Source organism: Arachis stenosperma, chromosome 9 (genome assembly GCF_014773155.1).
Source record: "Arachis stenosperma cultivar V10309 chromosome 9, arast.V10309.gnm1.PFL2, whole genome shotgun sequence".
Classification (NCBI taxonomy): Eukaryota; Viridiplantae; Streptophyta; class Magnoliopsida; order Fabales; family Fabaceae; genus Arachis; species Arachis stenosperma.
The window spans coordinates 71,622,569-71,694,657 of NC_080385.1; the positions used below are offsets into that span (position 1 = coordinate 71,622,569).

Sequence of the window (72,089 nt, forward strand, 5' to 3'; positions counted from 1 at the left end):
TGGACGCCAGCTAGAGTATATTCTCTTGGTTCTATGATCCATGCATTTGATTAGCATCTCCTGACAATAGAGCATTCAAATCAGTGAGATCAGAACCTTCGTGGTATAGGCTAGAAACAATTGGCAGCATTCCTGAGATCCGGAAAGTCTAAACCTTGTCTGTGGTATTCCGAGTAGGATCTGGGAGGGGATGACTGTGATGAGCTTTAAACTCGCGACTGTTGGGCGCAGTGACAGTGTGCAATAGGATTAATGGATCTTATTCTGACACAAGTGAGAACCGACAGATGATTAGCCCTGCGGTGAGAACCGTAGCCAGACCATTTTCATTGAGAGGATGGATGGTAGCCATTGACAACGGTGATCCACCAACTTACAGCTTGCCATGGAAGGGAGGATGCATAATTGGAGGAAGACAACAGGAAAGTAGAGATTCAGAAGCAACAAAACATCTCTAAATGCTTATCTGAAATTTCCACCAATGAATTACATAAGTATCTTTATCTTATTTTATATTTTATTTATCTGTTAATTATCAAAACCTCATAACCATTTGAATCTGCCTGACTGAGATTTACAAGATGACCATAGCTTGCTTCAAGCCGACAATCTCCGTGGGATCGACCCTTACTCACGTAAGGTATTACTTGGACGACCAAGTGCACTTGCTGGTTAGTTGTGCGGAGTTGTGAAAAGTGTGATCACAATTTCGTGCACCAACCATGCAAATACAAATGCAAATGCAAATATTTACTAAAATAAAGCTATAAGCAAGCTAAGATATATACAAGCAAAATAAGCAAAGCATAATGTAATAAAATACTAACAAATATCCACAAAAACATAACTATTAAAAGCTATAAAACAGTGCAAAGTGTAGAGAAAGAGAAATTTACGCCCCAAATTTGTGGATCCTCTCCCACACTTAAACATTGCACGGTCTTCCATGCATGCACTCAATCCGGTGGTGAAGAGATGCTCTAATAGGCTCCACCTTTAGCTGGTGGGCACCGGGGCTCCGGGTTGCTGGATAAAACAAATAAACAAGAATTGAGGAAAAGTAAGATGTGTGTGGTATGATAAAAGACAATGTGTGTATTCTAAATGCGCACGATGTAGAACACAACACATTGTTCGGGTAAAACAATAACCACAAAAGCAAAAGAAATAGCATGTTCCTCAATTAAGTGGTCTAGGTTGCAAGTGAAGAATAAGCAACAACCAAGATACAAACAACCTAGGTAACCACAACTAAAGTAAATTGAGTAATTGAGATATTGGATATTGAAATTGTGCAAGTGAAACAACAAATTAAATAGAAAATGGCACAATTAACAATAACCAATTCAATGATGAAAAGAGACTACTTATTCACACTTAGGAATAATGAAATAATCACATGTATAAGGTGCTTGTTACAAAAAGTGACAAATCTTGATAAAAATCAAGTCAAGTCAATTAAAAAAAATACAAAGCATTAACAAGGAACAAATACCTTTTATGTGATTATATTCATTTAAAAACCATGATGAATAAGTAGTTCAACTCAATTCACTAAATTCAAAGTGCACAATTCATAATCAAGTTGCCAAATAAGGATATAGCCTAACACATATGGTCGCGACAACATATGCATCAAACTCACAATTCAATTAGGAAATCACACAAGGACTTCATGCTTAGTGCATAGCTTCATCACAAATTAAATCAAAATTTTAGCATGAAGCAACCCAATCAATATAAATCAACACTTGCAACTTACTTAATTAATAAACTACTAAACAAAAACTAATATAATTACTAAAAAGGGAAATGAAAAGCAAACAAAACAAAGTAGAGCAAGTAGAGAAGAGGGGGAAAGCAAGAGAGATGTGTGGAAGGAAGAAGAAGAGAAGAAGTAGAGAGAAGAGGAGTAGAGAAGTATAATGGTGAGAAAACAGGGACGTGCGTACGCACAAAGGACTGCGTGCGCACAGGGGGCCACGCATACGCGTCGGGGACGCGTGCGCGTGGTGTGACAAAAATGCAAGGCGACGCGTACGCGTGGGGTGATGCGTACGCGTTGATGAGAAAATTAAAAGGGTTGTGCGTTCGCACTATTCGTGCAAGCGCCGCAGACAGAGTCCTTGTTTTGCGCTGTGCCCACGCACAGAAAGGCAAATTTTTTTTATATAATGAAACGTCAAAATTGCCAGCTATCTCGCCCTCTATGCATACACACAGGCCCGTGCGTATGCACAAGATGCAAAAAAAGTGGGATGCAGACGCACAAGGTGTGCTAACGCTCCTAGTAGAAGGGGCACCAGCTGGTGTGCACACGCACATGCTCTGTTTTTCTCAGAAAAATTTTAGTGCTCTAAGGCACCAAACATGACATCCAAAATATCTTTTCAACCCCAAAACATATTCTAACCTAAAAATACAATATCAACACAAAAATTCTACCAAACTAATTTAACTAAGAGAAGAAAAAATTCAACAAACAAATGCCAAAGAGAGGGAGAGTTAGAAAGATGTTACCAAGCACTTTTATTTAATGTCTTTACCAAGCACCTTTACTATGGTGGCTTGTGCTTGACTTTCCCACCAATGCTTGAATGTCCAATGTCCTCCGGGATCCCAATTCTAACCATCAACAAAAACAAAAGAGAACCAATGAGCAAGCTATTTACATATTAACTTATATACAATAGCCAACAACAGCACCATTGCAACTCCCCGGCAACGACGCCAAATTTGACAATGACCAAAAGCATAGGCTTGGATTTTTCACACTAAAAATATGATTGACGTTGCAAGTATAGTCCAAACCCAACCATTGATCATCAATCAAATGTTAAATTCAAATTAGAATAACCGAGAGTAATTAAACCTCGGGTCATCTTCCCTAGGAGTTGCAATTAAGTGTCTATTATTGGCTATATGAGAGATGAGGTTTGGATGGTGGCAATTGGCAAGGAATGTAAATGACAATAAAATAAAAAAGACATTCAAGGAATTAAAGGAAAGCAAGTAAAGGCAATTAAAATAGAAATTAAATGATAAAAGCGCTCTTGGTGATAATTGGGGAATTAAGGATTCATATCCTAGTTATTGACCACAAACATGATAATTGTGTGTGAATTAATCCCAATTAGTCTATCCTAACATCAAGGATAAGTCAAAAGGGCATAATTGATTCCAATCCCTAAGTCCTAAGTCAACACTAGTGGGTCACTTAGAGTCAAGGAAAACCAAACCAATTAACAATCCTCACACAATGCGGAATAGACATCCACAACTTAATTTCACCTAAACACCCAATTTTTCAACCAAGAGTGTGAAAAACTTAACATGAAAGGAATAAAAAGTCAAAGCAATTAAAACAAGGAAAGGAAAAATTCAAATGCAAGAAAACCTCTTGGCAAGTAATTGAGAGCTAAGGTTACCTATCCTAGCCATTGACCACAAACATATGATGATTATGAAGAGTTAATCCTACTTAGTCAACCTTACATCGAAGATAAGTCAAATAGGCATAGTTAATTCCAATCCCTAAGTCCTAAGTCAACACTATTGGGTCACTTAGAGTTAAGGGAGACCAAATCAACTAACTACTCAAATGTATCAAACAAGAATGGATATCAATGACTCAAGGATCACCAAAATCATCAAATTCAAGCCAAGAGTGAGGAAAAACTATGTAAGAACTAAGCCAAGCATTTCATCAAACACTTGGTGTGCATAAAAATAAAATAATATTAAATTACATTAAAAAAAATCTAACTACCAAAAGTAAGAAAATGATAACAATAACTAAAAGAAAGAAATAAATGACATGAAAACATAAATTTGCATTAATTAAAATTAAAATTAACAAAGTGTATTCATAACATAAGAAATGACAAAATAAAGGAAATAACAAGAGAAATGAAGAAGAACAAGATGAAAACATAAAGGAAATTACACTAGAATAAGAATTAAAGATTGAAATTAAAGAATTAACTAAGAAAACCCTAATTCTAGAGAGAGGGGTGAGCTTCTCTCTCTAGAAACTAAGAGAAAACATCGTAAAAGCTAAACCTAATTGCCTCCCTTCATTCCTCTTCACTTTGGCCTTAAATAGCTTTAGAAAATGAGTTGGACTGGGTTTTGAAGGCCTAGAATTTGCCCCCAGTAATTTGCATTAATGAGCTAACGTGATTCGGGTCACGCGTACGCGTGGGTCACGTGTACGCGTTACCGTGCTCGCTCTTGTGCGCGCGCATGTGTCGTCTGTGCACACGCACGGATGCTGGAATGTCCAAACTCCATTTCTTCATGGTTTCTTCCCTTTTGCATGCTCTTTTTCTCACTTCTTCAACCCATACATGCCTTGGAAACCTGAAATCACTTAACAAATACATCAAGGCACCAAATGGGATTAAAGTGAATAAAAATTGACTAAATTAAGCACAAAAGAGCATGCTTTTACTTTCAAACACATTTTAGGAAGAAATCTCAAAAGCATGCTATTTAGATGAATAAATGTGAGTTTATATGATGAAATTCACTCAAATCAAGCCAAAATAAATTTCTAAAATATGGACTCATCAATCTGCAAGATAACCATAGCTTGCTTCAAACCACAATCCTCGTGGGATCGACCTGACTCACTCAGGTATTACTTGGACGACCCAGTGCACTTGCTGGTTTAGCTGTACGAAGCGTGGGGATTCGTGCACCAGCTAGCATCCCAAATAGAGCAGCCTATAGGAGTAATCTTGAGGATACAAGGGAATTTCAAAAAAAAAAGTGGAAAAACTATTAGCTAAAGATCACATCAAGAAGAACATGATTCCATGTGTTGTCCCAATTTTATTTGTTCCAAAAAAGAATGGTACTTGGGGATTTGTGTGTGAATTGTCACGCAATCAACAAGATTACGATAAAGTATCGTTATCCTATCCCTATGTTAGATGTCATCCTTGATGAATTACATAGTGGACTCATATTCACTAAAATTAATTTGAGAAGTGAGTGTCATCAAATTAGAATGAAATCAGAAAATGAATGGAAGACTGCATTTAAAACAAAACATGGGCTATATAACTAGTTAGTAACGCCTTTTGGGTTAACCAATGCACCCAGTATTTTCTTGCGTCTAATGAATCATGTTTTGTGAGACTTTCGGGAAAAATTTTGTTCTTGTTTACTTTGATGATATTCTTATTTGTAGCATTTGTTTAGATGACCACTTGTCACATGTTTCAATTATTTTAGAAGTGTTTCAAAAAATAAAATTTTATGCCAATCTTGAAAAGTGCAGATTTTATTTGGTTTTGTTTTGACTGAGAGTGGAATTGAGGTTGATGAGAAAAATGTGAAGGCTATTCATAAATGGCTAATGCCTAAGAATACTTTTGAGGTAAGAAGATCTCATAGTTTAGTTGGGTTTTACAGGAAATCTATAAAATGAAAATTCTACTATCGTTGCTCCTCTAACAGAAATCAACAAAAACAATGTTATGTTTAAATAGAAAAAAGAACAAGAAATTGTATTTCATACTCAAAAAATTTTTTGTGTTTTGCTCCTATTCTTGTCTACCTAACTTTAATAAAAAATTTTAGATTGAATGTGAAGCTTCTGAGATTGGTATATGTGCTGTTTTGAAGCATGAAAAGCGAGTAATTGCTTATTTAAGTGAAAAGTTGAATTTAGCTCGACACAAACATTTAACTTATAACAAAAAAAATTGTACGCCTTGGTTCGAACATTGGATATTTGGTAACATTACCTACTACTTAAAAGGTTCGTGATCACACGGATCTTGAATCCTTGAAGCACCTAAAGGACAAGGTAAGCATGATAAAAGACATGCTAAATGGATGGAAGTAATTGAAACCTTTCCATATGTGATTGTCTTTAAATAAGATAAGGAGAATGTAGTTGTTGATGCTTTATCTAGGCAGTATGTTTTGATTACCACACTTACTTCAAAGTTGTTAGGATTTGATTTTTAAAAGAGTTGTATGTAACTGATTTTGACTTTTCTGCTATTTATGCCTCTTATGAACTTGGTGTATTTAACAGATTTTATACGTACGAAAGTTTTATGTTTCATGGGAATAGAATTTGTGTGCCTGTTGTTCTATTAGGAACTTACTTGTTCTAGAATCACGTAGTGAGAGTTTGATGAGTCATTTTGGTATGCATAACACTTTGGATATGTTATTTAAATATTTTTACTGGTCTCACATGGGTAGAGACACTACAAGAGAGTATCAGAATAGCAACCGATTTTAGCGACCGAAAAAATTGGTTACTAACAGCGACCGATTTAGCGACCGATATAGAATTTCTAGGACCAAAAAATTATTGGTCGCTAAATCGGTCGCTAAATTATATTCGGCGACCGATAAGATTTTAATACAATTAGAATAAAATTGGTCACTAAAATCGGTCGCTATTTTTTCATTTAGCGACCGGATTAGCAACCAAAACAGAAAGTAATGTCTTTGGGACTGTTGGTCACAAAATCGGTCGCTATTTTTTAATTTAGCGACTGATTTTGCAACTGATAGTGAAATAGGGCGAATAACTTTTTGGTTGCTAATTCAGTTGATAAATTAATGGTCGCTAAATCAGTTGCTAATTGTTAAGTTAGCGACTGATTTTAGTGACTAACAGAATCGGTCACTAATAGCCACCAAATTAGCGATCGATTAGTTTTATACAACTATAATATAAATAGTCGCTGAAATCGGTCGCTAATTTTTAATTTAGCGACCGAATTAGCAATCAAAATAAAAAAAAAGAGAGACTTTTGGTCACAAAATTGATTACTATTTTTTAATTTAGTGACTGATTTTACAATCCATCAATAAATAAATAGAATGAAACATATAATTAGTTACTAATTTAGTTGCTAAAATTGTAGTCACTAAATGAGTTGTTAATTTTTAAGTTAGTGACTTAAAAAAATGTTATCTAAATTATCATCACTAACCCTAACTCACCCACGCCATTCTCATCTTCTCCAAGAGCGCCATTATCATCTTCTTTTGCCGCAGTCTTCTGCGTCTTGCCGCAGTCTCCTGAGGTCCCGTCGTCATCGTCTTCTACGGTATTGGCGCCGTCTCCCGAGGTCTTGTCACCATCTTCTTCTGTAGTCTCGTTGAGATCTCGGCGCCGTCTTCGTCATCTTCAAGCAGGTAACCTCCTAATCCCCGATTCCGATCCATTCCATTAGGTGTGGTTTTTTTCCCCCTTTGGTTAGGGTTTTAGCGATGTGCTTCGTTGAATTTGCCAGATCTCCAGATCTCCAGATCCACTTCATTCTTCTTCCTCCGCTTCTTCCCCCACTGCTTGCGATGCCAATGCCTCTTCCTCTTCCTCTTCATCTCCTGCTTCCAGGTTCATTCACCTTTTCTTCTCTCTTCTCATTCACTCATTGCATTTCCTTTCAATTCTCTTTGTTCCTATTTTTCAATGTCAGCGACTGTTTAGCTACTTTTTAGGTTTTCCTTTTAAATGCTAGTAATATCAAAGTTTTTGCACTGCTTTATTTTTGCAAGTAGGGTTTTTACTCTTTCAGTTATCGAAGCTTAGCCACATCTGCTTTGTGGATTTAGCTCCATTTGGGGATCCGCCTGTAAATTTTGATATTCGAGCATAAGACTTCACCAAATGCTTTAAGTTTAATTTAAATGCGCCAATTATTAACATTCTTCTCTAATAGAGGAAAGGTTCAAGTCAAGTAACACAAGAAAATTTCAATTTAGACTCCATGTGAAATATATTTAGTTCTTGTATGATTATCTATTAATTAGTTATTAATTTTTTTGACAAATAATTAGTTATTAATTATGAACTAAGAACAGAATTAAGTCCAAGTTCTTATTGTGCTTCTCGTACTCCTGAAAGTGTGAAATTGATTAGCTTCAAACCACTGATAAATTTTTGTTTCAATGGTTTCACTCATGTAAATATGCTTTGTGGAACTGGACCTCACTTTCTCTTTGTTTTGGCCTACAGCAAAGGAACCTAAAGATGCAAATATAATATGGACAAGTGAGCAGGTAGATGAAGAGATGAAGAAAGCTACAGGAATAACAGATCATCAATACATCAGCCAATTTCCATTTGAGGCATGTCTTGTAATGAAACATCATTTTGCAGAGACAATTCAGAAGGTGACAATAGTTAAATCCTTGTGGCGATTCTGATGAGATTTTTCTGGAATGTGTACTATACTTATGCTTCCTTGGATGCATAATTACTTTATCTTTGCTTGATTATAAATCCTTTCTCTTTTTGGGGTGGGGATACTTGCCTCAGGCACATGGATCTCCTCAATGGCTGCATCCTACTTATAACCTTGAAACACATCTGTCTCAACTTATTGGTGACTATCATGCACGCAAAAGAAAAGGACTAGACAACCTTTGGATCTTAAAACCTTTGCCAGAAGTATATTGAAGAACCTGCTTTGTTCCAGGGGAAAAAGTTTGATCTCTGTTACATCGTATTGGTCCGAAGCATGAATCCTTTGGAGATATTCCTGTCAGATTGTTTCTGGGTATGTCAGTGCTTTTTTTAGGTTCCAACAATTATATCGTCAAACAAGTCAGGAAAACAGCATTCTTAGGCCATGCAATCTTCTGAACAGCTGCCAGCAATGTCATTTATTGCAATTGATATTTATGCCAAGCTTGTCTTCTCAATATTGAAGGTCCACTGTGCCATTTTATTTTCTTTTGGTTTGGGTATTTCTTTAGCTTTTCTCTAATTTGTTATTTGTTTGAACAGGGATCAAACAAGTCCTTTCTTCTTTCTAAGGTCTATAGGCAAACTTCATTTCTCTCCTCTGTTGGCTTGATGAAATCTGTAATGATATTCTAATATGTGTTACTCTCTAACAGATTCTTGCAGTGACTATTTGGTTAATTCTAAAAGATGCAGAAGAGAAGAAGGCCTCTTTTAATCCAAGACCGTATTTCAGATTGTTCATTAATTTGCTTCTAGATCTTGGTTCACTTGAACCTGTTACTGATGGTGCAAATCTCCAGGTATTTGTCACTTTAAACGTTTCCTATTAGTTTCTATGTTGAAGTTATTTCTATTTGTGTTTGGTCTTCTACATTTGCCATAACCTGTTACTGAAGTTATTGAGAAAGCTATGGGCAGGCAAGCAAGCTCTCATCAAATGATTCATTACATTGAATTGATTTGTTACACATCACATTTAGATGATTTATCAAATAATAGTGGTTTGGATGGATTTGTTCATTCAAATCACAATACTACTATTTAAAACTGTTTTATGGGAGAGATTCAAATGAAATGATATCTAGATTGGTAAACTGAATAAAATTAAGCTCATTAATTTGTTTATTAGATTAAGGGACAATAAGTAATCATTTTGCTTGAACATAACGAATAAAAAGCGTCTTTTGTTAATATAAAAAATTATTAACAGTAAAAGGAGTTATGTACGGGTGGTAGGTTTGTATATATTAAACTGTTTATGATGGTTGATATTCACGTAGTTAAAAATTTTCAGCAAAGGTTTGTAAATACTAAACTGTTTATGATCGTTGTTTATTTAGACATTGTGGGTTTTTTAACTCTGTTATATTCTTCACTACCAATGATACTGTCCAAGAAATGAAGACACTTGTGTTCTTGACTAATAATAGTTCATATTTTGCAGATTTTGATTGCTTTTGCCAATACTTTTCATGCTTTGCAGCCCCTCAAGGTTCCTGCTTTCAGGTGAGCCTAAGAATGCTGTTTTCTTGACTTGTTTGATGATATGTCAGTGTTTTACACCTCTGTACCCTTTTTTCCTTTCAGTTAAATGGTCAAATATACATACTCGAGTAAGAAACATGATTCTATCTGTATTCGAGTCAGCTGCTGTTGTACATCCAGAGATGCATAGTTCAAAATCAAGGGCCATTTATGGCGTAGATGTCATATTGGACAGATATTTCCAAGCAAATATACTTGAGGTTTGTAACTGAAAACTATGGTAAAATAAAATTCCAAGGAGGCAAGGAGTTTCATATTTCATAGTTCATACGCTTCTTTTCATTTTTTTTTTTTTGCATTTGATTATTCTACTTCTTCTCATTGATCTAAATACTGCCACTTTTTTATTTCATTTCTTAATATATGTTATTTTCTATGTTTCATTTAAAATATATAATAGCACACTAGTTATATAAGGCAATAAGGCATACTCTTCTTATATGTGGTCCTTGTACAAAGCAGAAATTAAGCTAGAGAGAGCTTGAGATAGAAGTAGCAGCGTGGGACTGAAAATTTGCTTAGCTTGTTGACCAAACCACATTAGCCTCCATCAGGTTCTTCATTATTTTCTTGGCTTGGAGTCATAATTAGGAGTATAATATATGTGCATTTATTTACTTTTTCTTTGTCATGTGAATATATAGAGGTGAAAATTTGAGTATAATTAATTTTATATAAAGTTAATAGCTAAAAATCATTAAATAATTTAATAAATTTAATAAAATTATTATTTAACAGTTTTTAACTATTGATTTCATATAAAGTTAATTATATCTAAGTTATATAAGTTTATATAGGATAATATGAAGTTAATTATGACTATGTATTATGTATTATTATATTAGATTTTGCGTGTTGTGGTTTAAGCAGTCCAGTTGGAGCCGCTGGCCTTCTAAGTTGTGACAGTCAGCTATGTGGTTTGCACTTCTATTTGTTAGAAAAAGTCTTCCTTACTTCTATTTCCTTCCCTCTCATCTCTAACTATATGCATATATGCTTATTTTCAAACACCAACCACTATTCTTATTTCAACAAGCATTGAAAAAAATCTTTTATATTACTAGAAGAGGTAACTCCGCCTATATTATACTTGCACTATATAGCCGGTCCCAAACCCGGATAAAGGAGGGTTGTGTTAGGTTTTCGGCAACCAACATAAAAATATAACTGAACTCCCATGACATGAATCAAAGATATTATTGCGCTAAAACTAGGTCATTGCCCGGAAGTATCGCGCCGTATGGCTCGAGTACGGTGTCAAAGTAAGAGCCGCCGCATCGGTGTTCGGATGTAGTGTTAAATGAGCAAGGGTTCTCGCATTTTCGTGAATGGACGAGGGTAAATAAGCTAGTTCACAAAGTAAAAGGTAAAGGTCGAAGCAATAGAAGGTTGAGATTTGGGACATGGAACATAGGCACTCTAACAGGAAAATCTATGGAGGTGGTGGACACCATGACAAGGAGGAAGATTAACATTATGTGCCTACAAGAAACGAAATGGGTTGGTGCAAAGGCTAGGGAGTTGGATACTTCTGTTTTTAAACTTTGGTATACAGGAAAGGTGAAGAATAAGAATGTAGTTGGAATAATTGTGGATAAGCAGTGGAAGAAAGACGTAGTGGATGTCAAGAGGGTGGGAGATCGGATCATCTCTATCAAATTTGTGGTGGAGGGAGGTGCTTTCCATGTGATTAGCGCCTATGCATCGCAAGTGGGTTCGGACGAACAACACAAGATAAGGTTTTGGGAGGATCTAGAGAGTTTGGTTCAAGGCATACCTTTAGGAGATAAGATTTTTATAGGAGGAGATTTAAATGGCCATGTTGGGAGAGAAGTGACTGGATATGGGAGTATTCACGGAGGCCATGGTTTCGGGGTGATCAATGCCGAGGGTAAAACTATTTTGGACTTTTCCTCAACCTTTGATCTTCTCAACTCAAATACATGTTTTAAAAAGAGAGACGAACATCTTATAACCTATAAGAGTGGCATGACAAGCTCTCAAATCGACTTCTTCTTGTTAAGGAGAGTCGACCGGAAATTTTGCATTAACTGTAAAATTATTCCAGAAGAGAGCTTGACAACACAACATAGGGTGCTCGTCATGGATTTTTGCGTTGAGCAAAATTTGAGGAAAAGACATCATACGAAGAATTCAAGGACGAGGTGGTGGCAGATGAAAGGTGAGGAATAAAGAAGCTTCCTAAGACGGGAAGGAGAAGAGGCAAAGTGGGATGGGAATGGAAATACGGAAGAGATGTAGAGGGAGATGGCAGAAGTTATTAGAAGAACAGCAAAAGAAAATTTTGGTGAATCTAAAGGAATAGGATCAAGAGACAAGGAGTTCTGGTGGTGGAATGCGAGTATACAAGAAAAGATAAAGATAAAAAGGAAATGCTTTAAAGAGTGGTCTTTATGCCGCAACGCAGATAACTGGGAAAAATATGAGGCGGCTAAGAAAGAGACAAAAGTGGTTGTAAGTGAAGCAAGAACAAGAGTATATAAGGGTCTCTACCAGTCTTTGGGCATGAAAGAAGGAGAAAAAGGTATATATAGAATCACAAAGAGTCGGAAAAGAAGAACGAGAGATTTGGATCAGGTTAAGTGCATAAAGGATAAGGATGGAGAGGTGTTGGCTCAAGAGGAGAAGATTAATGAAAGGTGAAAGAGCTACTTCTACGAGTTATTTAATGAGGGGCAGAAGACTCTTCCGAGCCATGGTCGATTATGCACAAGGGAAGAAGATCAAAACTTTGACTACTATCGAAGGATTCGAGACTTTGAGGTAAAAGAGGCTCTAAAGCAGATGAAAAATGGCAAGGCAGTAGGACCTGATAATATCCCGATTGAGGTTTGGAAGGGTCTTGGAGAAAAAGGCATCAACTGGTTAACCAAGCTTTTTAATGGGATTTTAAGGTCAAAGAAGATGCCTGATGAGTGGAGAAAGAGCACCTTGGTACCTATCTACAAGAATAAGGGGGATATACAAAGTTGCGAAAATTATAGAGGGATTAAGCTTATAAGTCATACTATGAAGTCATGGGAAAGGGTGATAGAACGGAGGTTGAGAAAAGAGACACAAGTAACAGAGAACCAATTTGGATTTATGTCAGACAGATCTACCACTGAAGCGATATACCTATTAAGAAAGATGATGGAGAAGTATCGTAGTAATAAAAGAGATCTATATATGGTGTTTATTCATTTGGAAAAAGCGTATGATAGGGTACCAAGGGAGGTCTTATGGAAAGTTTTAGAAAAGAGGAGAGTAAGGATCGCATATATTCGGGCAATTAAAGACATGTATGTTGGGGCCACAACTAGTGTAATAACTTAAGGTGATGTGACAAAGGAATTTTCTATTGGTATAGGATTACACCAGGGATCATCCTTAAGTCCATACCTTTTCACATTAGTCTTGAAAGTACTCACAGAGCACATCCAAGAGCCTGTGCCATGGTGCATGCTTTTTGTCGATGATATCATTCTTATGGAAGAGTCAAGGGAAGACCTAAATAAGAAGTTGGAGTTATGGAAAGAAGCTTTAGAAGTGTATGGTCTGCGCATAAGCCGTAGCAAGACAGAATACATGGAATGTAAGTTCAATCTGAGAAGGGAAAATCCCAATATAGAGGTGAAGATTGGAGAAAACATCTTACAAAAAGTTAAAAGTTTTAAGTATCTTGGGTGCATCATACAGTATAATGGAGAGATTGAACAGGATGTAAATCATAGGATCCAAGCAAGTTGGTCAAAATAGCGGAGTGCATCTGGTTTTATATGCGACAAAAAAGTGCCTCTAAAACATAAAGGTAAATTCTATCGCACCGCTTTAAGACCGGCTATGCTATATGGTACGGAGTGTTGGGCGGCTAAAGGGGAGCACGAACATAAGCTGAGTGTGGCAGAGATGAAGATGTTGAGATGGATGAGTGGTCATACGCAATTAGATAAAATAAGGAATGAAGATATAAAGGAGAGAGTTGGAGTAGCACCCATTGTGGAAAAGAGAGTTGAATTGCGTCTCAGGTGGTTTGGACATGTGAGAAGAAGACCGATAGAATATCCAGTTAGGAGGGTGGATGAGATAGAAGATAGACAAAGGGCGAAAGGCAGAGGAAGACCTAAAAAGACCATCCATGAGGTGGTGAAGCGAGATCTACATGTAAACGGTCTCTCTGTAGATATGATACATGACAAAGCACAATGGTGTCGTTTGATTCATGTAGTCGACCCCACTTAGTAGGACAAGGCTTTGTTGTTGTTGTTGTATTACTAGAAGAGGTCAATTGTTTTTATCATTATTTTAGAAGACAAATTTATCTTCTATTTTTTAATTTAAAAGAAAACAAAAATATATTACATGAATATTTTTAATTCCCCCCCCCCCCTTGCAGTGTGCCTTCATATGGTGTCCAACGTAACAGTATATTATACTGAAAACTGAAATATATGCTACTTGTGAGTGTTGTAGAAACTAGGTTGGCTAGAATAAGGCAATGGGATTTGATTCAATGGTATATAGACCAACAAAATGAGGAAAAAACTTACAGTTCTATGGAGAAGGTTAAAGCAGAACTTTCCAGACTCAAAGCTATTATAGAGGTTTGCATTTTGTCTACACCCTTCCATGAATTAGATTTACTTTGCTTTCAAACAAAAACACAATTATTTTGGCAATGAATTGGTTTAAGTGAGTTTCATTTATTTTTCATTTTCTTTCTTGTGACAGTGTTTTGGCAACTTTGGTGAAGAACAAAGTTGTGCCTGATCCAAGATTCAAGATTAAGATTGCTTAAAGATTCTGTTGTAGTTTGTATTGGTTGCAGCTCCAAGAGCAGTAAAAAAATCAAAGAGACAAAACTAGTGCAGAAATTGTTAAACCATACTAATTGTTCATGAATAGAGTAAAATTATGTTATTTATGAATTATTTTTACCTTTAGTCTAGATTGTAAATCATAAATTGGATAAATTTGATGTATTTAGGAATTTTCAATATTTTAATTTTATATTTCTATGTAAACATTGTGAATGTTTTTGGTATTTATTTGAAAAAATTGATCTATGTTTAATTCTTTTATATTTTGTGGAAATATAATTATTTATGAAAATTAAGTTTTAATAGTGGTAAATGTGAAATTAGTAAAAATCTATAATTATAAAATTAGGAACAACAACTAATTTAGTGACCGATTTAGATTTTTAGTTCAGGAATTAGCGACCGATTTTAGATTTTTAAATCAGGTATTGGAGACCGATTTAGCGACCGAAAAGTTGGTTGCTATTTAGCGACCGATTTACTCAGCGACCGATTTAGTGACGGGAAATTTGGTCAGCATTTAGCGACCGATTATGTTAGCAACCGATTTAGCGACCAATACATTGTGGTGAAGGCCTGACGGCCTTGTTCAAAAATCGATCGCTGAAATCGGTTGCTAATGGTTAGCGACTGAAGTTGGTCGCTATTTTCTAATCAGCGACCAAGGTTTTAGCGACCACCAGAATCGGTCGTTAAATCGGTCGCTATTCTTATAATTTCTTGTAGTGGGATGTTGAAAAACTTTTTGCTAAATGTATTCCATGTAAACAGGTTGAATCTAAGTCATTTTCACATGGTTTGTATACTTCCTTACTTATTCCTGTGCATTTAGGATTGATATTTCTATGGATTTTGTTTTTGGTTTTTCTAAAAGTAGGAAATGTGGAGATAGCATTTTTATTGTGATAGACAAGATTAGTTAAATGACTCATTTTATTACATGCCATAAAATTGATGATGCAACAAGCATTGCTGATCTATTCTTCAGAGAGGTTGCGCTTGCAAGGAGTTCTCTGAACTATTGTATTTGATCGCGATGTAAAATTTGAGTTATTTTTGGAAACTGTTATGGAGTAAGTTGGAAACAAAATTATTATACTCTACTATTTGTCACATCCTCAAACTAATGGTCTAACTGAAGTGGTAAATAAAACATTAGGAACCTTGTTGCATTTTCTTGTTGGTAAGAATTTGAAAACTTGAAAACTTGAAAAGATGGTTTATTTTTTATTGAGTTTGTTTAAAATAGAACAATCCATTCTTCTACAGGGTTTTTTTTCTTTTGAATTTGTGCATAGTTTTAATTCTTTAACTGTTTTGGACTTATTAACTTTGTCTTTCAGTGACCTTATTAGCTTAGATGCAGAAGATAAAGTTGAAAAAATTAAGAAAATGCACTTGAAAGTACATGAGTTCGTTAAAAAAGTAAAATAGGTTGACAACTCAAAGGGTGAATAAAGGTCAAAGACAACTTGTCTTTGAATTTGATGATTGGGTATGTGTCATTTAAAAAAGGAGAGATTTTTGACTCAAAGAAAATCCAAGTTAGACCTCATGGGTGATAGTCCATTTCGGGTGCTAGAAAGAATCAATGACAATGTTTACAAGATTGATCTTTCAGGTGAGTATAATGTATCAGCTAGTTTTAGTGTCTCTAAACTATTCCCTTTTGATTTGGATGTAGATTCGAGCACGAATCTTTTTTAGGAGGAAGGGAATGATATGAGTTCTGTGGGACAAATTATAAGAGCAATTGGTCCAATTATAAGAGCAACAATCAAGAGAATAAAAAAAAGTTTTGCAAATATAACTAAATCATTTGTTCAATATATGCATCAAGAATTAGCAAAGACACTGGTTAGTGATTATGCAAACTAAACCTCTTTCTATTTTCAAGTTGCATTGAAGGCTCTAATTAGTCAAGTTGAATCAAATATGCATCACATTATTAGTATTTATATATGATTTATTTTATGTTTATTTTTATTGTTTTAGACCCAATTATGATTTGACCCATTTTGTTTTAATGAACTTATAAGTTAGAGTTTTGAAATTATGAGGTATAAAAACCTTTAAACTTTATAACCATTTTTTTTTCAATTCTTGATGAATAAAAAATTCTTTGAATTGTTTTGAGAAATTTGAGTATAAACAGGGGAGGTTGAGTGATTCGCTTAATTGTTGCATCAGAAAATTAAATTAAGGTATAGAAGTCTCTTTCTTAATTTTCTCCTTATCCTAAATTTTGTTCCGTATCATTTCCTTAATGCATTGAAATGTTCAAATATTTCAAGCTCCTCATTGTTTTGTGTTGGTGGAATTGGAGTTGATAGAATCTTGGTCGTTTTTTTAAGAAATTTGCTATATTATTTGACTCCATAGCAAGATATTCTAGCCATATTAGACAAAGTTGGAGCCATCCACATTGTAATGGTTGAAGAGGGTAACGGATAGCATCTTCCCGAAGCAAATCGTGCTTATTGTATTTGTTATATGGCGTCCAACTTCATGAGTGAGTTCAAGTATAAAAAAGAAAAGCGAGCCTTAATCAAAGCAGCATATTCTCCAATTACCAAGCAACACACGTGCTACATGAATGTCTTAAGAAATCTCTCTGAAATTTTTTACAAAGATGTCTAGCTGCCGTAACTCCGGCAGAAAGTTTGATCACATGAATAACAATTTATCTGAATGCATCAATGCTGAACTAAAAGGGACACGTAACTTCTTAGTTTCAACTATTGTGCAGTCCACGTATATGCATTTGTAGAATTTATTTGCTTGGAAACACAATGAAGCATATGCCCAACTGAACGTTGGCAACATGTTTTCACGTTTGATCAAGGCTATCCAGAAAAAGATGGAGACTATTGTGAAGATGATCATGAACAAGTGTAATTATTTTTTGTCTGTATTTGCTATTGTGAAGGTGGAGTCTTGCTATGGTTCTACTCATGCACATATAGCATTTATTTGGACAATCAAAGTTACGACTGTGGGCTCCTTTAAGCTTATCATTATTCATGTTGTCATGCACTAGCAACATGTGATTTTGCAAGGCCTGACTAGAGCACATTTGTTCATCCAGTTTATCACATGGAAAACGTGTTTAAAGTGTACAAAATGGAATTTCTACCTATTCTTGATTGGCACCTTTGGAGGAGTGGCATGGACAACATGTAAAGCCTAATCCATGCCATATGGAACGTATGAGGTTTAGGATGCTATCTTATTATAAAGACTAACTGAAACGAGTTATCGAAGTGAAAATCTCTAACTTATGCAACTTTGGTGAAAATGGCCAATTCAGTCGTTTCCAAACAATTTTTTATTAGCAGTTTTTTTCATAAAATCGAACAAATAATGTCACCAATTTTTGGTTTGACTGATCCGACTAACTGATTCTGTCGAATTTTCAGAATCATGCATAAAAAATATTCCATTTATTTAAAATGGTAAATATGATTTTTTTTATTTATTAAAAATAAAAAACCACACTTGTAGACGTACTAGATGACTAGCTACTTAACTATTATATATTATAAATATTAGTATAAGGTAAAGATTACAAAGTAATTTTTTCCAACTAATAAGTACTTAACATTTATCTTTTCATTTACATTTTTCTTTCATCTCTTAACATTTGTCCATTCTTTAATTAATGGTTAAAAAAAGGTAAAGTACTAAATTGGTCTCTTACGTTTGGACGTAATTCTGTTTTGGTCTTTAAAATTTAAAGTGTTCTATTTGAATCCAAAAATAAAGTTTTATTTAGTTTCAATGTAGTCTCACTGTAAGGTCAAAATTAAATAATTAACGGAATGTCCTACATACCAGCAAAAACAAGGTCGATAATCTGGAGAATAAGCATAAGTTCTAGAGGTACAAAATCAAAATCAACCGTGAATGCATAAATACATTTATTTATTATTCTTCTTACAATTTAAATAAAATATTTTCTATAAAACTAAAGAGAATAATAAATAAATGTATTAATGCGTCTACTGTTGATTTTGTGTCTTTGGAACTTGTACTTGTTCTCCTGATTATCGACCTTATTCTTGTACTGCTGTTATGTAGGATATTTCGTTAATTATTTAATTTTGACCTCACGGTAGGACTACATTAAAACTAAATGAAACTTTTTTGGATTCAAATAAGAGACTTTACACTTTAAAAATCAAAACAAGATTTCGTCCAAACATAAAACATAAAGACCAATTTAATACTTTACTCAAAAAAAATTAATTTACTAATAAAACCGTTATTATAAATAGATTAATGGAAATGATGAATAGTAGTGCTGGGTCTTAGCCTTAGGTATAGAGCCATGTGGGGCACCTAACTTATTAAATGTGTAAAATAATAATAAATGTAAGGTTAACAATATATAAATTAAAATAATAAAAGAGTGTTGGATTCAAGCATAACAAGTAATAAAATATGAAAATATTTTTTATAAATTATATATGATTAAAAGTATTTTAAGACAGAAGTTTGTACACTAATTTTTTTAAAATAATAATAATAATAATAATAATAATAATAATAATAAATGCATGTATGTATATAAGACTTTGCTACAATAAAAAATTTAGTATAAATATTATTCAATGATGTAACAATTAATTAAATTATAACAATACCTTTTATTTTCTCGTGTATATCTTCATCTCAGCTCACATGTATAATTGTATATATAAGAATTTGCTACCAGCCTCTCGTTCAGAAGGACCAAGTTAACAACTTCCTCTTGTATTATTGGGCGTTTATTTGAAGTTAAGAAAAATATTCTAAAGAACTATAACTTTTAGAATATTATTCCCGAATATAATATAGTCAAATATTACAAAAAAACAATTATTTGTTCGTGTTATAAATAGTTGAAATTTTTTTTAATATTTTCAAGAATAATTTTTATAATATTTTTTTTCTAATTATTCATTTTTTTGGGAATAAATTCTCAATTTCTAAAATAATTTCAATATCGATAAAAGAATGTCTTTGGCAGAAAACATAACAACTGAAAGATATATTAATAATTTTAATATCCTATTTTCTTTTCATTTAACATAAAATATATTAAATACTCACTTTTTTAGATAAAAATAAAATGTTATATTTTTGAAATTATTCCTAAATTTAATCTTCAAACAAATATTTGAATAATAAAATTTCATAAATAAATTTAAATTCCTTAAATAAATACCTGCTAAAAGACCATAATCTAGAGTTAAAGTTCATATTTTTTTTTTCACTAGTTAAGTTCATATTCTTTTCTTCCTTTTTTTTTTATTATCTAGGAGTCTATATTCTAAACAATAAAATAAAGAAACGATGAATAGCGGTGGTGGGCCTAAGCATTTGGCATAAAGCCATGTGGGGCACCTAAGCTTTCATACTTTCATTGATTCCGAAATTGGAATAAATTAATAATACCATTAACTTACCCGACCAAAAAAAAAAAAATAATAATAATACCATTAACTTGTAGCCATTAAGTACCTTCCTTTCTCTTTTTCTTTTCTTTTTTGTTGAAAATCACTTCCATTATTGAGGAGTCAAAAGTACTATTCATCCACCCCGTATAAGAGCCATACCTTTTTCACATGGCTTCCAACCCCGTCCTCTCCCCTATAATTGTTTATGGGTCCAATTATTTAACCTTTGATTGGGAAAACCCAAGAGTTTATAAATAATACATTATCCCTTTCATGTTATGCCATTCATGAAAATGTAATTTAATATTGCATAGAGCCGGATGTGCCCATGTGGTGGCCACACAGTGGGACACAACACAATTTGCTTTATGATTGGGGAATGGGGTTTGGTAGGTATACATTACAATTTACCAGACAATGATTGTCACAAACAAACACATTCCCTTTGATAAATAAATATATATAATTAATTGTTATGATGTGTAAAAGTATTTGTTTAATTTATTAAAAAATTAAATAATTATTAAATATTTAAAATTTGTATATATATATTACCACCTTCTTACTGTTTTTGTTACACTCTGAGCAAGAAAAAGTTTCAAACTATTTTTGTCCATGGTGGAATTTTAACATACCATAGTAAGGTTTAATTAATTCAGAAACTTTTATATATTTATCACATATTCAATTTAGTTTTTATATTTTAAAATTTAAAAGTATATTTTTAATACTTTAGAAAAATGATAAAATGTTAAAGAATTTAAATAATTAAAAAATCAATAAATAATATATACTTAGAATGAACTTCTAAAAATTTCATAAATAATGATTCAATGTGAAATTTAACAAGATCTTTTGGAACAAATAATTTTTTCTAATTGGACTAAGTATTACCTAGTTTGTATTAACCAATTATTCATAAGTGATGAAGAATTAGTAACATTAGAGTATTTTTTACGCGGCAAGATTTAAATACAATATTAGTTTAATGTTTAGAATTAAACTGAAACGACAGGATCTGTGACCCGATTGGCTTTGACTGAAATTGGTGGCTAGTCGGATTGCTGGACGAATAGGGTGGGAGAGGACCTGCAAAGACGCTCTGATGTCCAAATTAGAGGATTGGTCTTAGAGGCTGAAATTTAAGGTCGTTGGTTGCTTACCTTGGAAGAGTTGGAGGCTCCTTCATATATACGGATTGCGATGGTCAGATCCTCCTCAAATCGAAAAGATATGATACTTATCTGCGGCATTTAACGCTGGAGTTGCATGCAAACGGAGTTTTAGGATTGATCCGGTTTCTGGGGCCGAGCCGGATGGAATGGGCCCAAAGTCTACTGGGCCGCCAAATCTAAAACTCGGGTCTGTAACAATGCCCCCTAAACGTGGTGTGCCTGGACCTAGCAGTGTCGTCACGTTTCTGTGGTCCCGGGGTGATGCTGAGCCTAGTAGGTTGGACAGAAATGAACAGTTTCCAAAACTTTCTGATCGTGGGGATCATGCCTGCGGTTTTCGAAGCATCGCGTAAATTGATAGGAGGGGTATTTATTGTCGTCCTGACTGAATTTACTTTTTTGCCCTTTTGGCCACTTTAATTCGTCCTCTTTGGGGTGTCCTTAATTAAAAGCCAGTTTCAGCTTTTGATTTTTCCTATTTTCCCGCTTCGATCCTTCTTCCTTGCCAACCTTCATGTTTTTCTCAGCCATCTTCTCCATTACAGGCACTACTTTGGCCGCTGCAAAGATTAGTTTGCCTCAGTGATTCTTTGCCTTTCTCTTGCTGTTATTCATTGCTACTACTATTCAAGTAAGCTTTGAACACTATATTTTGCTATTTTCTTATAGTTTTACTGTAATGGGGTTGATAGCATAATTTCACTGTGGTGGTGGTTCTACTTACCGGCCTAGGGCTTAGGTTAATTTTGTAACACTCTAACTTTTAGCACCTCATGATCGTACCAAAAGTTCAGGCATTAATTACCTCTAAATCTTTTTATTATATACTATCTTTATTTAATAATGAGTCTTCGCGAATACGAACTGAAACATTAATTAAGAAAATAAAAGGAGACTTTATTTTAAATCACTTAATCACAAAAATATATATATTCATATAGCTTTATATATATAGACTTATTCAAAGAACCTCAATTATAAGTCCTACCCCTCTAAAAACCAAAAGAATAAACGACGAGGGAAAAATAAATTCTAATAACTCAACTCATAAACATAATCTTCTATACTCTTGTAGCACCACACTAAACCTTCACACCTGTAGTTGGAAAAGGGTGGAAATAAGGAGTAAAAACTGAGGAGTTCTTAGTAGGTCGGAGTGTATAGTTATGTTCATTTTATTATTTGTTTCACAAAAATTCTATAACTGAATACTTACAATCTTCAACAGATAGCTAATAGCAACAAACCTCATAATACAAACAACTATAACAAATCTGAGATACAGAGAAAATCACAAGTCAAGAAGCGCACACACACACAATCACAAAAACACATATCACAGAGAAGTATGTGCAAATAAGTATGATGCATGCCTATCCTATGCAGGCCATGAGCTCATGTGTCGGTTGCCTACCCGCTCCCGACATTATCCGAGTACAAGTCTCAGATATGATTTTCTAGATGCATACAGTGTGCATATAAGTCTTAGGGCAGGCCGCATACAGTGTGACTTTTAAATGTATTTCAATATGCTTACATCTGGAAAATAGTTTTCAGTATGTGGGTGTCCCTACTATTCTTTTGACACTAAGTCCCAAGCAAGGTTGCATCTGCTCTCTTATGACAGACAGTCTTTTAATTAATACGTTCATTTCTCTTATGTTCTCTACTCTCATGTGGTAGAGGTTCTTTAGTTTCTTTTATTCTTTTAATTCATTTATTCTTTGTTATTTATTGAATTATATTCTGACTTAACTCAGCAACCTTTGTTTGAGTTTGGCTTCCAGTGCCACAACCTTTGTAAGCAACCTCTGTCTTACAAGTACGACTCTCTTGAGTCGATGTATGCAAACATAACCTTTATAAGCAACCTCGGTCTTATGATGAGGCTTTCTCTAGCCAATGTATGTATTAATAACCTCTATAAGCAACCTCTGTCTTACAGTTGTGACCATCTCCTGGATTGGCCAATGTATCTCTGGAAGCGACTCTCAGTGGACTCACCACGATATCTCTTCTCATTCTCAGTGCCAAACAATGTCTCTTCTTATCTCCTTTTTCTTCGTTCTTTCTTCCCTCGCCTTTTCTTAAGTGTCTTATAGAAAGAGAATCAAAGATTCTTAATTTAGATTTATCTTTCTAAAAATTTTAGGACAGTTTTCTGCTTATCCTTTTATTATATCATCAATAAAATAATATCTTTTAAATAAAATACTAATATATTATATTGATACAAATAAACTAATATTAATAATAAAAAAGTAATAGTATTATTATTTTATTATACAAAACTTATTAATTTAAATTTCAAATGATCTTATTACTTAAACTTATTAATTTAAGCTTTTATGAATTATTCTTTAACTCGGAGCTTTTGAAATATTTATATTTTTATCCCAACACATTTTTATAAATTATTAAAATATCTTTACATATATTATAATTACTAAAGTATCCTTGTATCTTTTATAAAATAACAATTTTGCCCCTTAAACTTACTTTTTACTTAAAATATCCTAAAATTTATATAGTTATAAATCTAACTTCGATTTTCATTAAACTACTGTTCCAACCTCAAAAATAAATTTTATATTTCTATGATTATACTTTTACTAAGGAACCGAATTCCATTCCTAAAATTCTTCATGTTTCTGCTTCATTTTTAAGTTCATTTTCGAACTTTACGGTTATCAACTTTTTATAATTTTTAATTTAATTTCTCAGTCATCAGACCTCATCAATATTTTTTAGTATTTTCACATAAATCAGCCCCAAAATTCACTCAAAACAATTCGGTTCCGGGCTAAATCCACCAAGGCCAAACCATAATCTCAAAAATAACAATAATTCAACTAAATTCAACATAAAACTCAATCAAACTCAACAATCATCAATTAAGTCAACATTCACTTATCAAATTCACATTTAATTGTTATAAAATTACCAAACTTTACTTCTGTATGCAATCAAAACTACAAAAATTCTGAAAAAATTTTTTGATCGAGTTGCTGTAGAAAAAAACATCAAAAATCGTCAGTGCCTCCTAAAATTTTAATTGATCGAACTCAAGTAAAAAAAAAGTTATATTACCATCAACTTTTACTAAAAAAAGGTGTCGTCAACATGTAGAAAAGAAGGATATGAATATTTTATTAAATTAAATTTTTTATTGGAGTTATAGAAATTAAGAAATCCAAGTCAATAGCTTAGAGGGTTTCACGGTTTTCTCTCTCTTACTCTCGGTCACTTTCTTCTCACCGCTTATGAAAATTAAAACCAAATGAAGTAGATGATGATGATTAATATGATAGGAAGTGAATTGGTGTCCTCGTTATATATATGTATATGTATATATACATATATGAATTCAAGCCACGTTTTTCTTTCTTTTTCTCCCTTAATGCCTTTGGCTAATCGAATGGAATAATAATAATAATAATAATAATTCTTTTATCTTTTTAAAAATATTTTATTATAATAAAAAATTATTTAAAAATTTTAGTCGATTTTAAATTTAAAGTATCATAAAAATTTAATTTAATTATTTTTAAAAAAATATTTTTTAAAATAAAATAATAAATCATGAATAATTTTATTATTTAATTTTCAAAAATTCGAGTTATTATATCTCATCCACCTTATAAAAATTTTTGTCCTAAAAAATAGTTATATTAAAACAAGTTCAAACTCAAATCAAAGAAAAATAGAGTCTACGAAGAGAAGTGCAGACAATGTTAAAGATAATGTTCAAAAGAAGTTCAGATAGGCAGTTAGATTATAGGCAAATAGAGGTACATAGGCACAATAAGAATTTCAATAAAGATAATGAAGGAAGGAATGGCACGAGTTTGTGTAACACAAATAAATAGTATACTTCGAAATTGAGTAATCTTTGTAACCTCTAACGTTTTCAAATCCCGTAATTTGTATTACCTATTACTTCTATTTCGACCATGACAACCCATTAGTGTTTCCATATACATAAGTCATTAGTATTAAGTTGGCCAGATTTAATACCATGAGGTATGTAATGGTAAGCTAACAGCGTTAATCCATAGACAATCATACATCTGAAACTCAAACTCTTGTCATTAAGACAAGTCCTACTACATGACAGATACTCAGAGCATGCTGACGTTAGGATTTTTGCTAGTAAAGAATTTTATAAAGTCGCGTTGTAAGTATAGATTCTAAACCAACAGAAATCTCTTCGTACAAACGTTTTGGTTGTCACAAGTAACAAACCCCTAAATAAATTGATAACCAAAGTATTTAAACCTCGGGTCGTCTTCTCAAGGAATTGTAGGGAGGTATGTTCTTATTATTGGTTATGAGTTTGTAAATTGGGGGTTTTAAGAATGAGGAATGAATATGGCAAATAATTTAAATGGCAATTAAAATAAATAAATAATGTAAAGCAAACCCTTTGGCAAGGTATGAGAAATTGGAAGTCCAGACTTAGTTATTCTTATCAATAATAATGAAAGTTGAATCTCAATTCCACTTAGTTAAGAAAAGGTTGGGATTATTGAAGTTCAATTCAATTAGCAAAGATAACAGTTATCAATTATGTTGAGCTAAGATAACTCCTGAGTTACTGATTTCTTAACCAAGACCAAAAGAAAAGAGATTAAATCTACCGGAATAAAAATGTCTTCAGATTGGGAATAATCAATAACATAAATAAAAGAAAGCAATATTAACTGAAATACCTCAAATAGCATTAATTCGAAAGAGTAATCTGTAACATAGAAGAATTCATAAACTAAATTGAGAAAGCAAGTAATGAAAAAGGAATATTGAACCTGATAAAGAGATAATCCTCAAAGCAAATAAAATCTTAAATCTAAATCCTAATCCTAAAGAGAGAGAGGAGAGAACCTCTCTCCAACTAAACCTAAATCATGAAAAATGACTAAAATTTGAGAGTCCTTGAATGGATGCATTCCCCCACTTCATAACCTCTGGTCTATGCCTTCTGGACTTGGATTTGGACCAATAAAGGCTTCAGAATCCGCTATGAGCGTTTTCTGTAATTTTTGGTGTGTGGACTCTGTCACGCGGTCGCGTGAATTGGAGTTTTCCTTATCGCGCGATCGCGTCAGTCATGCAGCCGCGTCACTGCTTCTTCGCGCTTGGCATGCGGCCGCGTCGTCCATGCGGTCGCGTGGATGCCAGTTTCTCCAAAACTCCATTTTACGCTTTCCTTCCATTTTTGTATGTTTTCTTTTCCATCCTTTAAGTCATTCCTACCTTAGAAGATCTGAAACTACTCAACACACTAATCATGGCATCGAATGGAAATAAAGGTAAAAATAATTAATTCTAAAACATAGGAAACATGTTTTTCACATACATCACATAATAAGGAAGGGAGAGTAAAACCATGCAATTAATATGAATAAGTGGGTGAAGGATTGAATAAATCACTCAAACTAAGCACAAAATATATCATAAAATATGGGTTTATCAACCTCCCCACACTTAAACAATAGCATGTCCTCATGCTATATCCAAGGTAAAAAGTAAGGTTAAAGTGGTGGAATGCCATGCAATGCAACCTATGAATGTGAATGCAACTAGATGCAGAGATGATTCTACCTACTTGGCGAAGGAGTAAATAAATCTTTCAAGAACAAATATGAATTGGATTTCACTAATTCAAATCACAGAATACAATATGAATAACTTGCAAGAAGAAGATAGCTTATGAAAGCAGGAAACATAGAATTGAGCGCTGAACCCTTATTGGTAGTGTATATCACTCTAACTCTCAAGTGTCTAGGGTCAATTCTCTCAATTCTCTACTAATCTTGCTTTCTATGGCTTGCTCTTCATCTAACAATCAACAAAAATTTGATGCACCAATACATAAATCAAGAGGTCTTTTAAGGGTTGTAATGGGGTTAGGGTCACGGTAGGATTGTATTTGGCCAAGTGGACTAAAATCTGAATTCTTAATTAACATAAACTTTTCACCTAACTTAAGACAACCCATTTAATTAAAATGCAAACTCTAACTTCCCATTAACTGTGCTTTCCACATGTTCATGCATCCTAAAATTGAGTTTAGTACATATGCATTGATAACAACACTTACTTTGGGGCATTTTGTCCCCTTTTTATTATTTGCTCTTTTCTTTTTTTCTTTTTCACTTTTTTTTTTATTTTTCTCAATGCATATGATTAAAGTATTGAATGCAATAATATGTGCTCAACTATTATTTGCACATTTTCACTAAAATATACAACACCCAATTATTCAAACCAAATATTTTCAAATCTATCTTCTCCACACTTAAATCATGAGCACTTTTACTAGTCTAGGCTAACTAAGGATTCAAATTTAGGGACATTATTATTTTTCGCTTAGAGTTAAATGATGTGCTAAAGTAAAGAACAAAGGGGTATATTAGGCTCAAATTGGTTTGCAAAGGATAATAAAAGGGTAAGGCCATATGGGTATGTAAGCTCAGTGAAATAAGGCCTCAATCATATAAGTGCATGCATACATCAAATGATGAAAATATAGAATTAAGCAAGACAAAGATCACAATTTTAGAGAGAAAAACACACACCAAAAATAAAATATTGGTTGGTAAAATGCAACCAATTCAAATAGGCTAAAAAATCTCATAGGTTTTGTGTGTTCGAGCTTTAAACTATGTTCCAAAATAATATTTCTTCAAACAAGTTTTTCAAAAAGTTTTATTCAAATTAGTGAAATACTATAAAAATTTCTTGAAAAAGAAAATATTACTTTAACCAAGTGGTAAAATATGCAAAAATCAAACAAACATGCAATCAATCATGCAAATGCAACAATGAACAAAATAAACCATTGGTGTTGAGATAGAAGAGTAACTAACCCATGGAGATCAGTATCGACCTCCCCACACTTAAAGATTGCACCGTCCTTGGTGCATGCTGAGATGTGCAAGTGGACGGGTTTCTCCAACTGATGTATTTCTCCAAAGATTGTGCAGATGGATTTGTTTGTTTCCCCTTTTAGAAGTTTCTCTTTTTCCCTTCCTCGGTGGCCATCCTGAAAGAAGAGGAAAAGGAAGAAAAAGTAACCCAAAAATAAAGATAAGAAAATAAATAAAGTATGGGTGTTAATGCCAGATAATAAGTGTCTCAATTACATGGTAGCTACAACATGCAAGTGAGAAAATAATAGAAGCCATGGCATGATAGTTGGTGTAAGATTTGAAACATATGAGAGGAGAGTGTGGGTAATGAAAGACAGTATAAGATCATGTCAATGCAAAAAGGAATACAAATATCATAAAAGAATAACATTGATTTAAATAATATTACCCAACAGTGTAAACAAGTCACTAAACACCAGATAATACCAGAAAAGTTGTAACAGTTGAATAAGAAAGTTTAACACCAATGAAAATAATGCCATGAATGAAAGTATGCAATTAAGTAAAAGAAAATGAAAGATAAGAAGAATGAGAAGGGAAAGAAGGGAAGAAGAAGTAAGTAAGAAAGGAGGGGGAAAAATTAGGATGGGGAAGAAAAGATAAAATATTTTCGCATATAGGTGTGCGACGCTGGCGACGCGGTCGCGTGGGTGACGCGGCTGCGTGGTGCGCAATAAGGTCAAGCGACGTGGACGCGTGGGTCACGCGATCGCATCATTTAATTTGTGCTAGCGGCGCGAGTGTAGCCTCACTTTCGCACAACTCTCTGTTCGAATTGCAATTTGCTAAAAATCTGGGTGACGCGATCGCGTGGGTGACGCGGTCGCGTGGGTGACGCGATCGCGTGGATGGCCATTTTTGAAAGACAACGCGGCCACGTGGGGCGCGCGTTCACGTGGGAGGGCTTGGGCTTCTAGCATGAGTCCAGCCCAATTCCAGCACAACTGTCGGCCATGCACCTTTTTGACGTCGATTTCCATGGCACGCGGCCGCGTGGGTGAAGCGGACGCGTGGGGAGCTTATTTTCCATAGGACACGGACGCGTCAGTGACGCGGTCGCGTGGGAAAACTGTGCCACGGGCACGTCTCCAGCCACGCTTTCGCGTGACTCTCTTTTCAACTTTCTTTTCTTCATAGCGCACTGGTGACGCGGACGCGTCAGCGACACTGCCGCGTCGCGTGCGTGATTTTTTTTTATGTAATATGCCGAATGAAAAATGCAATGAATGTTATGCAAATATTCCAGGTTCAATCAAAATTCAAAAATAGACAAGAATTCAAACTGAAGAAGAAACGATCATACCATGGTGGGTTGTCTCCCACCTAGCACTTTTAGTTAAAGTTCTTAAGTTGGACAATTGAGGAGCTTCCTGTTTTGGCGGCTTGTGCTTGAACTCATCCAGAAATCTCCACCAATGTTTGGAGTTCCAGTAGCCTCCAGGGTCCCAAACAAGGCTCAGAAAGCCTTCAAGCAAGTTAAAGCAAGTGACAAGGCCCCAAGAGTGTTGATTTCTAGATTGAATTCTGGGGTCCTAAATCTTGCTTTTGCACCTGTCTTCTTGTTGATCATTGGTGTTCCAACCGGGTGGCAAACAGTCTGAATTCTCACTGAAGCGGCCAAACAACTTTCTAGACCCATTCAGTTGAGTTTTACACCAACCTTTACGTTTAAATTTTGAGCACACAACCATGTTGAACCTTGCAGGATAAATCTTATCACTGACCATCTTCTTCTTACTCTTAATGCCACAGAGAGCTCTAAGTTGACCATCCGTCTCCAGTAGCCCATATTCAAGTGGAATTAGAAAGCTAAGGGATATGAATTTTACCCACTTGAATGTTGTGAAGGATGATGGCAACTTAGGGGGAGGTGTTTCTAATGAACGTGCAAGCTCCACTCCCTTGTGCTCTTCTTTGACAGTTACCACCTCTTTGCAAGCTTCTTCAATATCAACCTCTTCCTCTTGGTAGCTTTCTTTTGATTCAATTTTCTCTTCATTGTTCACCAAGGGCTTGGGAGGTTGTGCTTTTTCTTCTTGAATCTCTATCTCCTGATCAACCTCTTCCAAGTCTTCAACCATAACATGCCTTGGGGGTTGTACACCCTCCTCAACAACAAATTCAAACTCCTTAGAAGAGGGTTCTGTGACTTGAGGTTTCCGTGGAGGTTCTACATCTCCTAAATCTTCAACCACTTCTTTCTCTGCAACTATTATGGCTTTCTCTACTTGTTCCAGTACAAAGTCATGCTCCTTATTGTCCACTGGAGTTTCTAGTGTCTCCTTCATGCTACGTTCTTCATTAGATTCTCCACATGAAGCCATGGGGGTCCTTTGAGTGTCCAAACGTCCGGAAGGTAATTGACTTATTGCTTGCTCTAATTGATGAAGGGTTGCATGAAATTGATCTACTGTTTCCTTGAAATTATCCCTTGACCCTTGCTCCTCCTTGATGATTACCTTTACATGACAACTCCCTTCAATTACTCCTTCACCTTCAAGGGTCTCTTCTACCTTCACCTTTAGTGCCTCCTCTAGCTCCTTATGAAGTATGGGTTCGTGAAGACGATCCACTCTCTCTTGTTCCATATCAATAGCATAATTGGGATCATCTTGCTCTTGGATTGGTGGATGTGGGTGTTCTTCCATGGATGGTGATGATGGGATGGATGGATCATTATGTGGTTGAGATGGAAGTGCATTGGAGCTTGAGGGTTGTATGTTGAAGGTATTTGGTGGTCCGATTTGGGCGGCGAGAGCTTGTATAGTAGAGTTCAGATCGGCAAATGCTTTCTTCATGGAGGTTTGTGGTGGATAGGAGGGTTCATTTGTTAGGAGAAAGGGTTCATGGTAGGAAGGTGGTTCATCTTGATAAGGATATGGAGATGGTGAATATTGAGGTGGTGGTTCTAAGTATGGCTCATAGGGTGGTTGGTGTGGTGGATAAGGATTAGGGTTATATGGAGGTGTTTGGTGTAAATAGGCTTGTGAGTATGGTGGCCCAACGTCATGTTGAGGATATCTATCATTTTGGTATGCATTGCAGAATGGTCTTCGTCCATGATATCTTTGAAGGTGTTGTTGCCTAAAGGGTTGATCAGATCCTCTTGGCTCCGTCCATCTTTGATTGCTTTGACCTTGATGCATATTCCTGTTCTCATTATAGTGTCCATTCCTAACAATAACATTGGAATCAAACTTGAAGCCAGAGGGGTGATAATTCATAGTAGTGAGAGATAATAAAAACAAAAACTAACAAAAAAGGAATTTTTTTTAAAAATATTTACAATAACCAATAATAAGGCACACGTTTGCAATTCCCCAGCAACGGTGCCATTTTGATGTTAGGATTTTTGCTAGTAAAGAATTTTATAAAGTCACGTTGTAAGTATAGATTCTAAACCAACAGAAATCCCTTCGTACAAACATTTTGGTTGTCACAAGTAACAAATCCCTAAATAAATTGATAACCGAAGTATTTAAACCTCGGGTCGTCTTCTCAAGAAATTGCAGGGAGGTATGTTCTTATTATTGGTTATGAGTTTGTAAATTGGGGGTTTTAAGAATGAGGAATGAATATGGGAAATAATTTAAATGGCAATTAAAATAAATAAATACTGTAAAGCAGACCCTTTGGCAAGGTATGAGAAATTGGAAGTCCAGACTTAGTTATTCTTATCAATAATAATGAAAGTTGAATCTCAATTCAACTTAGTTAACCTTTGCTAAAGCAAAGGAAAGTCAAGGGACTACTTAGTTTGACCTTCGAATCCTATTTATTTCCTAAGAAAAGGTTGGGATTATTGAAGTTCAATTCAATTAGCAAAGATAACAGTTATCAATTATGTTGAGCTAAGATAACTCCCGAGTTACTGATTTCTTAACCAAGACCAAAAGGAAAGAGATTAAATCTATCGGAATAAAAATGTCTTCAGATTAGGAATAATCAATAACATAAATAAAAGAAAGCAATATTAACTGAAATACCTCAAATAGCATTAATTCGAAAGAGTAATCTGTAACATAGAAGAATTCATAAACTAAATTGAGAAAGCAAGTAATGAAAAAGGAATATTGAACTTGATAAAGAGATAATCCTCAAAGCAAATAAAATCCTAAATCTAAATCCTAATCCTAAAGAGAGAGAGGAGAGAACCTCTCTCCAACTAAACCTAAATCATGGAAAATGACTAAAATTCGAGAGTCCTTGAATGGATGCATTCCTCCACTTCATAACCTATGGTCTATTCCTTATGGATTTGGATTTGGACCAAAAAAGGCTTCAGAATCCGCTATGAGCGTTTTCTGCAATTTCTGGTGCGTGGCCTCTGTCACGCGTCCGCGGGGTCACGTGGTCGCGTCAATTGGAGTTTTCCTTATCGCGCGGTCGCGTCAGTCATGCGGCCGCGTCACAGGTGTTCTTCTTTAGGTGCGCGGTCGCGTCAGTCATGCGGCCGCGTCACTGCTTCTTCGCGCTTGGCATGCAGCCGCGTCGTCCATGCGGTCGCGTGGATGCCAGTTTCTCCAAAACTCCGTTTTACGCTTTCCTTCCATTTTTGTATGTTTCCTTTTCTATCCTTTAAGTCATTCCTGCCTTAGAAGATCTGAAACTACTCTACACACTAATCATGGCATCAAATGGAAATAAAGGTAAAAATAATTAATTCTAAAGCATAGGAAACATGTTTTTCACATACATCACATAATAAGGAAGGAAAAGTAAAACCATGCAATTAATATGAATAAGTGGGTGAAGGATTGAATAAATTACTCAAACTAAGTACAAAATATATCATAAAATATGGGTTTATCACATGCAGTAAAGCATAGTCAGTCCATTCCCAAGGCTCTAACAGGAAAGACTGTTCTGATACCATAATGTAACTTCCGTACTCCGATTTTGGCATCGGGTTGCTAAATCAATGTAATGTTGCTCCATCGCAGCTCCACCCTAATAGTGGGGCAGCTATTAGGTGTTTCGGACTTATGTGCGAGTACTTGGAGATCCTGGCTGTGGTGGAGGTCTTCTTGTACTTCTTCTTCCTCACAGTGCCTTATTGGGAGAATAAGCATAAGAAGGGGTACATGTCTTTTTGGGCTGTACAGGGTCGGAAAATTATCAGCATCTTTGAGGACTTGTTTCACGGGTTCGAGGATGAGTATTTTAAGGTCCGGTCGACAAGAGGTCATCATCCCTTCTAGTTGACTCTGGCGGGGGAACGTAGGTTCCTTACTTACTGGAAGTATGAGGCTGTGGACAACTCCCTCGTAAAGGTGACTTACGAGGGTTTAAGTCGGGAGAGTAAGAACATCTTTGAGGTACTGACGAGTGACGATTGTGTTTGGGGTTAGACCATTGAACCCTCGTGATAGGATGGGTGACCGGGAAGCTGATCGCCAGTATGTTGGTAAGTTCTCCTCCAAACCTATTTCTATTCCTTCACTTTTGTTCCTTATTTGTTCCTTATTTTGATTCATTTGTTCTTACGAGTTTCCTTTGTCTTGTTTTGTTGCTAGTATGGCTGGTGGTCTTACAACCATGGAAAACCTTTGGACGTCTTTGATAGATCCCGAATTGGCCATCCTGATGACTGCGTCGCACTTTTTTGGATTGGATTTAACTCCCCGCTACGTCAACATAAAATCGAGGAATTTTCTGGCTTACATCGCGAAGGCGCATTTTGCCAAGTTGAAGCGCGTCCTATGTTCTCAGAGAGACTGGAACACCTGGCATAAATATTCCAATAGGGATTCCACTTTGGCGATCTTGATGAGGACGTCGTCAATGTATACTTCTATCATTTTTTTTATTTGTTCTTGAAAAATATTTGTCATGAGCTGTTGGTATGTGGCTGATGATTGGATTTTTGACGGTTTAGAATTTCACTAATGAAATCTCGTTGTAAAGTATAGTTTCTAAACCAAACAATAATCCTTTCATACAAAAAGTTGTTTGTCACTAGTACAAACCCCTAAAATTTATAAACCGAAGTATTCAAACCTCGGGTCGTTCTCCCTAGGAATTGTAATGAAGTGTCTTGTTATTGGTTATGAGTTATTTTGGGGTTTTGAGATTATAGACAAGAATTATAAATGGCAAAGGAAATAAACTAACAACTAACAAAGCTCTTGGCAAGATATGAGAACTAGAAGTCCTATCCTAGTTATCATTCTCAATTGTGATCACAAATTGTTCATTGCTCCCACTTAGTTAACCTCTAACCATGGAGGAAAATCAAGTGGATGAATCAATTTGATTCCTCAAGTCCTAATCAACTCCTAAAGGAAAGACTAGCTTTAGGGGCATTCAAATCAATTAGCAACTTCTAATTATCAATCAACAAAGGAATTAGATAACTCAAGAGTCACTAATTACTCAACCAAAGCCAAGAGGAACAAAACCTACACTAAAATCTAACCAAGCATTTCATCAAACACTTGGAAGGCACACAAGAAAAGCATAGTAAATTGACAACAAGAATGAAATCTAACAACAATTATTGCAAAGGATTAACAACAACAATTAAAAGAAACACATTTATTATGAATTACCTTTATTGAATTGAAAGAGAGTAGAAGGAACAATACTAGATCTATAACAAAATACAAGAACAACATAAGAGAGACTACAACAAAAGAATGGAAGAAGAATGAATGTAACTACAAGGAATTGAGGTGTAGAAGTAGAAGAAAGCAAAGATTAAAATCTAGATCTAAGAACTAAACCTAATTCTAATCCTAATTCTAGAGAGAAGAGAGAGCTTCTCTCTCTAGAAACTAACTCTAACTACTAAACTAAACTATTGGTTAAAAGTTTGTAAAGTATGTTCATTCCCCCTTCAATCCTTGGCTTAAATAGTATCAGAAATGAGTTGGATTGGGCCCACAAGGCTTCTAAAATCGCTGGCCACGTTTTGCTTTAAGTGAACCAGGTGGCAGCAACGGCGCGTGCGCATACTATGCGCGTGCGCGCCACCATACGTGTAGAAACTATGGCAAATCTTATATCGTTTTGAAGCCCCGAATGTTAGCTTTCTAACCCAACTGGAACCGCATCATTTGGACCTCTGTAGCTCAAGTTATGGTCATTTAAGTGCGAAGAGGTCGGCTTGACAGCTTTCCGGTTCTTTCATTTCTTCATGAGTTCTCCAACTTTTCATGCTTCTTTCTTCATTCCCTTGATCCAATCTTTGCCTCCTAAACCTTAAATCACTTAACAAACATATCAAGGCATCTAATGAAATCAAGGCGAATTAGATTTAGCTATTTTAAGTCCTAAAAAACATATTTTCACTCTTAAGCACAATTAAGGGAGAAGTTATAAAACCATGCTATTTCATTGAATAAATGTGGGTAAAAGGTCATAAAATCCCTTAAATCAAGCACAAGATAAACCCTACAAATGGGGTTTATCAGTGGCCCCGGTGTTCTTCAGGCTGAATGGCATGACTGTGTAATAGTGAATACCGTCTGGCATGATAATCCCATTTTGCATCCATGAAGCTCAGATACTTGTACCCAGTTGCAGAGTCAACTAGGTTATTGATGTAGGGTAATAGGAAAGAGACTTTGGTAGGCTTTGTTGAGGTCTGAATAATCCACGCGCATCTTCCATTTTTCGTTGGGTTTTCTAACCAGCACCACGTTTGACACCCAAGTCTAGTAGGTGAGTTCCCGAATGAACCCGGCTTGTAGGAGGCTGGCCGTCTGCTTCTTGACCTCGGCTGCTCTATCAATTGACATCTTTCGTCGCTTTTGCGACACAATCTTTGCTTCTGGCTTTACGGCGAGTCGATAAGATATGTAAACGGGGTCTAGGCTTGGCATGTTGGCGGGAGTCCAAGCGAACAGGTCCCCGTTCTTTCTCTAGAGGGATGCCAGGGGAGTCTTGAGCTCGTCTGGCATGCTTCTATTGAGGAAAGTGTATTTTTCTTCCATTTACCCAATCTACACCTTCTTAAGGTCCCCTTCCGGCTCTAGCCAAGGGCATTCTTCCAGCCTCGCGTCTAAGTTAGCGACAAAAATTCCTGCGGAGTTGTGGGATTTTTTTCTCAAAGATAAGCTGGCAATGTTACAAGCTACTGCCGATTCTAAGTTGCCATGGATGGTCGCAATGGTACCGTCGTCTGCCCAAAACTTCTTGGTTAGGAATTTCGTGAATACTACCGCCTAAAAATCATTAATAATATTTCCTAACTTGACAGCCCAGTCCGGCTTGATAAAGAAATCCACCAGGCCCACTACACCGTGTTGGTGTGTTTGGAGATCTGAGTCTCGAAGCCCCAGTGCATTGAAGGCATTCCGAAACAGAATATTAGAGTCGGCACCCATGTCCACCAGTATTCTTTTTATGAGGCTGGATCCCAGCCTGGCCATGATGACCATGGGCAGATCATCGATAGTATCTTTAACACGGTAGTCTTGCAGGCTAAATGTGAAATATGGAAAAGTGGGCAGCTTTTGGGGTTCCGATGTGGTCGTTGCAAGGATCTTAAGTTCCTTTCTTTGAAAGGAGTAGGATTTCTCTCCTAGACGTTAGACCACAACATTCACAACAATGGCGGGGTCGGCGTTGGTCTCGTCCCTTGGGAGCGCCCTGACTGTTCGGGGGTTGCGACCTTTTTCTATCTCCAAATATCTTTCTCTGGCTGGTCTCCATGGTTCATGAATGATCTTTGTGAACTCTAGGAGTTTCCCATCGCGAATTGCTTGTTTCTGAGCGTCCTTTAAATCGAAGCAATCCTGAGTCCTATGGCCGTATCCCCGATGATAATGACAGTACAGGAACTTGTTTCCTCCAGTTTGCTCCTTGAGCTGCCGAGCTTTTCGAATAACTCTGCGATCAGAAATTTGTTGGTAGACTTTGCAATTGGGGCGTTAAGGGGAGTGCAGTTGGTAAACTTCCAAATTCTTGGGGGTCGGGGAGGTTTGCTCGACTGATTCTTGGCCCTTCACTTATAGGGTGGGATGCACCAACTTGCTAAGAGGGAGAGGGGGCAGTTGAGATATTCTATTTATTGGCTACCACGACCTAGCTAACCTCTTTGTCATTTATATACTCTCTAGCCACGGTTTGGATCTCGTGCATAGTATACACGGGTTTAATGGTTAGGTATTTTTGGAAGTCCTCATTTGTTAACCCGTTAGTTAGGCAAAGGCTTGCAACTAAATCGGTAAGGCCATCGATTTCTATACATTCATCGTTGAACCGATCTAGGTATTTTCTTGTGGACTTGTTTTCTTGCTGGGTTATTCCCAAGAGATTTATGAGATGTTTAGCCTTGGTGATCCTGGTAGTAAACTAGGCTAAGAATCTTTGGGATATGTTTGAGAAGCACGCAATGGACCCTTGAGGCAGGAAATTTAACCATTTGATTGCGAGTTCTGCGAGGGTCACGGAAAAAGCTCGGCAATGCACTGTGTTGGGAACACCTTCCATATTCATCCGAGCTTCGAATGCTGTCAAGTGTTCTTGGGGAACATGGGTTCCGTTATATCACATGTCCATTGGCTTATCAAATTTCTTGGGGAAGCAAACCCAAACAATCTTACAGGCGAAGTGGTGGCACCCACAACCACGGGCTCGTCATTCCACTTTTGTTTTCTGGTTGGAGATCTTTCATGTCCCCTACCTCGGCGTTTGCACTGTTCGTTGCTCGGGAAGCGCAAACTGCTGTTGTGAGAATGAACTGGATTGGTCCTGCCGCGCCGTCTTCTGGATTGCCATTCTGGCGAGTCGGTGAGGTGCCTTTCTCAGGGTTGTGTCCCCGAATGCAACCTCTTTTCAAGTTCTGTAGCTTGTGGTATAGTTCCTAGATAATCCTAGAATTGTCGGACCCTGTTTCTTCGAAGGGACACGAACCGGCTTCGGGGATTGAATTTTGGCGGTTCAATGGCTGGGGGTTAGGTGTCACCGCCATGTGGACCACACTTTGAATTCTTCGGGGGGTTATATTTATCGAAAATTTTTTCTGAGTTCAAGTTGTCCATTGAACCGGAAAGCCATTGGAGCCTTTCGTTAATAGGTCCCCTCAGATGGCGCTAATGTTTAGAAATGACTTGAAATGACAAGATCTATGACTCGATTGGCTTTGACTGGAATTTGTGGCTAGTCAGATTGCTGGACGAACAAAATAGAAGATTTGTAAAGACACACTGACGTTCAAATTAGAATTGGTCATAGAGGCTGAAATTTAGGTTTGTTGGTTGCTTACTTTGCGGGAGTTAGAAGCTCCCTTAAATATACGAATTAAAATGGTAAGATCATCCTCAAATTGAAATGATACGATGCGTATATACAGTATTTTTTTTTTTTGGTTTAGATATATACAGTATTGAACACCAGAGTTACGTGCAAACAACATTTCAGGATTGATCCGGTTTTTTGAGTCGAACTGGATGAATTGAGCCCAAAGTCTGCTGGGCTGCCAAATCCAGAACCGGGGTATGTAACACCTAATAACTGTCGTACCACTAAATTACATTCTTCAATCCACCCTTTTGTAGGCAACTTTTGTTTAAGTGGAAGGTAATATATGAATATTATATTAGTTCAAGATTGTATCTTAAAACCTACGTAAGTTCATAGTATAACAAAAAGAACTATATTAAACACCAGAAAAGTATTGAAGAATTTTGACAATGGACCGTATAAATTTTAATCCAATTTAATTTCTGTGTTATCCATGTAAAAAATGGGGTATCACTCCAATAAAGATACTTATTTTATTTTTGGTTAAAGATATTTTTGTGTTGCATTTTAATTAATTTTTGTATAATTTATTCGGTATTTTTTGTCACATATTATTAAATTTATTAAAAAATTTTCTTTCTAAAAATAATACAAAAAAATTTAGATTGGACTAAAACCAAAAAAATAATAGATTAATTATTAAATTTTTTCTAAAATTATTTATATAAAAAAATATGTCACACTCATTAATCAATCATATATATATATATATATATATATATAATTCTTTTTTTAAAGTAAAATTTATCACACGAGTTATATCCATAACAAGTTCATGCTTCATAAAATTTTTATAAATAAAAAAATAATTAATTTATATTCATGCGGTATATAAAACAATTACTATATTATTATATTATAGATTAAAATTCACTAATTTAAATTTGTTTTTATTTTTTATATAAGTATTAGAAATAAATAAAATTTTTATAACTAGACGTAGTGTAACAAAATATATATAATATTAATTAATTTTTAAAAATTATAAAAAAAAAGTTTCTTTCTAATAAAGTGTTATTAGAAAATTAATATTATAAAAGTTAATTTCAACCAACATGATAAAATAGGTTATTAAATATATTTAATACAAAACATATTGAATATAAATTTTTATTGAGTTTAAATTTTAAATAATTTTTAATTGAATTTCGAATATTCTTATTTTAAAGAGTTAGAATATTTTAACATCATCTTTTTCGTATCTTTTTAATTGAGTATTTGATTTTTTAAATTATAAATCTTATTTATAATTAAGAGTAATGTTTTAACACCACCAGTTAGTCATACATACAAAAATACCAAAACAATTCTATAGTCATAATTATAATCTAAATTTATAAGCAATACAATGAAACTATATATAAGTAATATAACTAAATTTTATCTATATCTATAGTCACATTTTATAAATAATATAATCAAATTATATTTATGTTTATAATTAAAATATGAATTAAAATACAAAAAATTATCATGATGGTTAATTTTTTTCGTTCATAATTTTTTTTATTATTTTTGTTTTGAAAAGTTTAATTATTTTAATAGTTAATTATTTTCTAAAAAAGATAATTGAATAAACAAAATAGTTTTATTAAGAATAATTTATTTAGATGTGATTGAAAATTAATTGAATAATTATATACGGTAAAAAATTAATATTATTAAAAGATAAAATTAAAATTCGTTTCAAAATTAAAAATAAATTTTATTTAAAAATAAAATTAAAAATCATACTTTTTTTTCTAAAAGTTATCTACGAGAGTATTTTATGATGAATAAAAATATTAAACTCGTACTAAAATTTATTCTAGTAAAAATTCATTTTTATTCTATTAAACGTTAAGTAAACTATTGAAAGAAATTTTGTTCCCTCTATTAGACGAGACTGATAAACTTCCATAGTTTCATTATATTATGGTAATAATTTGACCATGTTATTCTTAAAGTCATGATTGCACTTCATAATTTTTTTACTTTTATATATGAATTTTTGAATGTGCAAAATAATAATAATAATAATAATAATAATAATAATAATAATAATAATAATAATAATAATAATAATAATAATAAGGAAGTATGTCACAGTAAAAAATAACACATCATCAAATAATTTATCATTCGAATTATATATGAATCAAATCGATAATAGGAGGCTAATACCAAAAAAATTCATAACATGACCAAGGACTTACGAAACTTTTCTTATTCACAAAAAAATATTTATATTTGTGTGACATATAAAATAATTACCATATTATTATTATTATTACATCACACTTTTCTTATTCACAAAAAAATATTTATATTTGTGTGACATATAAAATAATTACCATATTATTATTATTACATCACACACACACACACCGACAAAAAATTCCAATTCCAACCGATTTAAATTAAATTTTTTTTAATATTTGATTATTTTTTTTTGTATTTAGTATTCTTTTTTTAGAACTTTCTCTTATTTAAAAGTATAATCATTATAATTTTTTAATTATTATTGTTAGGGGTGTTCGTAGATTGGATATGACTAAAATTTCGATCCGATTTACACTAAACTCACCAAATCGAATTCTATATCCGCATTTTTTATGTTTGGATCGGATATTAAATATATTCGTAAAATAAAAAATATTAAAAAATTTTATTTTTATAAAGAAAGTCAATAATTTTTTGTTTATTTTTTTAAATATATTTACTTCTATCCGATTAGAGTGTGGATCAGATTCGATCCAATCCGATCATCTTACAGATTGGATCATATCCATAAATTACAGATTAGATACGGATATATATTGTGAATTTATGGATATGATCCGATCTATGAACATCCCTAGCTAGTACTATAGGCTCATTGCTGCAAAAGTATGCTTTTTTTTTTAATTATGACCCATTATTAAATCTTAATTATCATTAAAACAACTTAATTATCAATAAAGAGATAATACTTATTGGTCTTTGAAATTATGTTCGTGTTTCAATTTAATTTCAAAAGTTTTGATTTATTCAATTTAGTCTCCTAACTTAGTAGTTATGACTCACAATGGTTCCTGGTTTTATTTTTGTCACAGTCTCACAGAATTGTTAACGGCATGTTGAGATGGATTAATGACGACTACGTTCTAGCGACTATTTGATGTGACAATTGAAATTCTTTTACCTTAATTTTTTTCCAAAAAAATACTTAAAACTCTAATTTGAGTCACGGATACCTAAGTTAGAAAATCAAATTAAGTAAATTGAAACTTTAAAAATTAGATTGAAGCTCGAATATAATTTCAAAATAGAAATTTAACTTACCTAATGATTAATTTAAATGAGAATAAAATAAATCAAAATGTAACATGGTTTTTATCAATATTTTCAAATTCAAAATTTCTATACTAAAATTAATTAGAATTTCTCTTTAAATTAAAAATTTAACGAAATAATAACTTTAATGATCTCAACCAATACCCCAATCAATTATTTTTATGTCATTAAAAAAAAGAAACTGTATATGAGAAGAAATTAATTAATTTGTCTACTTTATTAAATAGTTATTTGACTAAAATGAAAGAAATTATTTTTTTAAAATTTTTTAAAAATTAATTAATATTATATATATTTTGTTACACTACATTTAGTTATAAAAATTTTATTTATTTCTAATGCTTATATTTAAAATGAAAACAAATTTAAATTAGTGAATTTTAATCAATAATCTAATAATAATATAGTAATTATTTTATATATCGCACAAATATAAATTAATTATTTTTTTATTTGTAAAAGTTTTAAGAGTCTTGAGCTTGTTTTATATATATATATATATATATATATATATATATATATATTTTGATGATTGTGATATATTTTTTATATAAATAATTTTAAAAAAAAATTTAATAGTTAATCTATTATTTTTTTGGTTTTAATCCAATTTAAATATTTTTTTTATTATTTTTGAAAAAAATATCATTTAAGAAATTTAATAATATGTGACGAATAACACTGAATAAATTAAACACAAATCAATTAAAATGCAACACAAAAACATCTTTAGCAAAAGATGAAATAGGTATCTTTATTTGAGTAATCTCCAAAAAAAATCTATACATACACAAAATCATGTATTATTATATTAATAAAAATATTTGGGTATGTCTAAAACGAGCACAACAATTATGTGCTTATTCGATGCGCTACATTTATATAGACCATTAGATTTGATTAGATGAAAATCAAAGGCTAATATGAAAGAAGAGCATTGATAGACTCTAATAAATACAGAAAATCTTAGTATATAAATAAATGCTTTAAATGAAAATACTTTAATACACAATAATTTAAAGGGTAACAGAATCTTTTATTCTTAAATAATTAAATATAAAACATATAAATATAAAAATATGAGTATTCTTTCTTTAATAAGATTATTTATTATGCAAAAATTTTTTATAATAGTAAAAAATTATATTAAAATAAAATTTTAAACTGTAATATAAAAATATAAAATAATTAAAATTTTATTTTATATTAATTGACAAATAATTACATTATTATATTAAAAATTTATTAACTAACTAATTTCGTTAAAGATATTATTATATAATATAATCTTTTATCAAAATATTTCAAAAATATAATTTATTTAAAATATTATATATAATATACGAAAACATTAACCTTTTCATTTTTTCAATTTTTTTAAAAAAATGAAATAAATAATATAATTCTAAATCCATGCCTATCACATTATATATTTACTTATATTAATAAGACCTAAATTAATCAAACTTACGTAATTAAGAATATAAAACATATAAATAAAGAAAATAAATATTTTTTATTTATTAAAATTAATTATTATGCAAAATATTTTTATAATATTAAAAAATTATATTAAAATAATATTTTAAACTACAATATCAAATTAAAATATAAAATAATTATATTTTATTTTATATTACTTAATAAAAAATTAGATTATTATATTCAATACTTATTAACTAACTATTTTTGTTAAAAATATTATTATATAATTGTTCATACCCTGGCCCAATGCTAAGGCCCAGGTCCAATCAAAAGGCCTAATCTAAAGGATTAGAGCCTAGCTAAGTACCGACCTTCACACAAGAAGTCGGTATCAACCACGACTTGGTCATAAGAGGTCGGATGCGGGATTAGCTGGCAGATAAACACTCATTCAAATGTGTAACCGCCCCTAAAATCTCTCTAACCGCCTCATAAAGCCATATCTCAACCTCCCCAAGATAATAGGGACGGTTACCATCCTAAAGATACGGCACTACACCAACGGTGGTTATTGGCTAACCATTATAAATACACTGACACCCCTCAGGTATCTCTAAGTCCAATACTCTCTAAGACCTGCTTACACCCTTGCTAACTTAGGCATCGGAGTGTCTTTGCAGGTACCACCCCCCATTCACACACGAGCACAAGTCGGGCGGAGCCTCCCGAGTTGCGGACCTACCTGGAGTCCTCCTCCATCACTCACTTGGGCCGCCAAACGCCATCCATTGGACTAATCTCCGGTTACCTACCGTAACATTGGCGCCGTTGCCGGGGACCCGAGAGATCATTCAACGATGGCGGATAGATCCCACGAAGAGGGCCATGTGGAAACAGATTCTGAACAAGAGAATCTGGACATGGGTAATGACAACGAAGACATGGCCCAACAACAAGATAACGACCAACACAGAGAGGGTACCTCCGGAATGAAGAATCCGAAGGTAAACTCCTCAGATGGACGTGAATCAGAAAAGGGCGGACCATCCCACGTAACTGAATTGATGGGACTAGTCCATAGCCGTCTGGAGCAATTGGAACAAGAGCGGGAGAGACAAAAGGAAACCGAAAGGTACCTTAAAGAGGAGATGGAACGGCGAAAAGAGTTAGAAAGAAAACTCTTGCAGCTGGAATCCTCCCTCAAGAACTCCCGCGATGAAGGAGAAGATCAACTCCCGGGCGGAGAAGATCCTTTCAGCGAGGACATAATGAGGGCAAAAGTTCCAAGGAACTTCAAAAGCCCTGATATGGACCTCTATGATGGAACTACGGATCCAAAGCATCATCTTAGCAACTTTAAAAGTCGGATGTATCTAGCTGATGCCTCCGACGCTACGAGATGCAAGGCTTTCCCGACCACTTTATCGAAAGCAGCGATGAAGTGGTTCGATAGCCTCCCCCCGAGATCCATCACCAGTTTTGAAGACCTCTCAAGGAAGTTCTTGATGAGGTTCTCCATCCAAAAAGACAAAGTAAAACATGCACCGAGCCTCCTGGGAATAAAGCAGGAGGTCGGAGAGTCTTTACGAGCCTATATGGAAAGGTTCAATAAGGCATGTTTAGAGATCCAAGACCTGCCCACAGAGGCAGTGATAATGGGGTTAGTCAATGGACTTAGAGAAGGCCCCTTCTCACAGTCCATATCTAAAAGACACCCCGTTTCTCTAAGTGATGTACAAGAAAGGGCTGAAAAGTACATCAACATGGAAGAGAATGCAAAGCTAAGAGACCCGAGTTCACGACCTGGACCTGCTTCCTCCTCCAGGGAGAGGGAAAGGGAAGTCAGGAAGAAGGAAGAACCCGGTCTCGAAAGACCCAGAAAGTATCACTCTTACTCCTCTAAAGACTTCTATAGTGGACGTATACAGAGAGATTTGCAACACTGAAAGGCTGCCACCCCAAGGCCTATTAAAAACAAAAAAGGGGGAAGCCGCAGCGAGTATTGCGAGTACCATAAAATATATGGTCACTCCACCAACGATTGTTACGACCTCAAAAATGTGATAGAAAAGCTGGCTAGAGAAGGTCGGCTTGACAGATATCTCATGGAGAGGTCGGACACCCACGGAAAAAGAAAGCGAGATGATATGGACAGGAGAGATCCTCCACCACAGACCCCTGAGAGACACATCCATATGATCTCAGGAGGATTTGCGGGAGGGGGAATCACTAAATCTTCTCGCAAAAGACATCTCAAGAGAGTTTACCAGGTCGGGGAAGAAACACCCGACCTCCCCACTATCTCATTCACAAAGGAGGATGGGCAAGGGATAATCCCCGGGCATGACGATCCCGTGGTGATAACTATGATCCTAGCCAACGCCCATCTCCACAGAATCCTAGTAGACCAGGGAAGCTCGGCGGACATCCTCTTCAAGCCCGCCTTCGACAAACTAGGGTTAGATGAAAAAGAATTGAGAGCTTACCCCGACACCCTATATGGGTTAGGGGACACGCCAATAAAACCACTGGGATTTTTGCCCCTTCACACAACTTTCGGAAAAGGGGAAAAATCGAGGACTCTGAGCATAGACTTTATAGTTATCGATGAAGGGTCAGCCTACAATGCCTTAATCGGCAGAACTACCCTTAATCGCCTTGGAGCAGTGGTATCAACTCCTCACCTCTGCATGAAATTCCCGACTCCAGGAGGAATAGCAACGGTGAGGGGAGATCAAAAATTGGCAAGAAAGTGCTACAACGAAAGCCTAAATCTGAGAGGAAAAGGCAAAGAAGTCCACACCATAGAGTTGGGCGGCACAAGGACCAGAGAAGAGCTACGACCCCAGCCGGGAGGAAAAACCGAGGAGATACAAGTCGGTGAGGAGGAAGGAAAAAACACGTACATAGGAGCCAACCTAGGGGAAACCCTGAAACAAAGGTTGGGGGAACTCTTAAGAGCTAATTCCGACCTCTTCGCCTGGAAGGCTGCCGACATGCCCGGGATTGATCCCGAGCTCATGTCTCACAGGCTCTCGGTTTACCCAGGGTCCCGACCTGTACAGCAAAGAAGACGCAAACTCGGCCCAGAGCGAGCCTCAATAGTAGAGGAGCAAGTACAGGCGCTCCTGGAAGCCGGCTTTATCAGAGAGGTCAAATACCCGACATGGCTAGCCAATGTAGTGCTAGTCAAAAAACAGAATGGTAAATGGAGGATGTGCGTCGACTATACCGACCTGAATAAGGCCTGTCCTAAGGACCCTTATCCCTTACCAAGTATTGATACCCTGGTAGACTCCAGCTCAGGGTACCAATACCTATCATTCATGGACGCCTACTCGGGATATAACCAAATCCCGATGCATGAACCCGACCAAGAGAAAACATCGTTCATCACACCAAAAGCCAACTACTGCTACGTGGTCATGCCATTCGGATTGAAGAATGCAGGAGCTACGTACCAAAGGCTGATGAACAAAGTGTTTTCCCCCCACCTAGGGAGCCTAATGGAGGTATACGTCGACGACATGTTAGTAAAAACCAAGCAAGAAGTCGATCTCTTAACCGACCTCTCACAAGTTTTCGACACTATAAGGTTGCATGGGATGAGATTAAATCCTGCAAAATGCGCCTTTGCGGTAGAAGCAGGGAAATTTCTAGGCTTCATGCTAACACAAAGAGGGATTGAGGCCAATCCCGACAAGTGCAGAGCCATCCTAGAAATGAAGAGCCCGACTTGTTTAAGAGAGGTTCAACAGCTCAATGGCCGACTTGCAGCCCTCTCCAGATTTTTGGCAGGATCGGCACTAAAATCCCTTCCATTATTTTCCTTGTTAAGGAAGGGATGCCAGTTTGAATGGACTCCGGAATGTGAGGAGGCGTTCCAAGAGTTCAAAAAATTCTTAAGCCAACCTCCTATCTTAACCCGACCAGTACCGGGAAAAGACCTCGTCCTATACCTATCCGTGGCAAACAGGGCTGTCTCATCAGCCCTGATCAGAGAAGACGAGGTCGGTCAACACCCGGTCTATTTTACCAGTAAGGTTCTACAAGGCCCTGAGCTAAGGTACCACAAACTAGAGAAGTTTGCCTACTCCTTAGTGATAGCCTCACGAAGGCTACGACCTTACTTTCAGGCTCACACGATAAGAGTCCGTACGAACCAACCCATGAAGCAAATCCTCCAAAAAACGGATGTTGCAGGGAGAATGGTTCAATGGGCAATAGAACTCTCCGAGTTCGATTTGAAATATGAAACTCGGACAGCAATCAAAGCCCAGTGCCTCGCCGACTTCATTGCAGAATATGCAGGAGAACAAGAGGAAAAACCGACTACATGGGAACTCTATGTAGACGGATCCTCCAACAAAACGGGGAGCGGCGCAGGCATAATATTGGTAGATGGAAAAGGAACCCAGATAGAGGTCTCCTTAAAATTTGAATTTCCGGCTTCAAACAATCAGGCAGAATATGAAGCCTTGATTGCCGGACTAAAGTTAGCAGAAGAAGTTGGCGCTACAAAAGTGATGATCTACAGCGACTCACAAGTGGTGACTTCCCAAATAAGTGGAGAATATCAGGCGAAGGACCCCAACATGAAGAAATACTTGGAAAAAACCTTGGAACACCTAGGGCACTTTGCGGAAACCGAGGTCAAGCACATAACTCGGGATCTAAATAGCAGAGCTGACGCCCTGTCCAAGTTAGCAAGTACCAAACCCGGAGGGAACAACAGAAGCCTGATTCAAGAAACCCTCCAAGAGCCCTCGGTATCAAAGACAGAAAATGAACAAGAGGTACTCGAGGTAGTCGGCCTAAACCTCGGATGGATGAACCCCTTAGTCGAATACCTGAAATTCGACATCCTTCCCAAAGAGGAGAAAGATGCTAAGAAGATCCGAAGGGAAGCACAACATTATACATTGGTGAGAAATGTCCTTTACAGAAGAGGGATATCAACACCATTGCTGAAGTGCGTACCGACCTCAAGGACCACCGAGGTGTTAGAGGAAGTACATAGTGGAATCTGCGGAAACCATCTCGGAGCAAGATCGCTGGCCAGGAAAGTAATCCGAGCAGGATTCTATTGGCCGACCTTGCAGAAAGATGCCACAGACTTTGTGAAAAAATGCCAGCCATGTCAAATGCATGCAAATTTCCACGTGGCTCCACCAGAAGAGCTCATTAGTATAACTTCCCCCTGGCCTTTCGCAAAATGGGGAATGGATTTGTTAGGTCCTTTTCCCCAAGCACCAGGGCAAGTCAAATACTTGATCGTGGGAATAGATTACTTCACAAAGTGGATCGAAGCAGAACCACTAGCCACTATCACCGCTCAAAGAAGTCGCAGGTTCCTCTACAAAAACATTATCACAAGGTATGGAATACCTTATTCCATCACCACAGATAATGGAACTCAGTTCACCGACGCCACCTTCAGAAGTTTGGTAGCCAGTATGAAATCAACATCAATTCACCTCGGTAGAATACCCACAAGCCAATGGGCAAGCCGAGGCAGCTAACAAGGTCATACTGGCAGGACTGAAGAAGAGATTACAGGAAGCAAGGGAGCTTGGGCTGACGAGCTCCCCCAAGTGCTATGGCTTATAGGACGACCCCCAATCCGCCACAGGAGAACACCCTTCCGACTAGTTTATGGCGTAGAAGCCATGATTCCTATAGAAATCAGTGAGCAAAGCCCAAGGGTAATTCTCCATGATGAGGTCGGAAATGTACAGGGGCACAAAGAGGAGCTTGACTTGCTCCCCGAAGTCCGAGAAAACGCCCAGATAAGAGAAGCAGCACTAAAGCAAAGGATGACTACCAGATACAACAAGAAAGTCATTCGAAGAACATTTGCCTTAGATGATTTGGTCCTAATCAGAAACGACATTGGAGTCAACAAATCGGGAGATGGAAAGCTCGCCGCAAATTGGAAAGGGCCATACAAAATCAAGGAAGTGTTAGGAAAAGGTTATTATAAAATAACCGACCTGGATGGCATTGAACTACCAAGGTCGTGGCATGCTTGTAATTTAAAAAGGTACTATAGTTAAAAGCGGACTCTACTCCCTGATGTACTCTTTTCCCAACTTCATGATTTTTTTCCCAAAAGGGTTTTTTCTGGAGAAGGGTTTTTAACGAGGCATCATAGTAGAGGCTAAGGGAAAATATGCTGTCAAAACCCTTAGTAGCAAAAAAAGTACCTTCTCAATTAATAAAGATCTTTTTCATTCCATAATATCTCTTATAATATCCTCCTTTATTTTTTCTAAGCCTTTCTACGAAACGCGCCGACTTAAGCTCGACAAAGCGTGAAAATCCCATGAATCGACCTAGATGGTCGTCAGGATAAAACGACGAGGTACAAGTCGGTGTAAAGAGGTTATACAAGTCGATCGTAAAAACTCGTGAACTAACCCGACTCATAAGTCGGAAAGTGATCCCGAGTAGAGAAAACTCGGAAAACTTTGATCCACAGATCAGAGTATAACACCGAGTAGAAGAAAAACGCATCGCAAAAATAACCTAAGTCATAAAAACTCACTAAAGCAAAGTCGAGTATAAAGGATAACAAAAGAGATATGACAACCTGAAAAGTTTAAAGCTTGCATACAAGCCTTTCCACGAAAAAGGCTCGAAAAAATAATGCAAGCTAGCAGAAGGTTTTTCGAAAAGATCAAACATATCCAAAACAGAAAAGCATGTGCACGCATAAGGTAACTTAAACCCTTATCTAAAAAAGGGCGTTTATTTTGTTAAAAACCCTTATCCAAAAAAGGGCACGGATCATTTTGTTTACGGCCTCAAAAGGCCAAGAAGCAAACTGTTCAACACCACCAGCAAATAAATAGAAGTTTAAAAAAGGGGGGACCCACAGGCCGGGCCCCCATATAGCCATAAAATTAAAGAAGTCATTTTTTGGAATCACCACCACCATGAGGAACATCACCAGGGCTGGAAGGAGGAGCCAAAGAGGAAGTCGGAGCAGGAGTGGAAGAACCCGGAGCATCTTTGGAATGAGGAGGAGACTCTATAATCCTCTGCCCCCGAGTCTTTAGGTCTGACTCTGAAGGGACCTCGGGAACAGGAGGATCAACAATGGCGCCATCAATCACCACTTTGTCAGGATGTAATGGAGAAAGATCCAAGTCGGGGGCTATAACCCTGACCTGCTCTAGGAAAATTCTCCAAGACTCCTCGGCGCCATCGGCGATAGAGTCTTCCAAGTCAGCATAAGCAGTCCGAGAGTTCAGCAAATCCTTCTTCACCTCCACCATATCTTTAAATAGGCTTTGGTAACTCTCCTGGGCTGCCTTCCTTAAATTTACCTCCATAGTACATTGGGCTCGCAGCTCGCTCTCCTTCTTCCGGAGGTCGTCTCTCTCCTTCCTCAACTTATCCCTCTCCTCCTTTAACTCCTTCTGATGTTTTTCAAACATAAGAAGCCTCTCCTCCAGCTCCTCGACCTTTGGGGAAGTCCCCAGAGAGCTAAGAGGGGTCTTCTCAAACATGTCCAAAAGCTTGCCACAAACTCCCGCCGCCCTAAAACTTTCTTCGGCCAGAGTGGCAAGGTGTTTCCGAACAGAAACATCATCCATATTGATAAGTGGATAGATGTTCTTTCGGACGAAGGCAAGAGCCTCCGCCCTAACACCACCTTCCCAAGAAGGGCCAGACTCTGAAGTCTTGCGCTTCTTACTCTCTGGCTCGGAGAACGGTTGGGCAGAAGGAAGTGGTCGAGCCAAATTTGAGGAGGAGGAAATAACAATAGGTTGAGATGGAGTACCCACGTTCCTAGGAGGAGGAGGAAGAGGAGGAGGAGAGACGACCGCCTTACCCCCGGACCTAGCCCGGGACTTCGCCTTGGCTTCCTGCACCCGCTGGTAGGACTCTTGAGCATTTTTCTTTGCCATATCTACAAAAGGAACAACCAAGTTACAAGCCGGTAAAACACAAGTCGGTAAAATACAAGTCGGTAAAATGCAACTCGGAAACAAGAAATGCATGCACTACCTATGCAAGATTGAACAAATACCGACGTCCCCTGGAGGACTTTCCTTGTATCCAAGTATGGGGCCCTCCCCCATGCTTCTCGGAAAAACCCCACAATGGCCGCCTCCACCTCGTCTAGGTCATCTAGACCGATCTTTTCACAAGGGGTGGCCGGCAGCCAATAAAGGGGAAAGCGAGGGGAGGAATGCTCGTCCAGAAAAAAGGGGTGGTGACCCTCTACGGCTTGGACCTTGAAGAAGAAATTTTTGAAGTCGTGGAAAGACTCGTCGAAAAGGGTGAAAATCCTCCGACCTTGAATGGCTCGGAAGGATACCCATTGTTGTTTGTTGTTTAACCCACTAAAGGGCTTAGTCATATGGAAAAGATAAAAGAAGATTCTCAAGGAAGTCGGAAAGTCCAGAGCGTGGCTTATAAACTGGTAAATCTTCAAAAAACCCCATGAATTGGGGTGGAGTTGAGTAGGGGCAACCTTACAGTGGTGTAAGACGGATATCTCGAAATCAGAGAAAGGAAGAAAAACACCCAAACGGGTGATCATACATTCATACATGAAGAAAAAATGAGGGACCGCCTCATTAGCTCTCCCAAAACAGACCCGGTCTTCAAGACCCGGGATTATCAGCTCATATTTGGGCTCGTCCTCGTCCGAAGTACAGAGCCTATGATGAGTACGAAGGTGGGTGATGAACTCAGCGTCAACCAATGGTTCCTCCCCAAGGACCGTATCGTCAACCCACTGAGAAAGAATGTCTACAGAGGCCATTTTTTATAAAGAAGAAAGTGGCAGAAAACCTACAAAAAGGAAAAAGAAAAAGAAAATCAAAAAATACGGCCACTAAAGAAGAGAGATTCGAAACCAGAATCTACGGGTCAACCTACCTACTCGCAAACATGCAAACATAAAGCATGGCATAAGCAAAACTAACCTTTATCCGAAAATGGAGGTTGGAGAAGAACAGAAGTCTTCGAACGCAAGGATGCAGTACGAACAAGATAAAGAAAAAGTTTGAAAGATTGCAGAAACGGAAAATGGAAAGAGAGGGAAAAGTATTTATAAAAAAGGCTAAGGGGCATAATGGTAAAAGACGAGGCAGTCATTAATGAGACTGCACCGTTACCAAAGCCCTCAATCCCTAAATGATCCCTCAACGGACACGACGCTTGAATTGACGTAACTGTCAGAAATCAAAGGTCGCGAAAATCACGTCGGTTTCCAAGATCCGTATTCTCTCAAACAAGTCGACTACGAACCCGAGTTGAATACTTGGACCCAAACTTTAAAGAAAATTTGGGCTCAAGTAGGGGCACTGTTCATACCCTGGCCCAATGCTAAGGCCCAGGTCCAATCAAAAGGCCTAATCTAAAGGATTAGAGCCTAGCTAAGTACCGACCTTCACACAAGAAGTCGGTATCAACCACGACTTGGTCATAAGAGGTCGGATGCGGGATTAGCTGGCAGATAAACACTCATTCAAATGAGTAACCGCCCCTAAAATCTCTCTAACCGCCTCATAAAGCCATATCTCAACCTCCCCAAGATAATAGGGACGGTTACCATCCTAAAGATACGGCACTACACCAACGGTGGTTATTGGCTAACCATTATAAATACACTGACACCCCTCAGGTATCTCTAAGTCCAATACTCTCTAAGACCTGCTTACACCCTTGCTAACTTAGGCATCGGAGTGTCTTTGCAGGTACCACCCCCCATTCACACACGAGCACAAGTCGGGCGGAGCCTCCCGAGTTGCGGACCTACCTGGAGTCCTCCTCCATCACTCACTTGGGCCGCCAAACGCCATCCATTGGACTAATCTCCGGTTACCTACCGTAACAATAATATAATTTTTTTATCAAATATTTTTCAAAATCTAATTCTTTAAAATATTATATATAATACATAAAAATATTATTTGTTATTTTTTTAAAAAATGAATATATATATATATATATATATATGTATATAATAATAACTGATATAGAATTGGTATATATTCTTTTATTCTTTAGCCTTTCTAATATATATGCCACCTCATACTTTTCTCTTCTAATCTTTTTTATTCATATTTATTTTGTGATAATATTATATAAATAATTATTTAAAATTATTTTTTAAATTTAATATTTATAATTTTATATATAGAATATTTAAAATTATATATTTATAATAAATTTATTTTTTATTTTTATTATTTTAGTTAAATTTTTTATTCCCTAATTCGACCAAGTTTATATATATATAGGCAAGATATAGAAAAAAAGGAAAGATATAGAAAAAAGAGAACATTGTTGTAGGCTTGTAGCCAATAATACTCCGAAAAGTTATATACGGAACATACTCTCGAATTTTAAGCGTTGATAATATATATATATATATTATTTTATCAACACTTAAAAAGTGTTGCTAAAATTGAAATAATATTTTTAATTTAAAATTAAAAATAAAAAATTATCAAAATATATATAAACAGAAAATAATTTTTTAATATTATAAAATAATTTGCATAATAATTAATTTTAATAAATAAAAAATATTTATTTTTTTTTGTATTTATATGTTTTATATTTTTAATTACGTAAGTTTGATTAGTTTAGGTCTTACTAATATGAGTAAATATATAATGTGATAGGCATGTATTTAAAATTATATTATTTATTTCATTTTTTTTAAATTGAAAAAAAATAAAAAGATTAATAGTTTCATGTATTATATATAATATTTTAAATAAATTATATTATATAATAATTTTTTTTACGAAAGATAAAGAGACTTGAACTCGCGACCTCTTAGGAGAGACTATGCTATTTAAGCTATAACTCATTGGTAAATTATATAATAATATCTTTAACAAAATTAGTTAATTAATAAATTTTAAATATAATAATTTAATTATTTGTCAAGTAATATAAAAAAATTTATTTATCTTATCTTTTTATGTTATCGTTTAAAATTTTATTTTAATATAATTTTTTAATATTATAAAAATTTGTTGAATAATAAATAATCATATCGAATAAAAAATACTCATATTTTTGTATTTATATGTTTTTTTATTTAATTATTTAAGAATAAAAGATTCTGTTGTTATTTAAAGTATTGTGTATTAAAGTATTGTCATTTAAAATATTTATTTATGTACCATGATATTCTATATTTATTAGAGTCTATCAATATTCTTCTTTTATATTTGCTTTGATTTTCATCTAATAAAATCTAATGGTTTATATAAATGTGGTTCATTCAATAAACACATAATTATTGAGCTCATTTTAGACATACTCAAAATATTTGGCTTAATTAAAGTCAAACAAACGTAATTATCTAATTGGATAATAATATAAATCTTTCTGTAACAATTAAACTAATTTTACTCTTTAACATCTTTTTGCAAAAGTAGACCATTCAGATTTTAACCGCAAAAGGATTAAGGATTATGTGCAGACGTGCAGTTAGAATTAATATTACTTGGTAGTGTTGACCTTATCATAAACAGTTTCGGAAACACATTCTGTGCATGTTATGATGTCTGTGATAATTGAGATGAGTCCAAAGATTGACAGTCATTAGATTGCTTATGATTAGCTGGTTCAGATCCCAAGTACCCACGTTTATTATAATATCCTTTAAATTAATTATCCTCTTTTTTTTTTTTTTAGTTATTATCTAATCACTAATCACCTTATTAACTATAAACTAATTTGTCTCTCACAGATTTCTATAACTTTCCCTCCTCTTCTCCCCCTTGTTTCTTTGTTCCCAGCACTTGAAACAAAAAATGCAACAAAATTAAGAGGAACTATAGCAGAAAAAGTAGAAAAGTTAATAGCCAACGCAACAAAAGCAAGAAAAAATGCACACTCACTTGATTCTAGTGCTCTTCTTGTACTGTTGCATTGGCTTCTCTGTTACTTTTTCTGAGCGAGCTCAAGCTCAAGCTGCATCAGATGATGAATTGTCCACTCTGCTAGTGATGAAGTCGAGTCTCGTTGATTCGAGGAATCATCTGAAGGATTGGCAGATACCAAGCAATGCAACACAGTCTGCAGCAAGTTCAATAATACATTGTAATTGGACTGGAGTTTTTTGCAACTCTAGAGGCTTGGTAGAAGGTCTTGATCTCTCCAACATGAATCTTAGCGGCCGTGTATCGGATGGAATCCAATTCCTTTCAAGCTTGTCTTATTTCAACATAAGCTGCAACAGTTTCGCTTCATCATTGCCAAAGTCACTGTCCAACCTCACCTCAATGAAGACCTTTGATGTGAGCCAGAACTTCTTCACTGGCAGCTTTCCCAGTGGTCTTGGAAGAGCTGCAGAATTGAGATCAATTAATGCGTCAAGCAATGACTTCTCAGGGCTTCTTCCTGAGGATATTGGAAACGCGACAATGCTCGAGAGCCTCGACTTTCGCGGGAGCTACTTTGTAAGTCCAATTCCCAAGAGTTTCACAAATTTGCAGAAGCTCAAATTTCTTGGCCTTTCAGGCAATAACTTCACAGGGGAGATTCCGGATTATCTCGGTGAACTTTCTTCTCTGGAGACATTAATTATGGGATACAATGAGTTCAAAGGTGAGATCCCAGCGGAGTTTGGGAATCTGACCAATCTTCACTACCTTGATTTGGCTGTAGGCACTCTCAGTGGACAAATACCACCTGAATTGGGTAAGCTGAAAAATCTTACGACAGTTTACTTATACAGAAACAACTTCACTGGAAAAATTCCGCCTCAACTTGGCAGCATAATGTCACTAGTATTTTTGGATCTATCTGACAATCAAATCTCAGGAGAGATTCCAGAAGAACTTGCTAATTTGGAAAACCTGCAGCTTCTGAATTTGATGAGCAATAAAGTTACTGGTCTAGTACCGAATAAGCTTGGCGAATTGAAGAATTTGCAGGTGCTTGAGTTGTGGAAGAATTCTTTAGAAGGTCCTTTGCCTGTTAACCTTGGAAAGAACTCTCCATTGCAGTGGTTGGATGTGTCCTCTAACTCGTTATCGGGGGAGATCCCACCAGGTTTGTGTACTACAGGCAATCTCACAAAACTAATCCTCTTCAACAATTCCTTCTCTGGTCCCATTCCAACTGGACTTCCAAATTGTTTGTCCTTGGTTCGTGTTCGGGTTCAGAACAATCTTATTTCCGGGACTATTCCGGTCGGCTTTGGAAACCTTCCGGCCCTTCAACGGCTGGAGTTGGCAAAGAACAATCTCACTGGCCAAATTCCTATAGACATTACCTTATCCTCATCTCTCTCTTTCATTGATGTATCATGGAACCACCTTCAATCTTCTCTACCTTCTGAGATTCTCTCTATTCCAACCCTTCAAACCTTCATTGCCTCTCACAACAGCTTCAGAGGCAATTTCCCAGATGAGTTTCAGGACTGTCCCTCTCTCTCTGTTTTGGATCTTTCAAACACCGAACTCTCTGGAAAAATCCCAGAAAGTATTGCTTCGTGTCAAAGATTGGTGAACCTTAACCTTAGAAACAACCAATTGACAGGTGGAATCCCCAAATCAATCACAAACATGCCAACCTTATCTGTTCTTGATCTGTCCAACAATTCACTCACAGGTGAAATACCTGAAAACTTCGGCATTTCCCCGGCCCTCGAAACGCTGAACCTCTCCTACAACAAGCTCGAGGGTCCAGTACCATCAAATGGCATCTTAATGTCCATAAATCCTAATGATCTTGTAGGCAACCCTGGTCTCTGTGGCAGCAGCATTCTCCCTCCATGTTCTCAGAATTTCACTGTCACAACCCATCAAAAACCTGGCAAGCACACCAAACACATCATCATCGGTTTCTTGACCGGCATTTCGGTAATCATTTCCATTGCTGCAGCATACTTAGCTGGCAGATTTATATACAACAGAACCTACTTGTACAACAATTTCATCCATGATTGGTTCAAAAGTAGCAATGAAGATTGGCCATGGAGACTAGTAGCATTCCAAAGGGTGAGTTTCACAAGCACCGAGATCCTAACTTGCATAAAGGAGTCAAATGTCATAGGAATGGGAGCCACCGGCATTGTTTACAAAGCAGAAATCCATAACAGACCGCACATGACAGTCGCTGTTAAGAAGCTCTGGAGATCAGGATCAGACATAGAGAATGGCTACAGTGATGTGGTAAGAGAAGTGGAGCTCTTAGGGAAACTAAGGCACAGGAACATTGTGAGACTATTGGGGTATGTGCATAATGAGAGAGATGTTATAATGGTTTATGAGTACATGGCTAATGGGAACTTGGGGAATGCACTGCATAGTGGTGAACAATGTGAGAGGTTGCTTGTGGATTGGGTTTCAAGGTACAACATTGCTCTTGGTGTTGCTCAAGGGCTTCACTATCTTCACCATGATTGCCATCCACCTGTTATTCATAGGGATATTAAGTCCAATAATATACTTCTTGATGCAAATTTGGAGGCGCGGATTGCGGATTTCGGCTTGGCGAAGATGATGATCCATAAGAATGAGACTGTTTCAATCGTGGCTGGATCATATGGTTACATTGCACCAGGTTAGTCTTCATTGTTCTATAGTTTATTTAGCCATATGCTAGGACCTAACTATAAACTTTGCCATATTAACTCTTTGGTGCAGAAACTCTTATTCTTAAACTATTCTCATCAAGACCGAAAAAAAGAAAGAACTACTCTCATGTTCTTTGTTAGTTACCTATCAAGATGTCTTTGTTATTTTATTTACAAGGGACATAACATTTTGATGTTTGTGGTTTCAGAATATGGATATACCCTGAAGGTGGACGAGAAGATTGATATATATAGTTATGGTGTGGTGCTTTTGGAGCTAGTAACTGGAAAAATGCCATTAGACCCTTCGTTTGGAGAATATGTGGACATAGTGGAGTGGATAAGAAACAAGAGGAGCAACAAAGCACTGGAAGAAGCACTAGACCCAAGCATAGCTGGTCAGTGCAAGCACGTCCAAGAAGAGATGCTTCTTGTGCTGAGAATAGCACTCCTATGCACTGTGAAGCTTCCCAAGGAAAGGCCATCCGTGAAGGATGTTATCACAATGCTCGGAGAGGCGAAGCCGAGGAGGAAGAGCGTCTGCCGTGATAGCAGGGCCCAAGATGGTGCCCTGGAAAAGCCAATATTTACTGCATCGCCGGTAGTAAGCCTTCTGTAGCAACAGCTAACCTTGCTACCTCTGAATTCTTACTTGTATGCCTTATCTCCAAAGAAATTAGTCCGCCTACCTTTTCTTTTTTCTCAAGTCTCCTTCCTTTGAAGAGTCAAATCCTAGTATATGCATGTATTTCCACGAGGATTTGCGTAGTTCTTTTCTTCACTTGAGGAGGAAAAAGATTTTTCAGAAACACAGGAAGCATAGAAATTGTACATCAACTACTAAATGTGATATTTTAATTACCGTTTTCCATCTCAATGAAGGTGCCTTTAGCATTTAGAATTTGTTCTTATACCACCATTAACGGTGATTTGAACTGATTAACTACCTTCCCCAGCTAAACATGTTGAAATTTTGGGGTTAATAGTTAATAATAAGTGATTTCTTCCAAACCCAAAGTAATGTTACGGGTTTTTAACCCTAGGTTAGGTGTCACCATCTGAACTATTAATCAAATAAAATTTTTAAAAGTTCATTAATTAATGAAGTGGAATAGTCAAACTTTTTAATGAACCCATAACATAAGCATACTATATCGTACTTAATGAATAGTTAGTGTATATACATACGGTATAATTTAAAGGGAGTGGTTTGCAATTTTAATTTCTCATCTCAAAATTGATGTAAAAGAGAAACCCTCCATCTGTGCCTCACATTCAACCTCCATTTCTGAGAAAAGGAACACGCCTAGTCCCCACAGATCCAACCTTCTTTTGTTTTTACTCTTCATTTCAACCCTAGGTTCAGTTTGCTATTTGGAGTTACAGGAGCCAGTACCCAACCCTCTTTCATTTTTATTCTTCATTTCAACCCGAAGTTTAATGTGCTATTTGGAGTTACAAGAGCCAATACTGAACTCTGTTTCCTCGGCTAGGAATGAAATTTGTCAACATAGTAGCTGAACTTTTGCTTACGACGAAACTGTTGTAACATCCCAAATCACCTGTTAGTATGATATTGTCTGCTTTGGCACACAAGGCCTCACGATTTTGCCTTTGACGATAGGGATGCTAGCCGAAGCCCCCCACACTCACTCGTCAAAACACGTCATGCTAGGGAGAGGTATCCACACCCTTATAACGCATGCTTCGTTCCCCTCTCCAACCGATGTGGGACCTTACAATCCACCCCCTAAGGGAGTCCAGTGCCCTCGCTGGCACATCGATCCGGGTTCTAGCTCTGATACCAACTGTAACAGCCCAAACCACCTGCTAGCACGATATTGTCCGCTTTGGTACACAAGGCCTCACGGTTTTACCTTTGACGATATGGATGCTAGCCGAAGCCCTCACACTCACTCGTCAAAGCGCGTCATGCTAGGGAGAGGTATCCACACCCTTATAAGGCATGCTTCGTTCCCCTCGCCAACCGATGTGGGACCACCCGCTAGCACGATATTGTCCGCTTTGGCACACAAGGCCTCACGATTTTGCCTTTGACGATAGGGATGATAGCCGAAGCCCCCAACACTCACTCGTCAAAACGCATCATGCTAGGGAGAAGTACCCACACCCTTATAAGGCATGTTTCGTTCCCCTCCCCAACCGATGTGGGACCTTACAATCCACCCCCTAAGAGAGTCCAGCGCCCACGTTGGCACATCGATCTGGGCTCTGGCTCTGATACCATCTATAACAGCCCAGACCATCCGCTAGCACGATATTGTCCGCTTTGGCACACAAGGCCTCACGATTTTGCCTTTGACGATAGGGATAATAGCCGAAGCCCCCTACACTCACTCGTCAAAACGCGTCATGCTAGGGAGAGGTATCCACACCCTTATAAAGCATGCTTCGTTCCCCTCACCAACTGATGTGGGACCTTACAACTGTTGCAGGTGGAAGGCAGTTTACCATCCCTATTTTTCAGCTGACTTCGAATTCGGTGCGTCTGTTTAATTAAGGTTGTTTCCCTCCAGTAGTTCAACATTTTACTCATTCAAGTGAAAGCTTTGGTTGTCATCAAGGTATCTCTGATTCTGTTTTTTTTATTAATCGAGGTTAGTTTAATTTTCATGAAAATCTTTGTCTTTTCAACGTTTCTCTATTTAGGGTGTTGGGTTGCTATTTTGGAATTTGGATTTTAAGTCACGTTTGCCAGTTCTATGCTGTGGGTAGGTTTAGGGTATTGAAATTAAAACGTTATACTGGAGTCGTAAACAATTGGGTTAGTTTAAATAGTTTTGGTTCTGGTAATTATAGCTGCTACTAATTAGGTTAGGTTAGCTCCCTGTCGTTGCTGCCTTTGGATATGTTTATTCACATTTTTGATAGGTGTAAAATTATGTCTACATACGATGATGATGTTAAAAATGATTCTGATAATGATTTGGGTGATGATTTCGATTATGAACCGAATTCACACGATGATGTTGAAGATGATGATGTTGATTTGTTGGATTTTACAAACAAGAGTGAACATGATTGTGAGTTAAAAGAATAGCAAATTTAATGGTGGATGATATTTGGAACCTGGAGTTTAGAATAGAGGATGAAGCTTGCCAATTTTATAATGAGGAAGGATGACGTCGTTAGGGATAAGGAAGGTAAAATCATTTGTAGGCAACTTGTTTGAAATAAAGAGGACTGCAGGAATATGAGGTATCATGATCTGGAGAATAGATCAAGGGAGGCAAGGTCAATCATGCGAACTAATTCCCCAGCGTAGCTTAAGGTAAAGGTTGACTACGACTGTTGTAGATGGAAAATAACATGTTTTTTGAAATCTCACAATCACGATTTGACCCCCCTAATTTGCGCATCTTGTTTCAGCCAATCGTCGTCTTACTGTTACTGATAAAGTCCAAGTGGAGAATATTCATAATTTTGGTGTCAAGACGTGCCATATTATGCGATATATTGCATTCCAGAAGGGTGGATATCGCCATGCTGGCTTCACGCGTAAAGATTGATACAACCATATTGATCATTATCATAGATCAAAAGTAAAAAATAGGGATGCAAATGCTGCAATCAACTATTTGATTGGGAAGTCAAACAATGATTCGCTGTTCTTTGGGAAGTATACATTCACTAGTGACCAAAGGCTCGAGCATATATTTTGGGCAGATGGGCAATCAATTGTCGACTATCACTGCTTTGGAGATATTGTTGCCTTTGATTCAGCATACAAGAAGAATAAATACAACAAACCTTTGATCATTTTCTCCGGATGCAATCATCATGGGTAGACTGTTATTTTTGGCTCCAGTCTAGTATCGGACGAAATGATAGACACGTGTAAGTGGTTATTGGAAACGTTTGTTAAAGTGATGGATGGGAAGCTTCCTAAAGTAGTTATAACTGATGGAGACCTTGCCATGCGAGATGCAATAAAGAATGTTCTTCCTGATGTGACCTATCGGTTATGCAGATGGCATCTGGTGCACGAAATTGTAAATCACACTTTTCACAACTCGTACCACTAACCAGCAAGTGTATTGGGTCGTCCAAGTAATACCTTACGTGCGTAAAGGTCGAATCCCACGGAGATTGTTAGCTTGAAGCAAGCTATGGTTATCTTGTAACTCTTAGTCAGGATAATAATAATTCTCAGTTTTGATTGGTAGTAAATAAAAAGCATGGATTAAATAATACTTGTTATGCAGTAATGGAGAATATGTTGGAGTTTTGGAGATGCTTTGTCTTCTGAATCTCTGCTTTCCCCCTGTCTTCTTCTTCACGCACGCAAGGTTCCTCCTATGGCAAGCTATATGTTGGTGGATCACCGTTGTCAATGGCTACCATCCGTCCTCTCAGTGAAAATGGTCCAGGTGCGCTGTCACCGCACGGCTAATCATCTGTCGGTTCTCACTCATTCTGGAATAGGATCCATTGATCCTTTTGCGTCTATCACTACGCCCAAACCTTGTGAGTTTGAAGCTTGTCATAGTCCTTCAATCCCTGAATCCTACTCGGAATACCACAGACAAGGTTTAGACTTTCCAGATTCTCAAGAATGCTGCCAATGGATTCTAGCTTATACCACGAAAACTCTGATTAAGGAATCCAAGAGATACTCATTCAATCTAAGATAGAACGGATGTGGTTTTCAGGCACGCGTTCATAGATTGATACTGGTGATGAGTGTCACAGATCATCAAATTCATCATATTGAAGTGTGAATGAATATCTTAGATAGAAACAAGCGTGTTTGAATAGAAAACAGAAATAATTGCATTAATTCATCGAGACACAGCAGAGCTCCTCACCCCCCAACAATGGAGTTTAGAGACTCATGCCGTCAAAGAGTACAAAGTTCAGATCTAAAATGTCATGAGATACAAAACAAATCTCTAAAAGTTGTTTAAATACTAAACTAGTAACCTGGGTTTACAGAAAATGAGTAAACTGAGATAGATAGTGCAAAAATCCACTTCTGGGGCCCACTTGGTGTGTGCTGGGGCTGAGACTTGAGCTTTTCATGTGCCTGGGTTGTTTCTGGAGTTAAACGTCAAGTTGTAACCTGTTTTGGGCGTTTAACTCGAACTTGTAACCTGTTTCTGGCATTTAACGTCAGACTGGAACGTGGAACTGGCGTTAAACGCCAGTTTACGTCGTTTATCTTTGAGCAAAGTATGGACTATTATATATTGCTGGAAACCCTGGACGTTTACTTTCCAACCCAACTAAGAGCGTGCAAATTGGACTCCTGTAGTTCCAAAAAATCTATTCCGAGTGCAGGGAGTTCAGAATCCAACAGTATCAGTAGTCCTTTTTAAGCCTGAATTAGATTTTTGCTCAGCTCCCTCAATTTCAGCCAGAAAATACCTGAAATCATAGAAAAATACACAAACTCATAGTAAAGTCCAAAAATATGAATTTTGCCTAAAAAATAATAAAAATATACTAAAAACTAACTAAAACATACTAAAAACTACATGAAATTACCCCCAAAAAGCGTATAAAATATCCGCTCATCACAACACCAAACTTAAACTGTTGCTTGTCCCCAAGCAGCTAGATAAATAAAATAGGATAAAAAGAAATCAAGAAGCAATAATATCTCAGAGTTTTAAGTGAAGCTCAGATTCTAATTAGATGAGCGGGACTAGTTGCTTTTTGCTTCCGAACAGTTTTGGCATCTCACTTTATCCTTTGAAATTCAGAATGATTGGCATCCATAGGAACTCAGAATTCAGATAGTATTATTGATTTTCCTAGTTTAGTATGTTGATTCTTGAACACAGCTACTTTTTGAGTCTTGGCCGTGGCCCTAAGCACTTTGTTTTCCAGTTTTACCACCGGATACATAAATGCCACAGACACATAACTGGGTGAACCTTTTCAGATTGTGACTTAGCTTTGCTAAAGTCCCCAATTAGAGGTGTCCAGAGTTCTTAAGCACACTCTTTTGCTTTGGATCACGACTTTAACCACTCAGTCTCAAGCTTTTCACTTGAACCTGCATGCCACAACCACATGGTTAGGGACAGCTTGATTTAGCCGCTTAGGCCTGGATTTATTTCCTTGGACCCTCCTATCCATTGATACTCAAAGCTTTGGATCCTTTTTACCCTTACCTTTTGGTTTAAAGGGCTATTGGCTTTTTCTGCTTTTTTCTCTTTTTTTTTTCGTTTCTTTTTCTTGCTTCAAGAATCAATTTCATGATTTTTCAGATCATCAATAACATTTCTCTTGTTCATCATTCCTTCAAGAGCCAACAGATTTAACATTCATAAACTCCACTATCAAAATTATGCACTGTTCAGGCATTCATTCAGAAGACAAAAAGTATTGCCACCACATATAAATAATTAGAATTTCCTTATTAAAAACTCGAAAAAATATTGCCTCATTATTCTAAAAATCTGCTATTTTATTCATGTTTGATGATGATGAGAAAAATAAATTATAGCTTAATTGGAGATAAAATCAAAATAAAGATACTAATTACTACTACTCATATATAACTTCTAAGGTAAATTCCTAATAAGAACAATTATCACAGAGTTAAGGCTAAGATTAGGACTCAACAACCTTTATTTTGGGAGGTGGATGCTCCTTTAGTCTGTGGGGTGCTTGGCCCTTCATGAGATAGCTTCTGACGCTTCAGTTGCTTCAGTTCACACCCTTGCTCTTCTTGTTCCCCAAGCAGTTTGCAAAGCATGCTATTTTGATTTTATTGTTCTTCCTTTAGTCGGTCCATAGCTTCTTGCAACTTGGTAATAGATGCTTCAAGACACTCCCAGTATCCAATTTGAGGGATTTCCGGGAGGAACTCCTGTACTTTTCTCTTGATGGGGTCGTCCTGCACTTGTTGTCCTTCCATTGACTTTTTGGTGATTGGTTTCTCAACTGAGATATACTTAATTTGAGGGATTTCCGAGAGGAACTCCTGTACTTTTCTCTTGATGGGGTCGTCCTGCACTTGTTGTCCTTCCATTGACTTTTTGGTGATTGGTTTCTCAACTGAGATATACTCATTTACTCCCATCTTTACCCCAGCATTTTTACATAGCATAGAGATTAAGCTTGGATAAGCCAATTTGGCATCTTTGGAGTTCTTGTTTGCAATTGTGTAAAGTTCACAAGATATCAGCTGATGAACTTCTACTTCTTTTTCCAACATAATGCAATGGATCATTACTGCTCTTTTGATGGTGACCTCAGCAAAGGGTGCTTAGTTCACTCAATTAACTGAGCGCTATTAAGGCTGACATAGGCAAGGCTTTGGCTCGCAACAAAATTGAAGGACAAAAGCTAAGTGATGAGCGGATATTTTATACGCTTTTTGGGGGTAATTTCATGTAGATTTTAGCATGTTTTAATTAGTTTTTAGTTAAATATTATTAGTTTTTAGGCAAAAATCATATTTCTAGACTTTACTATGAGTTTGTGTGTTTTTCTGTGATTTCAGGTATTTTCTGGCTGAAATTGAGGGAGCTGAGCAAAAATCTGAGTTAGGCTGAAAAAGGACTGCTGATGCTGTTGGATCCTGACCTCCCTGCATTCGAAATAGATTTTCCGGAGCTACAAGAGTCCAATTGGCGCGCTCTCAACGGCGTTGGAAATTCGACATCCAGGGCTTTCCAGCAATATATAATAGTCCATACTTTGCGCAAAGATAGACGACGTAACTTGGCATTGAACGCCAAGTACATGCTGCTGTTTGGAGTTAAACGCCAGAAACACGTCATGATCCGAAGTTGAACGCCCAAAACACGTTATAACTTGGAGTTCAACTCCAAGAAAAGCCTCATCTCGTGGATAGCTTTACTCTCAGCCCCAGCACACACCAAGTGGGCCCCAGAAGTGGATTTATGCACCAATTATCTTAGTTTACTCATTCTCTGTAAACCTAGGTTACTAGTTTACTATTTAAACAACTTTTAGAGACTTATTTTGTACCTCATGACATTTTCAGATCTGAATTACATACTTTTTGATGGCATGAGTCTCTAAACTCCATTGTTGGGGGTGAGGAGCTCTGCAGCGTCTCGATGAATTAATACAATTACTTTGTTTTCCATTCAAACACGCTTGTTCTTATCTAAGATGTTCATTCGCGCTTAATTATGGAGAAGGTGATGATCCGTGACACTCATCACCTTCCTCAATCCATGAACGTGTGCCTGACAACCACCTCCGTTCTACATCAGATTGAATGAGTATCTCTAAGATTCTTTAATCAGAATCTTCGTGGTATAAGCCGGATTGATGGCGACATTCATGAGAATCCGGAAAGTCTAAACCTTGTCCGTGGTATTCCGAGTAGGATTCTGGGATTGAATGACTGTGACGAGCTTCAAACTCCTGAAGGCTGGGCGTTAGTGACAGACGCAAAAGAATCAATGGATTCTATTCCAACCTGATTGAGAACCGACAGATGATTAGCCGTGCTGTGACAGAGCATAGGAACGTTTTCACTGAGAGGATGGGAGGTAGCCATTGACAACGGTGACACCCTACATAGAGCTTGCCATGGAAGGGACCTTGCGTGTGGGAAGAGGATTTCAAGGAAAAGTAGAAATTCAAAGGACAAAGCATCTCCAAAACTCCAACATATTTCTCATTACTGCACAACAAGTAACGATTTGATTCTCTTTTATTTTTCTAATAATCCCAGACACTTTTACTTCTTACAATTAAATCCAAATAATCTTATTGGCTTCCTGACTAAGATTAATAAAATAAACATAGCTTGCTTCAAACCAATAATCTCCGTGGGATCGACCCTTACTCACGTAAGGTATTACTTGGACGACCCAGTGCACTTGCTGGTTAGTTGTGCGAATTGCCAAAGAGTTAGATTGCATTTCGTGCACCAAGTTTTTGGCGCCGTTGCCGGGGATTATTCGAGTTTGAACAACTAAAGGTTTATTTTATTTCTTAGATTAGGAATAATTTATTTTTATTGTTATTGTTATAGAGTCATCAAATTCTGGTAGGATAGTTTCTTTTCAAAAATTTCTTTTAAAAAAAAATATTTTTTTCTTTATTAATTGTTAATTTTTCGTGAGTCTAGTGTCTTGTTCTAAGTTTGGTGTCAATTGCATGTTTTATCTTTTTTCTTTAAATTTTCGAACTTATTTTCTTTGTTCTTCATTGATCTCCAAGTTGTTCTTGTTTATTTTCTTGTTTGATCTTGAGTTTTTATTGTGTTGTGTCTTTTCTTATTTTTCTGGTGCTTTTTCAAAACATTAGCTTTCAAAAATTTTATACTTTTATCTATAAATATAATACATTTTTAAAATCAACTCTGAAGTTGCTGCCCAATTGGCTGGAGCTTTGGTAGTTATTCTTGATAATTGGGTATCCGCTTTGGAATCTTTTTCAAAAATAACTTTTCTTTGATTGAATTTTGTGCCAAACTCTTAGTTTGGTGTTCCTTGTTAATTTTTCTTTAATTTTCGAAAATTTGTCTTGGTTTTCTAAAAAATTTTTAAGTTTGGTGTTCTTTCTTTTGTTCTTGGTGTTCTTGTGAATCTTCAAGGTGTTCTTGAGTCTTTCTTGTGGTTTGATCTTAAAATTTTTAAGTTTGGTGTTCCTTGGTGTTTTCCCTCCAAAATTTTCGAAAATAAGGAACATTGGATCTAAAAATTTTAAATCTTGTGTCTTTTGCATATTTTTCTCTTTCATCATAAAATTCAAAATTCAAAAAAAAATATATTTTCTAACTAATTTTGAACTACATTTTTCGAAAATTTTATATAAAAATTCAAATTTCAATTTCAAAATATTTCCAATTTCTTTTATTTATTTCGTTTTTATTTTATAAAAATTAATTTTTATAAAATAAATAATATCAACATATATACCATCTCTTTTATTCCATCATGGAACTAAGTGGAAATGAACAGTCCAGGAGGACTCTGGGGTCATATGCTAACCCCACTACTGCTTCATATGGGAGTAGTATCTGTATACCCTCCATTGGAGTTAGTAGCTTTGAGTTGAATCCTCAGCTCATTATCATGGTGCAGCAAAACTGCCAGTATTCTGGTCTTCCACAGGAAGAACCTACAGAGTTTCTGGCACAATTTTTGCAAATTGCTGACACAGTACATGATAAGGAAGTAGATCAGGATGTCTACAGATTATTACTGTTTCCATTTGCTGTAAAAGATCAAGCTAAGAGGTGGTTAAATAACCAACCTAAGAACAGCATAAAGACATGGAAACAGCTGTCAGAAAAATTCCTGAATCACTATTTCCCTCCAAAGCGGATGACACAGCTAAGGCTAAGCATCCAAGGCTCCAAACAAGGAGATAATGAATCCCTTTATGATGCCTGGGAGAGATACAGAGAGATGCTAAGAAAATGCCCCTCTGAAATGTTTTCAGAATGGGTGCAATTAGACATCTTCTACTATGGGCTTACAGAAAAAACTCAGATTTCTCTAGACCACTCAGCTGGTGGATCTATACATATGAGAAAAACAATTGAAGAAGCTCAAGAGCTTATTGATACAATTGCCAGAAATCAGCACTTGCACCTAAGCAGTGAATCTTCCAAGAAAGAAGAAGCTAAAACAGTAACTGCTGAACTCAGTCCTGTAGATCAGGCTAATGAATTCAATCAGCAATTAGACTTTCTAACTCAGCAGCTAGCCGAATTCAAGGAAATACTACAGGAAACAAGAAATGCTAACAGGAATATGGAAGTACAGTTAAAGCAAACAGAAAAGCAACTGTCAAAACAAATAGCAGAAGAATGCCAAGCAGTTCAATTAAGAAGTGGGAAAACATTAAATACCTCACTTCAAGGCAGCAGGAAGCCATGAAATGAACAAATGGCTACTCAAAATCCCTCTGAGGACAATTAGAGCCCAGAGAGGAATAAGGCTGGCGCTGAACGCCCAGACCATGCTCATTCCTGGCGTTCAACGCCAGAAACAAGCATGAATCCGGCATTGAACGCCCAAAGGGAGCAAGGTTCTGGCGTTCAGATGCCAGTAACAAATAAGGAGGTGGCGTCTAACGCCACTCCAGCTTCCACCCCTGGCATTCAAATGCCAGTGGGGGATCAGTCACATACAAGTGCTGATAACAACCCTTCTAAAAAGGCTTCCCAACCCACTTCTGTAAGTAATAAACCTGCAGCAACTAAGGTTGAGGAATACAAAGCCAAAATGCCTTATCCTCAAAAACTCCGCCAAGCGGAACAGGATAAGCAATTTGCCCGCTTTGCAGACTATCTCAGGACTCTTGAAATAAAGATTCCGTTTGCAGAAGCACTTGAGCAGATACCCTCTTATGCTAAGTTCATGAAAGAGATCTTAAGTCATAAGAAGGATTGGAGGGAAACTGAAAAAGTTTACCTCACTGAAGAATGCAGTGCAGTCATTCTAAAAAGCTTACCTGAGAAGCTTAAAGATCCTGGGAGCTTTATGATACCATGCACATTAGAGGGTATTTGTACCAAGCAAGCTTTATGTGATCTTGGGGCAAGTATTAACCTAATACCTGCATCTACTATCAGAAAGCTTGGTTTAACTGAAGAAATCAAACCAACCAGGATATGTCTTCAACTTGCTGATGGCTCCATAAATACCCATCAGGCGTGATTGAAGACATGATTGTCAAGGTTGGGCCATTCGCCTTTCCTACTGACTTTGTGGTGCTGGAAATGGAGGAGCACAAGAGTGCAACTCTCATTCTAGGAAGACCTTTCCTAGCAACTGGCCGAACCCTCATTGATGTCCAAAAAGGGGAAGTAACCCTGAGAGTCAATGAGGAGGAGTTCAAGTTGAATGTTGTTAAAGCCATGCAACATCCAGAAACCCCAAATGACTGCATGAGTGTTGATATTATTGACTCCCTAGTAAGAGAGGTCAATATGGCTGAGAGTCTCGAATCAGAGCTAGAGGACATCTTTAAAGATGTTCAGCCTGATCTGGAGGAATCAGAGAGAATAGTAGAACCTCTGAAAATCCCTCAGGAAGAGGAGAAACCTCATAAACCCGAGCTCAAACCATTACCACCATCCCTGAAATATGCATTTCTGGGAGAAGGTGATACCTTTCCTGTAATCATAAGCTCTACCTTAGAGCCACAGGAAGAGGAAGCACTAATTCAAGTGCTAAGGACACACAAGACAGCTCTTGGGTGGTCCATCAGTGATCTCAAGGGCATTAGCCCAGCCAGATGCATGCACAAGATCTTACTGGAGGGTGACGCTAAGCCAGTGGTTCAACCACAAAGGCGGCTGAATCCAGCCATGAAGGAGGCGGTGCAGAAAGAGGTCACTAAGTTACTAGAGGCTGGGATTATTTATCCTATTTCTGATAGCCCCTGGGTAAGCCCTGTCCAAGTCGTCCCTAAGAAAGGTGGCATGACAGTGGTTCATAATGAAAAAAATGAACTGGTTCCTACAAGAACAGTTATAGGGTGGCGTATGTGTATTGATTACAGAAGGCTCAATACAGCCACCAGAAAGGATCACTTTCCTTTACCATTCATAGACCAGATGCTAGAAAGACTAGCAGGTCATGAATACTACTGCTTCCTGGATGGATATTCAGGTTATAATCAAATTGCAGTAGATCCCCAGGATCAAGAGAAAACGGCATTCACATGTCCATCTGGAGTATTTGCATACAGAAGGATGCCATTTGGCCTGTGCAATGCACCTGCAACCTTTCAGAGGTGTATGCTCTCAATTTTCTCTGATATAGTGAAAAAATTTCTGGAAGTCTTCATGGATGACTTTTCAGTGTTTGGAGACTCATTCAGCTCCTGCCTTAACCATCTAGCACTTGTTCTAAAGAGATGCCAAGAGACTAACCTGGTTTTAAACTGGGAGAAGTGTCACTTTATGGTGACTGAAGGAATTGTCCTTGGGCACAAAATCTCGAACAAGGGAATAGAGGTGGATCAAGCTAAGGTAGAGGTAATTGAAAAATTACCACCACCAACCAATGTTAAGGCAATCAGAAGCTTTCTGGGGCATGCAGGATTCTATAGGAGGTTTATAAAGGATTTTTCAAAAATCACCAAACCTCTAAGCAACCTGCTAGCTGCTAACACGCCATTTATCTTTGATAAAGAGTGTCTGCAAGCATTTGAGACTCTTAAAGCTAAATTGGTTACAGCACCAATCATATCTGCACCAGACTGGACATTACCATTTGAATTGATGTGTGATGCCAGTGACCATGCCATTGGTGCAGTGTTGGGACAAAGGCATGACAAGCTTCTGCACGTCATTTACTATGCCAGCCGTGTTTTAAATGACGCACAGAAGAATTACACAACCACAGAAAAAGAGCTACTTGCAGTGGTTTACGCCATTGACAAATTCAGATCCTATTTAGTAGGATCAAAAGTGATTGTATACACTGATCATGCTGCTCTTAAATATCTACTCACCAAGCAGGATTCAAAACCCAGACTTATAAGATGGGTGTTGCTTCTGCAAGAGTTTGATATAGAAATAAGAGACAGAAAAGGGACAGAGAATTAAGTAGTAGATCACCTGTCCCGAATAGAACCAGTAGAAGGGGCGTCCCTCCCTCTCACTGAGATCTCTGAAACCTTTCCGGATGAGCAACTCTTTGCCATCCAGGAAGTGCCATGGTTTGCAGACATTGCAAACTACAAGGCAGTGAGATTCATACCCAAAGAATACAGTAGACAGCAATCAAAGAAGCTGATCACGGATGCAAAGTATTATCTTTGGGATGAGCCGTATCTCTTTAAGAGATGTGCAGACGGAGTAATCCGTAGATGTGTGCCTAAGGAAGAAGCGCAGAAGATCCTTTGGCATTGCCATGGATCACAATATGGAGGACATTTTGGAAGTGAGCGAACAGCCACAAGAGTCCTCCAAAGTGACTTCTACTGGCCTACTCTCTATAAAGACTCCCAAGCGTTTGTGCTTAATTGTGACAGTTGCCAAAGATCTGGCAATCTACCTCACAATTATGCCATGCCTCAACAAGGGATCTTAGAGATTGAGTTGTTTGATGTATGGGGCATTGACTTCATGGGACCTTTCCCACCATCATACTCAAACACTTATATTCTGGTGGCAGTGGATTATGTATCCAAATAGGTGGAGGCTATTGCAACACCCACTAATGACACTAAAACAGTGTTAAAATTCCTCCAGAAACACATCTTCAGCAGATTTGGTACCCCTAGAGTATTAATCAGTGATGGGAGTACTCATTTCTGCAATAAACAGCTTTACTCTGCTTTGGTTCGTTATGGAGTTAGCCACAGGGTAGCCACTCCATATCACCCACAGACTAATGGGCAAGCTGAAGTCTCAAATAGAGAACTCAAAAGAATCCTGGAACGGACTGTAATTAACCGTAGAAGGGAT

At 36.6% G+C, this 72,089-nt stretch overlaps 2 protein-coding genes across 3 annotated transcripts; both read left to right on the top strand.

Moving 5' to 3' along the window:
* The first annotated feature begins 6,960 nt into the window (after positions 1-6,960).
* Positions 6,961-15,854, top strand: LOC130948500 (uncharacterized). 2 transcript variants are annotated; one of them, XM_057877247.1, is made up of 11 exons: positions 6,961-7,173; positions 7,272-7,375; positions 7,997-8,154; positions 8,300-8,540; positions 8,631-8,693; positions 8,771-8,800; positions 8,884-9,030; positions 9,675-9,736; positions 9,818-9,975; positions 14,249-14,379; positions 14,507-15,842. In XM_057877247.1, the coding sequence occupies exons 4-9, from the start codon at positions 8,502-8,504 to the stop codon at positions 9,819-9,821; spliced, it is 345 nt and encodes a 114-aa protein (XP_057733230.1). In that variant the 5' UTR covers positions 6,961-7,173; positions 7,272-7,375; positions 7,997-8,154; positions 8,300-8,501; the 3' UTR covers positions 9,822-9,975; positions 14,249-14,379; positions 14,507-15,842. The 2 variants fall into 2 exon arrangements, with proteins under 2 accessions (XP_057733230.1, XP_057733231.1); XM_057877248.1 differs by lacking the exons at positions 6,961-7,173; positions 7,272-7,375; positions 7,997-8,154 and having other exon boundaries at positions 8,161-8,540; positions 10,238-14,379; positions 14,507-15,854.
* A 39,080-nt stretch (positions 15,855-54,934) lies between these two features.
* LOC130948499 (leucine-rich repeat receptor-like protein kinase PXL1) lies at positions 54,935-58,558 on the top strand. The gene is made up of 2 exons (XM_057877246.1): positions 54,935-57,687; positions 57,910-58,558. The coding sequence occupies exons 1-2, from the start codon at positions 55,005-55,007 to the stop codon at positions 58,317-58,319; spliced, it is 3,093 nt and encodes a 1,030-aa protein (XP_057733229.1). The 5' UTR covers positions 54,935-55,004; the 3' UTR covers positions 58,320-58,558.
* The last annotated feature ends 13,531 nt before the right edge of the window (positions 58,559-72,089 follow it).

Bases quoted from the DNA above. Each gene is read 5' to 3' on its own strand.
- LOC130948500 (XM_057877247.1), top strand. From the start codon at position 8,502: ATGAATCCTTTGGAGATATTCCTGTCAGATTGTTTCTGG. The intron at 8,801-8,883 runs GTCTATAGGCAA...ACTCTCTAACAG, and splicing joins AGTCCTTTCTTCTTTCTAAG to ATTCTTGCAGTGACTATTTG. The intron at 9,031-9,674 runs GTATTTGTCACT...CATATTTTGCAG, and splicing joins CTGATGGTGCAAATCTCCAG to ATTTTGATTGCTTTTGCCAA.
- LOC130948499 (XM_057877246.1), top strand. From the start codon at position 55,005: ATGCACACTCACTTGATTCTAGTGCTCTTCTTGTACTGTTGCATTGGC. The intron at 57,688-57,909 runs GTTAGTCTTCAT...TTGTGGTTTCAG, and splicing joins ATATGGTTACATTGCACCAG to AATATGGATATACCCTGAAG.